The following is a 72,089-nucleotide window of genomic DNA, read 5'->3' as shown; positions in this document are numbered from 1 at the left end:
ATATTAATATATTAGAACTTATAATATATTAATATGTCACAAAATGTCTTTTCCTCATAAACGGTCTATCCAAATGTTCCGATGCCATGCAACCCAAATGGACCATGCCGAGTCGGGTCAAGTACATACCAATTATAGTTATGGACTTAGACACTAATCCAACAGTCTCCCACTTGGATAAGTCTAAAACTATTATTGCGTATGACTTCAGGAACCAACTGGCAATCGTAGCTCTCAAAAGCCGCTGTCGAACTCTGACCTTGTAGATGAACTCTGACCTTTGTCAATGACTTGTCCATTAGATAAGGGATCATATATTCCTCCATTCTAGATATCATATGGACTGAGACATGGATTATAATCATTCTCTCTGTCCATTTGTTGTTTCCCGATTTCCGATTTATGACGATTGACTAATTGAACAAATCAAATCAGTCCAGGCCCGGCCGAGCACTTACATTTGTCATCACCAAATCATCGAGGGGCCCACAGATATCGCTTTTATCCCGAAGGTAAAAGGAATGGATAAACTTCGACTCATATGGCTTGTTCTACTACTTGTTGAATCATACACAAAGGCACGTTTTATAACACCGAGTTACCGAATGCGTTTTCGTGCAATCAATGTACAACCAACTCATAGTAACAACTCATATCTCTAGGTTTGAAGAATATAAGATATTATCGTCTCATGATCACTCGTGATAAAATCCATGAAGTGATTCCAATGAGCGCGGGTTGAATCCAATACTCAGAACTTATGAGCACTCATGAGTGTTGTAGCCCCTTGTCCAACATCTTAGACCTCTACAAGCCAACCCATGACAATCTTGATTCATATCTACTTCCAACATATGACCGACTGTGGATAGTTTGAATAACTTAGTCAATCAGGAAGAACGACCTAGTTATTCTGGAAGTCAAAACATGCAAAATGAAACACAATAATAATAGAATCTAATATGGTATCAAAACCTATGAACATAAATAAAACACCTTTTATTTATCACCATATGATTACACATTATTCATTGTATACTGTTTCAGCTATCAACTTTATTCTTGAATTTAAAACAATAGTTGTCCCATGCTCCAAGCATGTACACTATGTTTTCTAAACACTAGTCATGCCATACACCAAGTATGCATACTATGTTTGTCTATGATCTTCACTTTGTGAATTAGATCAATTGAACATAACTCCAATGATCCTCTTTCACAGTCCCAAATCCTTACTGCAAATGCAAGAATTCCAAATTCATGTCATTTACTGAAATCTGTTAGATTCTAAACTTATATGCATTGATCCTCCTGTAATGATTATGCACAGAGTCAGAAAGACTTGACAACAACCATGACAGAGCATTCCAAAGGAGATCAGCTCCTTGGAAATATCCTTCTTGCATTAAGTTTCCTAATCTTACACAGATTGAATAATTTCCAACTTTGAAACATTTCCATATTCCATTTTGACTATCACTTCTGAACAAGAGTTGCCTCCTTACAGATTATGTCAATATGGTCCTTCCAGAATTATCACTATACTTCCAACTGTCCTTGAGCAACCAATCTTTGGTAAACCTTAGATTGTCCTCGACAATTGCTTAATCCTTTTAGTCATATCCAGTTCTAGACCTTTTCCCTTCTTAATGCCCCAGGCATTTGGAATATTTTAGAAAGGATAAATATAGCACATGTAATCGATCCTATATCCGAAGCATATGGGACTCGAGTCATGATGTCTCACATAAAGACTAAACAAGTCTTTTGCTATAACATTTCCATTTCTATTTGCCAAGTTCTCATAATTCAGATTATGAAAAGGGATGCCGTAATCATAATCAAAATTTAGAACGCAAATAATGGACCCATATATAGAATTTCCTTATGTTGAGTCATTCCAACATGAAATTCATATATATATCCTTGACTAAATACGACTTAAAATCTCAATCTAAGCTTTTAAAATTGAAATGAAGTATAATTTTCTCTCCCTTAAATATAGCAAAACAACTTTTTCAACCCCTACAGCCTCACGAATTGAAACTTTTGTTTTCTATAATTAACATTGCTAACTTGCAATCTTTATCATAATTATCATGCTCCCACTAACATGATGATTATTAGCATAACACTTATGCTCCCACTAGCTTTGACATGTAATCAGAAATCAACTGGACTTCTAGAAATCAATACTTTATTGACTTTCTTACCAAAGTTCAGATTTCTGATACTAGATTGCTTTGATAAAACTTTATCAATATCATACACCTTATCTTAGATAGCTCACAGGTGTGTCTAAACAATTTTAAGAACTATGAAAAGGGATGGCGTAATCATATTCTCGATTGTTTAGACCTTTACCTCTTCTCACAAGTCCATGTTAGTGTGCTGGTTAACCACACACGCTCCACTAACGACTTTGAGAATGCAAATATCACAATTGCTATCTAGCTAAAATCTACTTAGTGAAAGTGTTTCCTCACCATCATTATCATGAATCGGAGAGAAACCTTATGACACTTAGATTTTATGGTGTATGAGTTCCTATCCATATGAATTTTGTCAAAACCATAATCACAAGACAAGGTTACTGACAAATCCACACTTATATGGATTAAACTTGTGCAATCTTAAATTCTTGCCATTTGGCAGCTCAAGGGCCTGCCATTGCTTCCAAGTAGCTGTGCAACCAATTGAGAACTCTCAGAACTCCTATGCAAAGCCAACTTGAATAGGCACAGACATGTCGACACGATAGGTTATAAACCTCAAGTCGTGTGCTAGTGAAGAACTTCAGGTTTTATTCTTGATTAGTTCTTGAGACTTTCAAGACCTTTAAGACTCCTACTGTCCTCTTGACATATAAGACTTTCTTGTCAGATATTCAAGAGATAGTGTGGATTCTAATCAAGACAAACACTTCACACAATTGGCCTTAGTTGGTCTTTGTTTTATCCAAAACATCACAACTTACCAATTTCAAATGTACAAGAGTAGAAAACTTTTACTCTTACATTTGACAAGTGTTTTAAACCTTCTTTAAGACATGTCACTCAAGTTACAATCTTAGAGTATAACTCTAAGAATTGTTTTTGGAACGAAGTATAAATCATCTTCTTGATTTAACCACTACAACAATTCATAGCTCCTCTTCTTAGCTACCAGAATGCACTTAGAGGATGAATAGTGATAAGGTCTCTTAATCATTAAGATGATTATATAACATGATACTAAAGTACTCTCCCATCTTTTCAGATTTGAGAAACTTTTATCTTTCTGCCTAAGTTGATTCTTCTTATTCGCTCTGCCATACATTGAAACCTTTTCCAATGTCTCAGAATTACACTTAAGCTTGTAAGTATAACTATATTTACTGAATTTTAGTAAATAATGACGAATAGTCTTAACGATTATTTGTGGTGGGCTTGATCAGTGCACAAGAATGTGTACTCGATCCTTTACTTGACTCACACATCCATGTGAACAAGTAGTTAGTCTTAATTTTTCCAATGCTTGAAAGTTCTTATTCATCATGCTATACAACTTGCATGATTCCAAGTTTCTATCCAACTGAAACTTAGGTGATGAGAATCTTTCCTTATTTGGTAAATTTAGACACTACCACAAATGAAAGAATCAAATTCATATTTCCACTCTTGCTCTTAATGGAATCTTATAAGCAACAAAAGTTTTCACAAATGCCATTGTAAGGATATTTTAAAATAAATAAAATCAAAAAAAAATTTCTTTTATTTTAAAACTTTGCGGAAAAACTATCCTTACAATGCAAAAGCACATGAAAACTTTGTTGTTATCTAATCCTAAGCAATATATCATAACTCTTAAGAAGTAGCTCAAGAATCCGATCTTCAAACTATGCGATAGAAATCCATCTATGCCATCAGATTCAGCATATTCTTTCTTTAAGTTTCTTCACTTTTTCTTTGATTCTTAAAACAACAACATGTGACCCAGTCACATCATGTATCAAGAATCTCAGAATAGAAACTTAGCAGAGTTAGATAGTGGACTTTACCCGAAGTAGAGTCAAACTTATTGACTTTAATATCCTTAGGTAAATTTGGCAGCTTCGCAACCAATGCCCCTTTCTTTGGCAATAGACCCTTGATAATGGGACTATCTCAGACTTAGCCTCTCTCTTTACCATTTGGTCAACCAAGTTGACTATGGCCGATCCCTTTCCATTGGGAAGAGAGAGCTTTACTGGATATCCAATGTCATCATTGTCAATGTCCATAAAGTTTTAGGAAGTTGATCTTAGCAAATAGATAAGATCATTAAAGGTCTTGTCATAGTCTGTTTCATAGGAGTCCCAAAGGAACTCACTATGTGACTTAGAAAATAGTTGAGTCACCAACTTTCTCAAGACTTTGACACCCAACTCTCCCGGCTTGTCAATATCTGACTACATCTCCAAGATGTGATCACATATAGACCTTTGCTTGAGTGACCTTAAACTTTTCAGGAACTTGTGGGTTAGGGAGAATAATTGGAGGGGGTGAAAGAAGTATGATTTCCATGGGACATCATCTTCATTGTAGGAAAGCTTGTTTCAAGAGATTTGGGAAGATCATCTTTTGGGAGATATTCAAGAGAGTTGATTTAAAGTCCTTAATATAACACCCAATATGAAATATTAAGGCTAGGACACAACAACCTATTTATAACTGGAAGAGGGATGCCGTAATCCAAGTTATAAAATAGTTGAAGGTAGGTAAATGACGATTTACCAATTTCCACCATGAAAAACGAAATATAATTAAGTTTTAATTGGATTTGAAACTCCTAGATCTTTTGAGATACATTGAACTTTCAATGGCATGTTTGAATCTCGATTGTGCCCTCTCAAGTTTGTGACTGGGATGCCGAGGATCACAAACAAGGTGTGAATAACCATACAAATTGACTTGGTACCCTCAACAATATTACCTAATCGATGTGCCGGTTAACCACACACGCTCCACCGATCTATAATAAAGTCAAGTTACCCTTTGCCACTCTTACTAGTCCATGTTAGTGTGCCGGTTAACCACACACGCTCCACTAACGACTTGGTAAGGTACAAAGTGTAATTTTATGGGCTAGCACCAATTTCACATTTTCCTAAGTAACTAAGAATTGGGAATTTATAAATGTTTAGTTACTTAGTATTTATCATTAATACTTTTAATGAAGGGAGAATTATAGTCATTTCCTACCCGTTCGGCTAACGACCCTCCACCAGTCAAGGAAGCGGTGGGTGAGAGTGGACACCCATTAAACTGCCATTTTATAGGCAGTAACCTTATACCCCCCTTATAGACCGGCTTCGTGAATGAGGCCTACTAACGGTAAGATTGACTTTATCTTATACATATCTATATAATTAAAATTATAATAATAGTATAAGGGTTGAATTTTAACTTTTAAAATTCTAAGGGCTCACTTGGAATTAAAGTATTCATAAGTGAAACTTTTCAAATTCCAAAACTTGAGGGCAAGTTTTGAAACTATTCAAAACTAATTAACTCCATAACTTATGTGCTTAAATTAGTTTTAATTAAAAAACTCTTCAAGTTCCATAACTTGAGGACAAGTTATGGAAGACTTTAAACTAATAAAAGAATGTAACTTTTCTTTATTTTGTAACTTATGGAATTAATTAAGGTTACACATTTTATTACTTAATGAAGTGACTCTTGAACCTCCATAACTTGAGGACAAGACTCTTCATTTTTGTAACCATTGCCAACTTTTATGAGTTTTATGAAACTTAAATGTGACTTTTCATATAACTTGAGGACAAGTTACAAAAACACATTTTAGAATCAAATCTTAGATTAAAATGGATTGAAAACACATAATCAATTAACTTTTCTATTAATCTAAGCAACTCATAAGAACAAGATAATTCAAATCAAACTTTTTCATGTAATTAGCCTAATCACTAAACTAATACAAAACATGAATCTATTGACAATTATCTTTGAAATTGGATTAGTATGAACATTACCACATCAAAAACAAGTTTATAAGTTCAAAAACATCTTAGGGTAATGTTTCTAGTCCATTTCTAGCCAAAAAAAACTCGAAAATATGCTGTCTGGGGCTCCTACTCGTCGAGTGTATCAACCTACTCGCCGAGTAGGATGATTTTCTTCATGTACTCGGCGAGTTCATCAGTGGACTTGGCGAGTACAGTGCCCAAAATGCCCGAAATTCGACTTTTTCAGCATTTTTCAGCAATTTGCATCAAGTATAATTGAAAACAAGCCTAGGCTCTGATACCACTGTTGGGTTTTGAGCATTCTAACACTCCTAAGTGTACATGAAACCCTAAATACCTTGGATCTATGTTTTCTCTATTATACATGCAAATATGATTATCCAAGGTATTATCCTAACTAGCATACCAAAACATTGATACTAGGATAATAAAATAGATAGAATACATACCTTGTTGTTGTTGCTTGACTCCATGAAGCTTGAGAGCCTAGTGCCCCAAGTGTGACACCTCAAATGGTTCACACAACATCATGAACTCTTGGAATAACCATGAGAAGAAGACATACATGTTCAAATTGGCTAGCCCTCTTACATATGTATCACTAGTGCACATTTCTTGAACTAAAGGGGTTCTTATATAGTGTGGCTATTAGGGTTACACCATGTAACTCATGACTTTACCCATTCCTTATGCCCCATGGGTTTTAACCTCCATGGAGTATCCATGGATCACCACATGGGTTAAACCCAACATAAAGGAATCTTGGATCATTAGCCCACATATATAAGAATGAATGATTTACACAATCAATCCCCATATATTTAATTAGTCTCTTTTTTATCACTAAATTAAGTCCAAATTAATTATTGATCAATACTAATTAAATAACATGATTTCATATTAATATATTAGAACTTATAATATATTAATATGTCACAAAATGTCTTTTCCTCATAAACGGTCTATCCAAATGTTCCGATGCCATGCAACCCAAATGGACCATGCCGAGTCGGGTCAAGTACATACCAATTATAGTTATGGACTTAGACACTAATCCAACAGGGAATAGTCCCCAAGTTCGGTTGTTAGGACCGAAGGGCAGTTCGGACACCCCATATATGTCTGATAGTATGTTATGTTGTGATATATGTGATAGTAGCAGTAGGGGGTGGAATAGTCCCCGAGGGTTGGTTGTTAGGACCGATGGGTAGGTCAGCACCCCAGAATGGCTTGACATGGGTAGGTCAGCACCCCAGAATGGCTTGACACGGGTAGGTCGGCACCCCAGAATGGCCGTATCGGGTAGGTCGGGCACCCCAAAATTGCCCGACAGAATGTATGTTATGTGATTGTATGGTATGTGGTACGATGGGGGAACTCACTAAGCTTTGTGCTTACAGTTTTCGGTTTTGTTTCAGGTACCTCTTCATCGAAAGGGAAGGAGCCGGCGCGGTAGCTGCACATCATACACACACACCCCAGATTCCGCATTATGAGTTTCCTTGGGATTGTGCTCTGACATTATCACTATTTATGATTTGGATTTTCAGACATTATACATAGTTTTATGAGATGTTATGAGTTGACAATGTTTTTCTTCCGAATGTTTTAATTAAAGTAATTTACAAAAAATGAACTTTTTGGGCGTGAAATTGGGATGTTACATTAAAGCCAGTGGATTCCATTACTGTAATTGATGTTAGAGAACTTAGGCTTGTTTTTATTTAAAGATTGATGTCTCCATTGTGGCCCTTTTATCCAAATTAAATTATTTGAAGTAAAGAAGGCTAAAACATACATAATTTCTGAGCTATTCTCTCATATGTTTCACCAAGATACTGTCATCCGAGGAAGGAAAGGCCACTCACATAGATTTAATTTGGGGCACCTCTCCATCTCTATAATGGCCTTGTTGTAGAAATTAACATTAGTTGCACGTCTGGTTTCACCATGAAATCTCTCATCTGTTTTTGTTTTTAGTTGTAGGTCCTGATATCTCGCATCTGATTTTATTAAAAAAACTACATCAGGAAGGATATATTAAAAAATGAAACTGAAAAAAAAACCCACATACATAAAGACATCAAGAAACCAAACCTTAGTAAACCATATATAACATTGCATCCTATTTTTCTAGGAACTCGTATTCAAGTAATTATGTAAATGGAAAACATGAGGTTAATTTTAGAAATTTATAGATCTTAAGTCAAAATCTCATAAAGTCATTGGAATTTGGAGCTCCTGAGGTCATTAATCTTGAAATTACATTTATCATAAAAATGTAAATGAAGATATCACACCATATACATACAACTAAGTTAATAGTCTTAAACCTTCTGAGAACTTGCTTCTGTTTAGCCTTTCAACCCACATGTATCCTTTCTTTTACTTTGCCTTTTATCTTTCATCTTGCAAATCAAAACATCAAAAGGATAATGTAAAAAGAATTTCATGATTCTTTAATATTCTAAAAAGTATAATTTTGGGTTATTTCACATCAGTCAACCTAAATAGACCTAAAGAGACACATATAGTAATAAGCTTGCAAATGACTTGCACCTAATGGATGAAAAATAGATAACTACCTTCATAGATCAATAAAAATATTTGCATTTGAAATCAAGCTCCTACTAGTTAGAACAATTACCTACTATATAACCAAAATTCCTTACCATTCTTTGCAATTTTCAATTTCCCTTTCCTCCAAAATAGCTACTACTTGTATTCGTTGGGTAATTGCCTATCTTGTTGTCCCCTTTAAAGCATGAAACATAATGCAGATATAAATTATTATCCAAACACTAAATATGATTTTGATACTTGTTTGTGATTCTATTTAGGATGGAATACTGGCGTAAAGAATTTAGAAATGAATAAATGAGAGAAATTGTAAGATTATATATAATATTTTAAAGTACCAATAACACCTAGGTTTTAACTCTTCAAATGGAACGTATATATTATGATATTGTTTTGAATAATATTATTTAATTTTATTGTTGTAGGTTCGGTATAATTGGAGGACATTAGTTTATAATTGAACATCAATTGTCTTTGAAAAATAGACCTTAACGCAATTGGAGAACTCACACAATGTTAAAGATGATAATTTTTAGAAACTTTCTCACCCGCTCCATGTGAAAGATTTAATCTCTTATATATCCATCTTCTCAAAATCTTGAACTATTTAAGGTCCTCTAATTATACGAAAACTACACCAATAAAATTAAATAATATTATTCAAAACAATATCATAATACTAAATGTGTAAACTAATGAATTTGATAGAATTAGCATCCGGCGGCAAGTAGCAAATCAGATATCCAATCTGATCCTAATATCTTATAGACGGTGTTCTTGAGAACTCTACAAATAAATCAACGGCATCTGCTATGTTATATTGTTGATTTTCAACATAACCTTTTATATTTGTTCTATGATAGATTAAAAAGAGAAAAATAAATTGAAAAAATAATGCCATCGTTTTTACTTGTTCATTCAATGTAATTTATTGGCATTCTAATGCTAAAATCGGAACACGTCCTTCATAAATCACAACTAAAAATAACAATAACCCTAAAAGAAAAATAGGATTACCTTGGAAAAAATCGATTAAACAAAGCAAGCGTTTTAGGAACGTATTATTAGGATTTTATAAATTAGGGCTTTTTCAGAAAAGGAAGCACTGCAAGCGGTGAGATTGGGGAGTAGTACCAACGAAGACGAAGAAATAAACCTAGAGAGATTGGCTACCGCTTGACAAATAAAAAGAAAACCTTGAAACCCAAGCTCGTGATATAAATATATATAGATATATCAAGATCACCAGGCCCCTCGATATTTCCAAAACTCTACTGGAGTTTGGAGTCGCCAATGATCAGTTTAATTCATTACAAAAACGTATAATCTCATATTAGTTTCACTTGGGCATTTCCACAAACAGTTGACATGCATTATTTATGCATTAGAAACAAATAAGAATAAATAAGCAATGAAATTGAGAAATACGTTGAAACAGAATCCAAAGAGACCAAATCAAATCCCAAAAACTGCTTTTGCTACTATTGGTGCTGTTGTTGCTTTTGTTTCAGGAAAAAGAGCATAAACCAAAAAGTTTCAAAGACCGTCTACAATAAACATAAGAAATTACAGAAATCATAAAGACTTTAAATTATAGAGTTTGTGTTTTAACAAAACACATGGAAATGTGGTTGTTCGGCGGTGAAGTTGGAACGTGGTGAGACGAAAAGAGAAAAAAACAAACCTGGTCAATTTCTTCTGTAAAGTAAGGTTTAGGGTTCATTTTATGAGAAAAGCGTTGGATGGAGGTGTCGGATTTGATAGTTCCAACAATAATAGGCGTTGACCTCATCGGTCGATTTCTCCGGTGCAACCACAATGGGCGGCGAGAAGGTGGGCTCCGACTCCCTTTTCTTCCGATCGATTGAACAATCACACACAGATTTTTGGTGAGCATCGTCATCCTCAACCGGGGAACTGTTTACAGTCAGACAGAGGAGTAGATAAGGGAAATCCAATGAAGAAGGAAAGAAACGGGGGAGGTGTAATTATTCTTCTTACGTTAATGGGATTTATGGAAAGATATATAGATCAATTAAAGATATGGCAAAAGGAGAGGGAAGCGAAAAGAAAAAGAAGCGGTGATGGAAGGATCGGGAAGGTTTATCGGTGGGGGCAGGGACCAAATTGCCAATATATAAAACTTGTGTGGCAAAATTATGAACAACAGAAAGTCTATTGTTCCTAACTTTTTCCATTTTTAATATATATATATATATATATATATATATATATATATATATATATATATATATATATATATATATATATATATATAGGGAGATGATCAAATGAGAACACCTAAAAGGTTGAGAACGCGAGAATAATTCTGGACCAATCAATATATAAGGGCATACTAGTAATTGTATATTTTAATTAAATTAAAATAAACTAAAATTCAATCAAATTCCCTTAAATTTAGGATCAGTTACCAAAAAAGAAATAAATATTCAATTTTTTATTTTTCTTATTAATAGAATATAAAAAACATTTTAACCAAAATTTATTTTAAAACTGAAAAAAAATTCTTACAAAAATCAATTTTTTTCTCCTATTTCACGGTTTTTTTTTTGTGTTCAAAAAAATGAATAGAAATCGAACACCAAATTAGTACATTTGTAGTCATAAATGATTTTTTTTTCAAAAAACCTGATACTACTCCAATCATAAATAAATACACATCAATTTACAAGTAATCCAATTTCTTTTTTTAATCAATTGAAAATAAAAAGAGTGTAAAAATTATCATTTCTTCATAAAAAGAATACCTCTAATCATAAATAAATATACTCATTAACACATGCTTACACGGTTATTCACAAATGAATACAGTGCTATTAAGAAATAAGTACCCTGTTATTCAGAATTGAATAAATGAATACCTCTAATCATAAATAAATACATTCATTCACTGTTATTCACAAATGAATACACTACTATTCACACATAAATGCACTGCTATTCATTCACTGTTATTCACACATGAATGCACTGCTATTCACAAATGAATACACTGCTATTCATAGATAAATACAATTTTTCATTCTTCCATTTCCTCTCACACTCCTTTCTTTTTCGCCTATCTTCGAGGTGCAACAAAAACACCCCCACCAGAGGTGTTTGTTGGTGGTTTCCGGCGAGCCAAGGGCAGCAGCCCCCTCTGTTTTCTCCCACTCTTTTACGACACACGAAGAAACCCAAACACCCCCTGTTGTCGTTTTCTTTCTGCCTTCCTCCACTTGGCAATTGTTGCAGCCACTTTCTTTGGTGCATCACGTCTGCTTCTTGTTTTCTTCTTTCTTGAATGATCCATTGGAAAAGAAGATGTATTGGAAGTTTGACTAAGAATATCCATCTCATTGTTTCTGTAAATGAAGAAGAATCAAGCAATGAGCAAAAGATGAAAAGAGCCAACCAGATATAATCGTTGCCTGTTGAGGTTTAGATGAAAGAATAAGTGTTTCATAGAAGAAAGAACTAGAATACTGGATCTTCAAGGGTTACTCATCTACATCATTCAGAATGTAAATAACTAGGGTTCCGAGGAAAGAGATTAAAGATCCAGATTAACTTGATAAATTATGTCAGTTGAAACAACACCAGAAACTCAATTCAATTCAGTCCTTAACTACACATTACACAATCACAGTTCATTAATCTGCGAACAGATATCGCATACAAACAACATTCTAACCAATAACAGTTCTATAAAAACAGATGCCATATAGAAACTCATAGGATAACAATTCATTTCAAGTCGAATATACCCAAATATCTAAAGTTTTTCAGGCATCAAATATCAAATCGATAGAATCAATTCCGCCAATATCGACTATTAACAAACCAGAGAATCAAACATGGTACGATTAATGCTTCCAAAAACGCCATCAAAAAATTAAGAGGTAGCGTACTTATGATTCATAACAAAGAGCACAAATTGCACAAATCCACGATAAAACCCTAGTCCCAAGTATCCGAAAACAATAAGTGTACTAAACTTCAAATGTTAAATCCAGATCCAACGATTTTCACACAAAAAAACAAAAAGAACAGACGCAAATATACCTCTCTGTGTATCGAGTTATACTGCACAAAATAATTAGAGATTGATTCAGTCTTGACGCCTTTGAAATCTGTTCTTGTAGAAAATAAGAGCAAGAGAAACAGAAGTTGAAGATATCTATACTTAAATGTAATTCGCGAACAAGTTTCCTTTTCTTGCAGAAGTTTCAGAAAAATGATCTGAATAACTTTTGGGGTATTTATAGCCTTCTCTAGATATTTTCGCGATTGATACCTTTGGATATTTTATTTCTCATCGGCGCCACTTCTGGTGACAGGTGATGGGTATGACTATGGTGACTGCGGCGTGAGGTGAAGATGCTGAACAAATCTTCATGGTAGTATGTATATGATGGAGGCGGATTTGTTATAAAACCCTAGAGAGAGAGAGAGACGAGAGAGACGGGGGAATAGGAGAAAGATGAGAGGAAATAGGTGAGAGGGTGAGAAATTATAGGAAATAGATAAAGTTGCAATTCCTATTATGCCCTTCTGATCATTTCAAAGTTACACTTTAATACCATTAGTTTTAGAATTTTTCATAAATAGTCCATTTAATAATAACCTTATATCTAAGTATTTAAATGGTTCAGATCTGTTCTCGCGTTCTCAACCTTTTAGGTGTTCTCATTTGATCCTACTCCTATATATATATATATATATATATATATATATATATATATATATATATATATATATATATATATATATATATATATATATATTAATTTACATGTAAAATAACATATTTACACTATATAAAAAGAATTCATAAACAAATGTGTCTTCTTCTCCTGTTTAACATATGTATACATATAAAACTTATTAATAATCATAATTTATTCATATATGAATGTAACTATTAATCATATATGAACTTCTTCATATGTGAATGCATACTCACATGTGAATATCACATAGTATATTCACATGTAATAATTATATTATATGTTAACATGTGAATATTACATGTTATATTCACATTTGATAATATACCTTATATTCAGATGTGAATATTATACCTTATATTCACATGTGAATATTATACGTTAAAAATTAAAAGATTATCCACATTACAATGTATATATTGATATACATTCACATGTGATTATATATTGATAATTAATACTTGTTATATACACATATAAATATAGCTAAATATATCAATATTCATATTTGATCGAAAGTGTCAAATACTTTGCAATCACATGCTTTAATACTTAATACATGTGATACCCAATTATTTTATACTTATATGCATATGTGATTAAAATTTATTTACACCTATGTGTAAAAGTATATTTGAAATTGTAGAAAAAACAATACTTATGTTATTCACATACGAAAAACAATAAATGAAATCAAATCCAAATTTCACGTATAAGCATGTGTTTCTCATATAAAAATTAAGTTTACATTTAGATTCACAACTACAAATTTAATGTATTTTACTATTATACTCACATGTTATTGACAAGTCCTTTACACTTGAATTCAAATGTAATTATGAAATAAAAATATATTTACACTTATAATCACAACCACCAATTTTAGGTATTTTACCATTATATTCACATGTGATTATCAAGTTTTTTTATAATTATATTCACATGCGATTGCCAAATATTTAAACTTATATAAAAAGTTATTTTAAATTGTAGAAAAAACAATACTTATGTTATTCATATATAAATAACAAATTGTATTCATATGTGAATATTATACTTCGTTTCTTAACTGTTGTAAAATACAATGCATTTTTATAAAGAAACTGAAACAATTAGATAAACATGTAAAACAAATCATCACAAGTGAATAAAATTTAAACTTTATAAAAAATACATATTATTAACAAATAAATAGGTTATATATATATATATATATATATATATATATATATATATATATATATATATATATCCTTTTGTTTATCTCTCACAAAATCTAGACAATATTCAAAATTAAATAATGTTTCATTAACTAATTTGGTAATATCAACATCTCTTTCATCAAACTGATCTCGACTAAGATGGTAATTAGAATATATTACATCGTTTCCCCATCACATTGGAATATATTGTTAAGGTATTTCCTTGAAATCGTTTTTTATCAATATTATGAAAGCATGTATGTACAATACACCAACACGATTAAAGTGTTCACAACTGCATATGGTTCATTTTTGAAAAAGATTTAGTTCAACCTTTTACAATACAAAATTACAATTAAATAAGTAGTAGCAATAATTAATCAGATGTGAATATACCTAACACATATCAATATTTACCTATAATCATATGTGAATATAGATATTAACATATGAAAATTAAAATCTTTGTATATAATCATTGGTAATTATAACACTTGAATATATACATGTGAATATGTACATATTGACAGGTAAAGATTCATATGTTTGTGTATAATCAGATGTGAAAATATACATTCACATGTGAATATAAATATATTGACAAGTTGTTATAATCACAAATAAATATAAATAATCATATCAATATTCACATATATATATATATATATATATATATATATATATATATATATATATATATTCAACATCAAAACATATATATTCACATGAAATAAGTATTTCATGTCCCAACCATCAACCTTTGGGACATGAACCAACCATTGATGAAATGTTATTCATTTTTTGAAATATAACCATCCCCTGATTAACATGTAAATACACATAAAAAAATGTTACATGTAAATATTACAAGTATATTCATATGTGAATGTTACATGTATATTAATATGTGAATGCCACATGGTATATTTATGTATGGATATTACATAGTATTTTCAAATTTGAATAATAGATGGTATATTCACAAGTGAATATAAATTTTATGTACATTATTCACATGTGAATTACCTTTATACGTAAGTATACCATATAAAGAAAACATATAGTGTATGATTCACATCACATGTGAATATACCAATTAAAGTGAATGTATAATGTAATATTCGCATATGAATAACAAATTCACACATGAATATACAATATTGATACGTAAAATTTATATCCTAGTTTAATCCAACTAATTAACCAACTATTACGTTTAAGGCAGTGGACCTAATCGCAAATAGTATAGCACAAATAGTCGGGTATCGAACTCAGGGAATGAACTTAGTATACTAAAATAACTACTAAAAGATTAATCTAAAAGCAAACAATAGTTAAAAAGGGGGTTTTATTTGATTTTTCAAGTTCAGAAAAACTTAAGCACTCAACTAAAAACGGTTTTACTTAATATATTAAAAACACTTTCGTTTAGTTTCGAATCCACCTTTTTCCTATGGTTAGCTCTTATTTATGGATTAATAAAGTTGGTTACTAATTTATATGTAATTAGCAATCTTAGTCCAATCTACTAATATTTTTACCAATTAATGTACTACTATGTAATGGTCAAACACAAGCAAACACAGAATTAGTTATTAATGATAATTGGGCTATGTAAGATATATCGAGATTATTATCTATGATCAAGACAATTAATCAAACACAATTACGTTCACAATTATGTTCTCCAAGAAAGCTAAAGTTGTTGCCTTTATTACTTAATCTAAGATGTGGTCACCCCTATCTCTAGCAATTTAATGGTTACTAAATTACTAGGTAAACTAGTTCATTCAATTTAATAGTCACTAAACTACACTTAACTTGAATTAAAGCAACAAAGATGAAAACTTTAACATGCTAGGTAATGATAATCAAACACAAGCATAAAACAAACTTAATAAAATCCATAAAATAATAAGCTAACTCATAGTATTAGGTTTCATCTAGCTAAACGAAAGCCTACTAATTTAGCTACTCATGACTGAAAGTAAACACAAAAGTTCATAAGAAATTGACATGATTAACACAAACCGATGTGATGTGTATTCTTCAAATCTTCAAACTCAAACAATCTCTCCTTCCAATAGATGTTTTTCACACTTTTCTGACCTCCAAACTCGATTATAACTCCAGGAAATCAGGTCCAACCTCCTCAAAGTCGATATGCTAAGGGATATTTATAGTTTCAAAAAATTGTTTCTCACATTGCGAGATCAGTAGAATTCGTGTTCGGCAAGGAAACTACATTCCACGTAGCTATCTTCTAGAAGAATCAATCTTACATCGTGAGATTATACTCCTCACATCGTGAGAACTGGGAATTTGCATTTGGCACAAAAAGAAAAGTCGTCCGAAATTTTGTGTAGTTTTCAGATCATTTTGAATCTCGTCAATCGGAGTTACGAGCCATGAAATATGGTCAAAATACTGACGAGGGGTCAAACTGTCAAGCAACATCCTTTTGTATCTTTTTCAGCTCCAGTCCTCCAAGTATCCAACTTTTTTCGGTTTCAATCATTTTCTTCGATAATATCCACTTTTGGCTGCAAAATACAATTTAAACATAATAAGTACCAAATATCTTTGCAATTAACCAAATTATAACTTAAAATGTATTAAAATACTACCTAGACATGTGTATAAATATGACACTATCAAAATACCCAAAACTTATCTTTTGTTTGCCCCTAAGAAAAACTAATCTTTTAAGTTAAACTTTCATCACCAACATCACATAACATAATCCGTTTAGAACCCAACCATTATACCAAGACCTCAATGTGCATATTTGTGTCTAAGGTTCCTAAATACTTCCAAATTCTAACTACTCACAATCCTTATGAACCTTCACCACTTAGTTTATACGACACCCATTTATGCAACCCTCCGAATCCATCCTCAGAAATCTTTCTTAACCTCAATGTATTTTTGGTTAAGCTACCCAAGCATACATATGATCTAGAAAGAATTACAACTTTGATACCACAATGGAGCTCTTCGAATTCATCTCTTCTTCGATATTTGCTCTTTGATTTATTTGAATTCAACACCTTCTTGTTTGATTTTTTGCATCTTCAATTTTTTTATTCTTCATAATTTTAATCTTTTGATCTTCATACTTTGACATCTCGAAAATTCTTTCACTTTTGGTAAAACATCCCAAAAATATAAGCCAAAAATTTCTTTTTTTTAAATCATTAATAAAACCATACGTCAATCATCCTCATATATAAATACCATAATTTGTGTATCTCAAAAACATCATATCGAATACTGTATCAAAATCATACAAAAATATCAGAGTCTGAACATCCCAGGCTAAATTGTGGTGTGTGTCATGCGATCACCCCGAGCCCTTCCCCTTGCTAGTGGAAGTACCTGAAACCAAAACTGAAAACTGTAAGCATGAAGCTTAGTCAGTCTCCCCAACTACCACATACCATACACATATCACATAACTTATCCTAGGCCCCGCCCCTGCTACATGGAGTCAACCTCGGCATCGGCTTTCCCGACATCGGGCTCAACCCAGCATTGAACCCTATTCGGCATCGGGCCCCGCCCGGCATCGAGCAGATCTCGGCATACATATACATAACAACAAACATATAACATAAGCACATAACCCTAGCATGTAAACATTCCTCGGGCCCCGCCCGACATCGGACCTAGATCCGGAAACATACTTACATTCCTCGGAAACCGCCCCGGCATCGGACCGGAATCCGGAACATACTATCATGACATATTAACTAGACATTCCTCGAGCTTGCCCCGGCATCGGACCGTAGCCCGGAACACATAACACATAACAAACACATGCAAGAATCACAAAGACATCAAGCATACAAGCATTCCTCGGGACCGCCCCGACATCGGATCGGAATCCAGAAAACATATAAACCTACTTCGGGCCTCGCCCGACATCGGACCTTAGTCCAGAACTACTACTATCTAAACGGGCCGACCTTGGTGCCTTAGACCCGTTCCTACTGGAGAAAACTCACCTCGTAAAGCTGACTGCAAAAACTCGTGGTGAGGAATATCTGATAGCTGCTCCAACGACTCCCCGACTATCAATATCACAATAATACTTAATCAGAATATGATAATCCTTCTCAGGGTAAAATGATCATTTTACCCCTGGTCAAAGTCAACATCTTGGTCAAAGTTAGAGTCAAGGTCAACTCCCAGTCAACCCCAACTCGGCGAGTTCATGGACAACTCGTACCCGTGGTCAACTAAGTCAACTCGTCGAGTCCCTTCCCAGACTCGTCGAGTTCTTCCTGTCATAACATCGGGACATATTGACTCTAAATCGTCGTGTCCTCCATGTGACATACCCATTCAGTCGATTCTAATCCATTCCAATGCTTCTAACTCATAGATCTGGACTCCTTAGACTAGCATTACATGTAAAGTTGCTAACTTTACATGCATGCATGGTGTTATGAAGCTAAAACACCCAAAACAATCCAAAGTGAAGGTATACGTCATAAAATGGAGCTGTGGCTGAATAAAGGTGGCAACTTTGAGCTTATAAAGCTCAAGAGTGCCCAGATCTGAAGTCCTTCCATCCCCAAGAGTTCAAATCTCGAAATGACCTTGGAAATGGCCCCAAAAATGACACCATACAAGCTAAGAAGGAGATCTAAGTGAATAGCAGCTAAGGTATAAGATTTATACCTCTATGAAGACAGAAATGAGTCCTTAGCTCTGGATCTTCAACCTTCCTTCGGCAACTCCAAGCCTTTGCTTCCTTCTTCTATCTTTAAATCACAACAATGGCAAAGAAATAGCTCAAGATCACTCAAGGTTGATTAGGGTTTCGATATTAGGGTTTGGAGGTGATGGAGGCTAGATATGATGCTTAAATAGGGTGCAAGCCCTAAAGATTAGGGTTTCATCCAGCCTGAACTACTCGTCGAGTCACGTCTTCGACTCGTCGAGTAACTCACTTAAAATCTGCGCATATACTGCCTTCTACTCGACGAGTTAGGGCCACCAACTCGTCGAGTAGCCCTTCCAAAATGAATAAATAAATGAATTAAGTGCATACCAGGAACCAAGCGTTACAATTCTCCCCCACTTGTCTTAGACTTCGTCCTCGAAGTCTGCTGCATCTGAAAACAACTCTGGGTAGTGCTCCCTCATCTCCTCCTCGAGCTCCCAAGTCCACTCTGAACCCTTGCGGTGATATAATTGCACCTTTACCAACTCCACTCTCTTATTCCTCAAATCCTTCGACTTCTTGTCAAGGATAGCTATAGGTTGCTCGACGTAGTTCATGCTGTCATCAACCTGAATATCCTCAAAGGGTACCACTGCTGAATCATCCACTAAGCACTTCCGCAACTGCGAAACGTGGAAAGTGTTGTGGATCTGGCTGAGCTCTGCTGGAAGGTCTAACCGGTAAGCAACCCGACCCACCCGGGCCACAACCCTAAATGGACCGATGTACCTAGGGCCCAACTTGCCCCGTTTCCATAACCGAATGACACCCTTCCAGGGTGACACCTTCAGGAGGACCATGCCGCCCACCTGGAACTCTAAGTTTGAACACCTCTTGTCGGCGTAGCTCTTTTGCCGACTCTGAGCAGTCTGAAGCCTGCTCCGGACCTGCTGGATGCGCTCTGTAGTCTTGAGTACCACTTCAGTAATCCCCATAACTCTCTGACCGACCTCACCCCAACAGATTGGGGTCCTACACTTCCTCACATAGAGCATCTCAAATGGAGGTCGGTCTATGGTAGTGTGGTAACTGTTGTTATACGAAAATTCTGCTAACGGAAGATACGTATCCCAACTGCCACCGAAATCCAAAACACATGCGCGTAGCATGTCCTCGAGAGTCTGTATCGTCCTCTCGTTCTGTCCATCTGTCTAAGGGTGGAAAGCGGTGCTGAAGTGGAGACGAGTACCCATCTCCTCATGAAACCGCTTCCAGAATCTAGAAGTGAAACGAACATCTCGGTCTGACACCACCGAGACAGGCACCCCATGCCGTTCCACTATCTCTCACACATAAATCTAGGCTAACTTCTCGGCCGATATTCTCTCCTGGATCGGGATAAAATGAGCGCTCTTGGTTAACTGATCTGCGATGACCCATATCGAATCTACTCCCCGTGCGGTCCTGGGAAGCTTGGTAATGAAATCCATGATGATATCCTCCCATTTCCACATGAGAATGTCTAACGGCTGCATCTTGCCGTGTGGTCTCTGGTGCTCAGTTTTGACCTTTCTGCAGGTCAAGCACTTCTCCACATACCACGCTACGTCCCGCTTCATGCAGGGCCACCAGTAATTAGGATGAAGATCTCGATACATATTCATCACCCCAGGATGAATGGAGAACCTCGACTTATGGGCCTCATCCATCAGAACCTGCCATACTCCACCCAGTACGCAACGCAGACCCTCCCATGCAGGGTCAGCAATCCTCGACTGTCATAATCAAAAGAGGCCGCCCGGCCCATAATCCTCTCGCACTTCTGGCGCTCTTCCTTCAGGACCTCAACCTGCGTCTCTCTAATATGCTCCAACAGTTGAGTGATCACTGTCATCCTCAAACATATGTCTCTAATCGGAGCCGCTACCACCTTGTGGCTCAGGGCGTCGGCCACCACATTGGCCTTGCCCGGGTGATAAAGGATCTCACAATCATAATCCTTTACCATATCTAACCACTGACGCTCCCCCATCTTCAGATTCGGTTGATCCATGAGGTACCTCAAACTCTTGTGATCCGTGTAGATGGTACAACGGACCCCGTAGAAGTAATGCCACCAAATCTTGAGGGCGAACACCACAACCCCCAGCTCTAAATCATGCGTCGGATAGTTAGCCTCGTGAGGCTTCAGCTACCTCGATGCGTAAGCTATCACATGACCCTTCTGCATCAGAACTGCACCCATACCTGTAATCGACGCGTCACAGTAAACTACGAAGTCATCTACTCCCTCGGGCATAGTCAAAATCGGTGCCTCGCATAAATGCTATCTGAGAGTCTCTAAGGTTGCCTGCTGCTCAGGCCCCCAACGGAATGTCACCGACTTCTTGGTCAGTCGGGTCAAGGGAACGACGATCATGGAGAAATCCTGGATGAATCTCCTGTAATAACTTGCTAGACCAAGAAAACTCCAAATCTCAGTTGGAGACGTCGGAACCTCCCACTGCATCACGGTCTCTATCTTGGCCGGATCGACCAGAATACCCTTCTGGTTGACAAGATGCCCCAAAAACCGCACCTCGCGCAACCAGAACTCACACTTAGAGAACTTTATGAAAAGCCTCTCCCTCCTCAGTGTCTCCAGCACCTCCCTCGGGTGCTCCTCATGCTGCTGCTGAGTCTTGGAATAGACCAAGATATCATCAATGAAAACTATTACAAACCGATCCAGCATCGGTCTGCACACTCGGTTCATGAGATCCATGAATGCGGCTGGAGAATTGGTGAGCCCAAACGACATCAACAGAAACTCATAATGACCATAGCGAGTCCTAAAAGCCGTCTTCTGGACATCCTCGTCCTTGACTCGCATCTGGTGATAACCTGAACGTAGATCAATCTTGGATAACCAAGATGCTCCCTGCAGCTGATCAAACAAATCATCTATCCTCGGGAGTGGGTAACGGTTCTTCACCGTTACCTTGTTCAGCTCCCGGTAATCAATACACATGCAACGTGACCCATCCTTCTTCTTCACAAACAAGATCGGGGCTCCCCATGGCGAACTGCTCGGTCTAATGAATCTGTTGTCTAGCAGCTCCTACAGCTGCGTAGACAACTCCTGCACCTCGGGAGGAGCCAACCGATACGGTGCCTTGGATATCGGAGCCGCACCAGGAACTAGGTCAATCCTGAACTCGACCGGCCTCTTCGGAGGTACTCCAGGCAGATCCTCCGGGAATACGTCTGGGGTACTCTCGCACTACCGGTACATCATCCACTGTCACCTTACCCTTATCCAGGCTATCCATAACATAGGGGATATAACCTGCACACCCCTGCTGAATGTAGCGCCTAGCTCTCACTGCTGAACATAGAGTCAACCCATGCTGTGGCCTCTCGCTCTGAATCACTAACCCTCCTCCATTAGGAGTCCGAACCCTCACTAGCTGCTGCTCATACTCGATCACTTCCCCATTGGGGCTCAACCATTCCATACCAACTATAACCTTATTCCCTCTCAGAGGAATAAGGACTAGATCGACTGAAAACTGCTCATCAAACAACTGTAGCGTACATCCACGGTAAACCCTCGCGACCCGTACCATGCTATCATTTATTATCTCAACGTCCAATGCACACTCTAGCTCCCCCGGAGCTCCAACGAACCGCTTGCTAAGTGTGAGCGACACAAAAGATCGGGTAGCCCCCGAATCAAACAGTACCAAAGCAGATATACCGTTCATTAGGAACGATCCTATAATAAAACACATAAACATGAGAGGCAATCAATATAAATAAAGAGATAAGGTGTGACAACCCGAAACTTTTTCCGTTTCTGTTTCGCATTTTCCGTTAATGAAATTTCAGATCCGTTAACTTTTTCGTCAAAATTTTGGTTTAATAAAATAATCTAGTTATATTTAATTAAATTATTCACGAGTCGGAACCAAAAATCGCGCGGAAACCCGAAAATCTCGAGAAAACAACATTTTCGGTCTAAAATGGGATTACGACTGTAAACTAAGTTTACGGTCGTAAACTCATTTACGACCGTAAACTACGTTTACGGTCTGTGACGAATGGACCCCACTTTCACCCTATCAATGCGATGCCTCCGACTTCATTGGGACGTTTCTGGCCGCATTCTCTCCTCCTCTCTCTAAAAAAACATCAACCGTAAACACTCAAAATCGCGTTTTAACTCTGGGAAACGTCGAAAAACACCGTTTGGAGCCCTTTGGAACGTCTGGAATCACTTATCCCATCGAAATCAGCATCCAAACCCCATTTTCCGAGTTTACGGTCCAGTCTTCAAAGACCGTAAACTCAGTTCTTGAGTTTACGGCCGTAAACTTGGCAATCTTCAGAAAACGTAAACTCGTGTTCTAAGGCCGTAAACTCATCTTCAGAAACCGTAAACTCGTGTTCTAAGGCCGTAAACTCATCTTCAGAAACCGTAAAATCGTGTTCTAAGGCCGTAAACTCATCTTCAGAAACCGTAAACTCGTGTTCAAAGGCCGTAAACTCATTCCTTCGATTCAAGCAAGTCTCGGTAACATTCCTCAACCGAATTCAAGTGTGTTTCTGACACTTTATCTAACGAAATCGCTAATTTGGATATATATACGTATTTATTTGATAATAGGATTTCGTTAAGTGTCACGTGCATCAACTCGAGGATCTTCGTTTCAGTCAACAATTTCCCGCACCAACAGTGAGTTCATACCCCTACATTTTTCCGCATTTTTAATGTTTTCAGGGGGGAATACAAGCTAAACATAAATGTTTTCTTAAAAGCTAAACATAAATGTTTTCAGGAATATACATAAAACTTATGCAAATTTCATACTTTATTTCCCTTTTGTACTATGTCGAGCATAAGGGACGTTTTCACTAAAATTGCATAGTTTTTACGGATACGCTATTCGCTACGTTATACGTGCAAACTATAATTGGTATAGTTTGGGATTTCTCTAAAAACTTATCAAGCATAGAAACTTTATCTACTAAACATATGCACTGGAACAGAAACCGTTTACAATTTATATCACTGTTTTATCATGATTTTCATAACTGTAACTTATCACTGTACGCGGTATACATTCGGATTTTCACTACGGTATAACGCTACTGTATTACCTGTAAACTAGATTATACGATACTGTGAGGCGCTACTTCACTACTGTACCCTTAGGTGTACAGGGATAAATCCTACCACTGTATAACCAGAGTCTCCTGGAGGGAGAGCGTGAGGTTTGTGAATAGATCTATTCGGGACTGACAATCCCACATCTGGGATTGTACAGTTAGGCGGGCACGCCTGAGATGTACAAATGTCATTTCAATCAACGCTTGAAGAACGTTGGAAAGGTCACTAGTCATATCAAGCATGGTTATACGACTCACATTATGTATAAATCACCGATAGTTTACCAACCTGGTTTTCTTCAGTAGTTTTATTTATACCAAATAGAACTAAGCACACTATGCATACTGGCTGAGCCAGGGTTTTCAAAAACCGAATCATTTATGCTACGGTTTTGCATCTAAATACCTATACTTTATGATTAGCTTTAGCTAGTCACATGAAGTAGTATTTTGCATATCACTACGATTTTTCAGAAACAAACATTCATGGTTGTATACGAAATCGATAACACTACGTTTTTCACTAAAGAAAATATCGGATTTTCTTGAGACCACACAAACATTTCGGCCCGTTCATTAACAAATTTTCATTACAAATTACTACTTATGAACTCACCAGCTTTATGCTGACATTTTTCAAACTGCTTGTATTCTCAGGAAATCAGTAGACAGGTACTTGCTGGATTTTTGAGGAACCGAAGCATTTAGAGTTCTTAAGTTTTTATTATGCAAACAATTGGATGTAATTCAAACTGAGTTTCAAACAGATGTAAACATTTTCATTCAAATATTCACTGTAATGGTTGTGTTGCTATGATTGTTGTTATTCATTGGTTGTGATGCTATACATGACGTCCTCCTCCCCGGAATGTTTCCGCCAACGGTTTCGGGGTGTGACATAAGGAGAGAATACATACTAGTCACAACATCGGGAGCCGCATGTGCCTCGTTAGCCATAAGCTGAACAGCCCTACTCCTCGCTGTGGGCGCATCCGCCTGACCCTAACGGCCATCTGTAATCCTCAATGTGGAAGGAGCGGGAGCCGCCACCTGTCCTGTCGCTGCCAGACTCAGACACTGGGCCTTCTTGTGTCCCTTCTGATGCACTGGAAGCAAATCTGATCTGAAACTAGTATGGTGGTGGTGGTAGCTATACAATCCCTACTCATATGACCAGTTCGGCCGCACTTGAAGCAGCCCGAAGTCCTTGCCCTGCATGCCCCCTTGTGCATCTTGCCGCACTTGCCACACCGGCTGCGACCCTGTTGGATCCTCGATCTGTGATCTGACACCTTGGGCTTCTTGCTCGCACTCGCTTTCTGCACCCCCTTGGGTTTCCTCTTCCTCTCCATCTCCAAGTCTAGCTCCCTTTCCCGAGCTCTCGCAATCGTATCTTCCAGCGTCTTGTAGCTGGAATGGCTCACAAACTGCCGTATGTCACTCCTCAACATCTCGTGATATCGAGCCTTCGTCATCTCCTCGTCCGCCACGTACTGCGGAGTAAGAAGGGCCCTGTCCCTAAAGTTGGTGGTGATCTCCGCCACAGTCTCAATAGTCTGCTTAAGATCCTGGAACTCCCTCGCTAGCTGTTGCACCTCAATCACAGGTGCAAACTCGGCCCTGAACCTGGCCGAGAAATCACTCCAGGTCATAGCATCTAACACTGTATCATCCCCAATGGCTCTCCCAACCTCTTCCCACCAGTCACGTGCCCTGTCCTTCAGAAGACATGACGCAAGTCTAACCTTGTACCCATCGGGACATCTCCTGGTGCGGAACGCGTTGGCGACATCAGCCAACCACCTGCTGCTAGCAATGGGGTCCCGTGCCTCATGGTAGTCGGGAGCTCCACACGGCCTGAACTCCTGGAAAGTTAGTGTGCGCGACCCCATCATGGCCGCCACCTCAGAACGGAACGTGCTCAGCTTCTCATCCAGAAGCTCCAAAATCCCCTCATTGACCGAACCAAAGATCATGGTAGTCTGCTCTAAAATGTTGTGCTTGATCTCAGACGAAATAAACTCCCTCGTCTGCTCATCCATCTGCTCGGATCCAGAGCTCGAGCCTGATCCCTCACCAGTGCCTGAAGTGCCAGTCGGCCTAGGGCGTAACGTCACCATACTGAAAATACACCACAACAAACATCAGTATACTCATTAAATCTCGAGGGATCTAACATACTACAAGTTTCCTGGATTCATATCAGCCTTCCTTGATTCGAGTACGGATCCTCTGCTTTCAGTAGTACAGGCCCATACTACCTTCCACATCTATCCGTACTATCCTCAAGAACTGACTTGAATCCACCAAGTCCCTTCTACTACTACTTCTGATCTGGTGCTAACATCATCCTAGGCTTGCCCTAGGGTAATCACCAACCCACTCTCCGCTATCAGCTGCATAAGAAGTTCCTGCTACCTCTCCCTAACTAGCTCGTGAATACTATTACATATCACTAATACTAGATAATTCTTCGAATGAGAGATCCTACCCTATAACGGTTGGACTCAAACAAGAGCTACGCAATAGAGCTAGACCTAACCTTCTGAAATTATTTAATCCTCGCAATATGTAACTTAACATATTCATTTACTAGTTATCAAGAGATAACTAGAACTCCTAAAAGCACAAAGCAAGCAGCATTCGAGCATCGAGTACACATAATCAAGCATATCACATCCAGGCCATCACTGACTAATCTGTACTAGCATGCAGTTCATAAACCTGAGATACATATAACAGACACATAAGGCATCCTTCCTAGATCCTTAGTCCTAAACTAGCATGAAATTCTCATAAAGCTGATACACATATAATAGGCACATAAGGCATCCTTCCAAGATCCTTAGTCCTAATCTAGCATGCAGTTCTCATATACATATCATAGAATAAACTTGTATGGGTAATTTGGGAGTACTTACTTGAGCTCGGCTGATTGCATGCACCACACCCTTTTTCTCTTTTCAAATTTCTTTTCTCTTTTTAAAAATTCTTTTGTAAAATGATTTTCTTTTGAAAATTTGCATACCATGTCCTTAGTTTGAGTTCAGATAGACCCGAGAGTGTTCCTAAATCCCTCAAACCAAGGCTCTGATACCAACTTGAAACATCCCAAAAATATAGGCAAAAAATTTCCTTTTTTTTAAATCATTAATAAAACCATACGCCAATCATCCTCATATATAAAAACCATAATTCGTGTATCTCAAAAACATCATATCGAATATTGTATAAAAATCATACAAAAATATCAGAGTCTGAACATCCCAGGCTAAACTGTAGTGTGTGCCATGCGATCACCCGAGCCCTTCCCCTTGCTAGTGGAAGTACCTAAAACCAAAACTGAAAACTGTAAGCATGAAGCTTAGTGAGTCTCCCCAACTACCACATACCATACACAGATCACATAACATATCCTGGCCCCGTGCCTACTACATCGAGTCAAGTTCGGCATTGGCTTTCCCGACATCGGGCCCCGCCTGGCATCGAACCCTATTCGGCATCGGGCCCCGCCCAACATCGAGCAGATGTCGGCATGCATATACATAGCAACAAACATATAACATAAGTACATAACCCTAGCATGTAAACATTCCTTGGGCCCCGCCCGACATCGGACCTAGATCCGGAAACATACTAACATTCCTCAGGAACCACCCCGACATCGAACCGGAGTCCGGAACATACTATCATAGCATATTAACTAGACATTCCTCAGGCTTGCCCCGACATCAGACCGTAGCCCGAAACACATAACACATAACAAACACATCCAAGAATCACAAATACATCAAGCATACAATCATACAAGCATTCCTCGGGACCTCCCCGACATCGGATCGGAATCCGGAAAACATATAAACCTACTTCGGGCCCCGCCCGACATCGGACCTTAGTTCGGAACTACTGCTAGCTAAACGGGCCGGCCTTGGTGCCTTAGACTCGTTCCTACTGGATAAAACTCACCTCACAAAGCTGTCTGCAAAAACTCGTGGTGAGGAATATCTGATAGCTGCTCCAATGACTCCCCGACTATCAATATCACAATAATACTTAGTCAGAATCTGATAATCCTTCTCAGGGTAAAATGACCATTTTACCAATGGTCAAAGTCAACATCCTGGTCAAAGTCAAAGTCAAGGTCAATTCCCAGTCAACCCCAACTCGTCGAGTCATCTCCCAACTGGGCAAGTTCATAGACAACTCAGACCCGTGGTCAACTAAGTCAACTCGTCGAGTCCTTTCCCATACTCGTCGAGTTCTTCCTGTCATAACATCGGGACATATTGACACTAACTCGTCGAGTCCCTCCTTGGACCCGTCGAGTTCTTCAGCTTCCGAGTCCTAATCTTGTTCAACTCACTGAGTCATATCCTAAACTCAATGGTTTCACTCACAACCAGAAAAGGGGTTAGGGTTCACGACCCGACTCGCCGAGTCCAAGAACAACTCGTCGAGTCCTCCATGTGACATACCCATTCAGTCGATTCTAATCCATTCCAATGGTTCTAACTTATAGATCTGGACTCCTTTGACTAGCATTACATGTAAAGTTGCTAACTTTACGTGCATGCATGGTGTTATGAAGCTAAAACACCCAAAAACAAGCCAAAGTGAAGGTCTAAGTCATAGAATGGAGTCGTGGCTGAATAAAGGTGGCAACTTTGAGCTTATAAAGCTCAAGAGTGCCCAGATCTGAAGTCCTTCCATCCCCAAGAGTTCAAAACTCGGAATGACCTTGGAAATGGCCCCAAAGATGACAACTTACAAGCTAAGAAGGAGATCTAAGTGAATAGCAGCCAAGGTATAAGCTTTATACCTCTATGAAGACAGAAATTAGTCCTTAGCTCTGGATCTTCAACCTTCCTTCTGCAACTCCAAGCCTTTGCTTCCTTCTTCTATCTTTAAATCACAACAATGGCAAAGAAATAGCTCAAGATCACTCAAAGTTGATTAGGGTTTGGAGGTGATGGAGGCTGGGATGGAGGCCAGATATGATGCTTAAATAGGGTGCAAACCCTAAAGATTAGGGTTTCATCCAGCCTGGCCTACTCGTCCAGTCAGGTCTTCGACTCGTCGAGTAGCTCACTTAAAATCCGCGCATATACTGCCTTCTACTCGATGAGTTAGGGCCACCAACTCGTCGAGTAGCCCTTCCAAATAGAATAAATAAATGAATTAAGTGCATACCAGGAACCAGGCGTTACATTTGGTAATTTCTCTCTTTATATATATATATATATATATATATATATATATATATATATATCACTTTTTCGCTCAAATCCTATATGCTTAGGAAAGGGAGATTAACTTCAACCTTTAGTGGTTAGAGGTATTAGTCTAAGTGCACTGACTACATAAGCGTTCCTGGATAGATTTCAGGTACACACTGCAAAACTTATTATGTCATACAAACTAGCAGATTACCTTTCATATCTCATGAATATTTGGCAAGATAGTCTTATATGTCAAGAGGATAGTGGGAGTCTTAAAGATCCTAAAAAGAATTTCAAGAACTAATCAAGAATAAAACCTGAGGTTCTTCACTAGCACACGACTTGAGGTTTATAACCTATCGTGTTGACATATTATGTGCCCATTCCAGTTAAAGTTGGCTTTGCATAGGAGTTCTGAAAGTTCTCAATTGGTTGCATAACAACTTGGAAGCAATGACAGGCCCTGTACTGCCAGGTGGCAAGAAGTTAAGATTGCATAATTTCAGTCCATATGAGTTTGGATTTGTCATTATCCTTATCTTGTGACTACGGTTTTGACGATTCACATGGATAAGAACACATACACCATAAAATCTAAGGGTCATAAGGTTTCTCTCCGATTCATGAAAATGATGGTGAGGAAACACTTCCACCAAGTAGATTTGAAGCAGATTGCAAAAGGTCTAAACAATTGAGACTATGATTACGACATCCCTTTTCATAGTTCTGAAATTGTTTAGACACACATGCATGCCATCTAAGGAAAGGTGTATGATTTTGATAAAGTTTTATCAAAGCATCTCGTATCAGAAATCTGAACTTTGGTAAGAAAGTCAATAAAGTATTGACTTCTAGAAGTCCAGCTGTTTTCTGGATACATGTCAAAGCTAGTGGGAGCATGAGTGTTATGCTAATAATCATCATGTTAGTGGGAGCATGATAATTATGATAAGTATTGCAAGTTAGCAATGTTAATTATAGAAAACAAAAGTTTCAATTCGTGAGGTTGCAGGGGTTGAAAAAGTTGTTTTGCTATAATTAAGGGAGAGGATATTATACTTCATGTCAATTCTAAAAGGCTTAGAGTGAGATTTTAAGCTTAGATTGAGATTTTAATCATCTTTAGTCAAGAATATATATATATATATATATATATATATATATATATATATATATATATATATATATATATATATGAATTTCATGTTGGATTGGTTCAACTTAAGGAAATTCTATATATTGCATTCTCAAAATTCGATTATGATTACGACATCCCTGTTCATAGTCAAATCTTGAGAACATGGCAAATAAAAAATATTGTAGCAAAAGACTGGTCTAGAATCATGTCTTTACGTGAGACATCATGAATCGTGTCCCATTTGCTTTGGGTACAGGAACGATTGCATGTGCTATAATATTCATCATTTCTAAATTTTCCAAATGCCCGGGGGCATTAAGAGGAAAATATCTAGAATTGGATATGACTAAAGTGATTAAGCAATTGTCGAGGACAATCTAAGGCTTTACCAAAGATTGGTTGCTCAAGGACAGTTGGAAGTATAGTGTTAACTTTGGAAGGACCATATTGACCTAATATGAAAAGAGTCAACTCTTGTTCAGAAGGGGTAGTCAAAATGGGAATATGGAGTTGTCTCCATAGGTGGAAGTTATCTGTGTAAGATTAGAAAAACTTAATGCAAGAAGCATGTTCAAAGCTATGTACTTTGAATATGAGACTTAATTTCCATGAAGTTGATCTTCATTGGAATGCCCTGTAATGATTGTTGAGAAGTTTTGTGACTTTGTACACATTCATTACAAGAGGGTCAGTGCATATAAGTTTAAAATCTAAACAGATTTCGATAAATGATAGGAATTTGGAATTCTTACATTTTTTCGATAACGATTTGGGAGTGTGAAAAGAGAATCATTGAAATTATGTTCAATCGATCTAGTTCACAAAGTAAGGATCATAGACAAACATAGAGTGCATACTTGGTGTATGGCAAAGCTATTGTTTAAGAAAAACATAGTGTACATGCTTGGAGCATGGGACAACTAGTGTTTTTAATTCAAGTATAAAGTTGATAAAACCGAAACAATGAATAATGAGTAATCAGTATGGTGATAAATAAAAGTGTTTATTTATATTCATAGGGTTTGATACCATATTTGATTCATTTATTCTTGTGTTTCACTTTGCATGTTTTGACTTCCAGAATAACTAAGTCGCTCTTCCTGAATGATTAAGTTATTCAAACCATCCACAGTCGGTCATATGTTGGAAGTAGATATGAATCAAGACTGTCATGGGTTGGTTTGTAGAGGTCCAAGTTGGTGGACAAAGTGGTGCTACAACACTCATGAGTGCTCATAAGTTCTGAGTATTGGATTCAACCAGCGCTCATTTGAATCACTTCATGGATTTTATCACGAGTGATCATGAGACGATAATATCTTATATTCTTCAAACCTAGAGATATGAGTTGTTACTATGAGTTGGTTATACATTGATTGCACGAAAACGCATTTGGTAACTCGATGTTATAAAACATGCCTTTGTGTATGATTCAACAAGTAGTAGAACAAGCCATATGAGTCGAAGTTTATCCATTCCTTTTACCTTCGGGATAAAAGCGATATCTGTGGGCCCCTCGATGATTTAGCGATGACACATGTGAGTGCTTGGCCAAGCCAGGACTGATTTGATTTGTTCAATCAGTCAGTCATCATAAATCGAAAATCGGGAAACAACAAATGGACAGAGAGAATGATTATAATCCATGTCTTAGTCCATATGATATCTAGAATGGAGGAATATATGATCCCTTATCTAATGGACAAGTCATTGACAAGGTCAGAGTTCGACAGCGGCTTTAAGAGATACGATAGCCAGTTAGGTTTTGAAGTCATACTCAATAATAGTTTTAGACTTATCCAAGTGGGAGACTGATGGATTAATGTCTAAGTCCATAACTATATTTGGTATGTACTTGACCCGACCCGGCATGGTCCATTTGGGTTGCACTTCACCGACACAATTTATATGGATAGTCTTTTGAGAATAGTATATTTATGATTTATATTAATATATTATAAGTTCTAATATATTAATATGGAATCATATTATGTAATTAGTATTGATCAAGAATTAATTTAGAATTAATTAAGTGATAAAAAAGAACTAATTAAATATGGACTCTTATATATATGGAATGGGCCAAGTTCATTTAGGTTGGGCTAAGCTTTCATGGATGGTACATGGAGCTTTTAACCCATGGATCCTATGTAAATGAAAGGTCATGGGTATTAGGGTTTACATGGATGTAACCATAATCCTCCATAATATATAAAGGGGTCCTTGGTTCACAAAATTGGCACAAGTGTGTGAAAATAAGAGTGGGCCGATTTTAGTGTGCATACATATTCTCTCAAGTTCTTCCAAGGTGTTTTGGTGATTTGTGATTCCATTTGAGGCTTCCACACTATTGGGGCTAAGCTCTTAAAGCTTGAAGACATCAAGCTACATCAAAAGGTATGTCATCTAACTAGAACTTTGTAGTATAGGTGCTTCATAATATGCTAGTTAGGATGAAACCTTGGAATAGTTAATATTTGCATGTATAATAGAGAAAACATAGATCCAAGGTTTATAGGGTTGCATGTACACCATAGGAGTGTTAGAATGCTCAAAACCCAACAATTGGATCATCCTACGCAACACTAGCAACTTAAGTTTTTTTAATTAGAACTAAATTCAATTTTAGATTATTATTTCAAATCTTTCTAATAATTTTTAAAATTTAGTCATTTTTTTCAATTTTTTTCAATCAGAATGCTTGTTTTCTTATATTCAACCCCCTACCCCATACTTAAATGATGTGATGTCCCCATTGCATGCTTAAACAATAAAGGAACATAAAATTAAAGAGAGAGAATTGGAACAGACTCCCCTTGGGTAGTAATGGCGAGATCGAATTCTGAAAGTGTGTGGAAAGATTGGACTTCTCATATAAATGATGGAAACAATACTTCCGAGCTCTTCTCTTGTGAATGCAAATGTGCCGGATCAGAATAGAATCAGAGAACCATTCTTGAAAAATGTGTTGAAATGCTACCACGTCGTGGGAAAGCGACGCAATGTCGTGGTGTGGAGTTTGAAGTCGTAATGATCAATCAAAAGAAGACCACCACGTCGTGGTTACAGGCCTAACAAAATCAGTCAGGAAAAATACGAATGCCACGACGTAGTTATGATTGCCACGTCGTGGTGTCTTATAAGAGTATATTCAAGATCCAAAGTAATGTATGCTATCTTCTTAGTGGCTAAGGATCATTCCCAATGTATTCTTTAAGGAAAATGCTTCAAAAACTCCTCTATATATCATATGGGAACCCCACACTTATTCAAAAACATGGTCTTCAATTATAATATTCGATGAAAATTTGCATGAATTTTTCATCAATTAAGCTCCTTCACTGCTTCACTTTCGTTCAACACTACAAAATAAGATCAAAAACTAGAGAAACACATGATCATTCGATTAAGATAAAATAAATATAAAACAAAAACTAAACTAAATCAAAAAGAAAAGAAAATGCAAACTCTAAGAACATTGGGTTGACTCCATGGAAGCGCTTCTTTTTAAATGAGTCGTGAGCCGAACTCCTTCCTACTCTATGTTGCATCTGGTGGACACCTCCCCATTCTACATCATTTTGAGCCTTGTTTGTTTGTAGGAAACCCGCCTGTTGAATGCCTTTCTTGAGCTTTCTTGCAATTTTTGGGTTGATATCTTCTTTGTGCTTTCGCTTGGGTTCTTTCTTCATTCTCGTGTTTGTAGATTTTGTCTTGTCTCTTTTCGGGTTTTTCTTGTCAAATTTGGACTCATCACTCTCTTCTTCTTTTTCTTCAATCGGCTCTGTTACTCGATTTGGTGGTCTTGTAAAAGCAAACACCTCAAAAATCATAGGCGCTGAAACTGGAGGTTTTGAATAATTCACTTCTTATTCTAGTTGCTCTTCGGGTAAAGGGTCCTCCCATTCCTCCCACTCTTCTTCCTTCATGCGTTCAAATTCATCATGCTTAAGGAACTTTGTGTTTTCTTGTTTTACCAGATTCGAATTGTTACGAGATGGGAAAGGGAGAGGTGGTCGATATGGCTTAATGACAAAAAAATCATAATCATTTTTTATCTTCCATGACGTGGCATTGTTGCCTCCACGTCGTGGTGACTGGTCAGAATCACGACACCCTTCTTATTCTTTCGTTTTTATTTCGAGTAAGTGATTAGACTGCTTTCAAGGTCCTCTATACACACCAATTCGTCTTCTTCTTCTGTATAATTGGCCATGGATTGAGCGTTTTGGATTGACTTTACTTTTCGTGAAGGTGAATTCGGTATCTTTTCTTGTACAAGCCTTGTTAATTTCTCCACTTGTGTACAAATACTTAAAATAGATTCTTTTTGTTCTCAAAGTATTGTGTCTGTAGCATCATGTCGTTTTTCGCTAGCTTCCATGAATCTAAATAAGGTTGACTCAAGAGCAGATATTTTCTCTGATTGGACTTGTTCTATTTGCTAGAGATCATGCTTAAGTTCTTGAATTTCTTTTGCATCACGATATCTCTTGTACTCTAACTCATAATCCTTAGTAGAATGGGGTCCTCCACAAGCTCTGCATCTATCTTGAATTGATCGTCCCATTTTTGTGATCATTTCTTCCATTGCATTGAGCTTTGCAATAACTGCACTGATAGCATCTTTACCTCCATCTTTACTTGATTTTTCTTTGGTGACGTCCTCCTTTGAGTTGTGATACTCTCTTGAGTGCTTATCGAATTCTTCAATCAAATATTTATTTGTTGCCAGATCCTTCTTTATCATGGGACCTTGCAAGTCTAGAAGTTGGTGAGTGCACACATTGACTCCATCATAAAATATCGAGATTTCTTGTTGCACATTGAAGTCATGTTAGGGCAATATCGTAACAATCTCTTGTAACATTCCCAAGCTTCGTATAGCGACTCCCCTTCTAATTGTTGAAAATTGTGGATATTTATCTTTAGCTTCGCCACTTTTGAAGGAGGAGTAAACTGGTTGATGAACTCAGTCTTAAACTCAGCCCATGTCATGATTGCTCCAAAGGGAAGTGATTTTAGCCATTCTTTAGCTTCACTCTTCAGTGTGACTGGTAAAATTTGTAGCATCACTACATCTTTACTCACGTTTGGAGCGTTAAAATAATTTGAAATTTCCACCACCTCTTCTATGTTCTCATAAGCGTCCTCGTGCTCCTTTCCATAACTAGGTAGTTCCTTAAGCATGCTAAGAATGTGTCCAGGTAGTTTGAACTTTGTAGTGGTTGGGATTTTTGGTGGATCAAGACCCCATTTGTTGTCATTCCTCAAATGTCGCTTGTACTCTTCCATTGTCATGGTTGTTATGTCCCCCATATTTCCTACTAAAACAAAACTATAAAAACACACGTAAAAGGAACAAAAACTAAAAACAAACTAAAAGCAAAAAATCGAAAAACTGAAAACTACTGAACTCACGTCGTGAGAGATGTCCCTCATGTCGTGAGAACTAAACAAATAAAAAAATAAAAATTTGCAAAAAATGAACTTTTTGTAGTTTTTATCCCACAAAAAGGATCGATTAACCTAAGACAATTAAATTAAAAACTGAAATAGTCGTTCCTCGGCAACAGAGCCAAAAACTTGATACGTAAAATTTATATCCTAGTTTAATCCAACTAATTAACTAACTATTACGTCTAAGACAGTGGACCTAATCGCAAATAGTATAGCACAAATAGTCGGGTAGCGAACTCAGGGAACAGATTTAGTATACTAAAATAACTACTAAAAGATTAATAAAAAAGCAAACAATAGTTAAAAAGGGGGTTTTTATCTGATTTTTCAAGTTCAGAAAAACTTAAGCACTCAACTAAAAACGGTTTTACTCAATATTTTAAAAACACTTTCGTTTAGTTTCAAATCCTCATTTTTCCTATGGTTAGCTCTTATTTATGGATTAATAAAGTTGGTTACCAATTTATATGTAATTAGAAATCTTGGTCCAATCTACTAATATTTTTGCCAATTCATGTACTACTATGTAATGGTCAAACACAAGCAAACACATAATTAGTTATTAATGATAATTGGGTTATGTAAGATATATAGAGATTATTATCTTTGATCAAGACAATTAATCAAACACAATTATGTACACAATTATGTTCTCCAACATAGCTAAAGTTGTTACATTTATTACTTAATCTAAGATGTGGTCACTCCTAACTCTAGCAATTTAATGGTCACTAAATTACTAGGTAAACTAGTTCATACAATTTAATAGTCACTAAACTACACTTAACTTGAATTAAATCAACAAAGATGCAAACTTTAACATGCTAGGTAATGATAATCAAACACAAGCATAAAACCAACTTAATAACATCCATAAAATAATAAGCTAACTCATAGTATTAGGTTTCGTGTAGCTAAACGAAAGCCTACTAATTTAGCTATTCATAACTGAAAGTAAACACATAAGTTCATAAGAAATTGACATGATTAACGCAAAATGAATGTGATATGTATTCTTCAAATCTTCAAACTCAAACGATCTCTCCTTCCAATAGATTTTTCCGCACTTTTCTGACCCTGAAACTCGATTATAACTCCAGGAAATCAGATCCAACCTCCTCAAAGTCGATATGCTAAGGGATATTTATAGTTTCCAAAAACCATGTCTCACGTCGTAAGATCAGTAGAATTCGTGTTCGGAAAGGAAACTGCATTCCGCATAGCTAGGGGTGTAAACGAGCGAGCCGAGCCCGAGCCTAACCAAGCTCTAGCTCGGCTCGTTTAATTTTGAAGAAGCTCGAGCTCGAGCTCGAGCTCGATTCGAGCCTTAAAATGAAGCTCGAGCTCGGCTCGTGAACAATTTATTGAGCTCGCGAGCCTAAACGAGCTTATATATATATATATATATATATATATATATATATATATATATATATATATATATATATGCTCGTTTAGGCTCATTTAGGCTCGCAAGCCCACTAACTGAAGCTCGGCTCGAGCTCGTTTAATAAACGAGCCTCATATTTAGGCTCGAGCTGGGCTCGGGCTCGTTTAATTCGATCTCGAGTCGAGCTTTTACCGAGTCGATCCCGAGTAGCCCGGCTCACTTACACCCTACGCATAGCTATCTTCTAGAAGAATCAATCTCATGTTGTGGGATTAAGCTCCTCACGTCGTGATAACTAGTAATTAGCATTTCGCACAAAAATGAAATTCGTCCAAAATTTTGTCTAGTTTTCAGATCATTTTAAATCTCGTCAATCGGAGTTACGAGTCATGAAATATGGTCAAAATACTGACGTGGGGTCAAGCTGTCCAGCAACATCCTTTTTGTGACTTTTTCAGCTCCAATCCTCCAAGTATCTAGATTTTGTCGTTTTCAATCATTTTTTTTTCGAGAATGTCCACTTTTGGCTGCAAAATACAATTTAAAAATTATAAGTACCAAATAGCTTTTCAATTAACCAAATTCTAGCTTAAAATGTATTAAAATATTTCCTAAAAAGTGTATAAATATGGCACTATCAAATATAAAGAGAATAAATAATGTTACATTCACATGTGATTATACCATGTTACAAAAAATATCATGTTATATTCACGTGTGATTATACCATATAAATAAAATATACATTCACATGTAAATCAATATATATTTATTTAAGAGTAGAAAGTAAATATAATTTTTATCAATATTTGTTACTAGTATATTCACATGTGATTATTACTGGTATATTCACATGTGATTATTATTGGTATATTCATATATGAATATCACATGGTATATTCATATGTAAATGTAACTTCTATATCGTATTCATATGTGAATATACCTCAATACATGAATATACCATATAAACAAAAGCATGTAATGTAAGATTCACATATGAATATACCAAATAAACTACAGATACAATGTAATATTCATTTATGAATATAATTTCAAACATGAATATATCATATCAAGAGAATATATCATGTAATATACACATGTATTTATACCATGTTAACAAAAATTTCATGTAATATTCATTTTTTATTATGCTACATAAAGACTATATATATATATATATATATATATATATATATATATTCACATGTGAACCAATATATGTTTATTAAGATGAGAAAGTAATATGAAATTCTATATATTATTCACATGTGAATAACATATAAAAATTATAAAAACACTCTATGGAGCATTTCATCAAATAGTTGATGTACATACAAGGTAAACTGAATAATAGTGGAAAACATGAAGAATTGAACACAACAAATACAAATCAAACCAAATTATATCAAAATCATGTTTGGTTTTTATTCAAAAGTTTTTTCAAAAACATAATCAATGCAACAGAAGACTTAAGATTTGAACAAAAATAAAACTAGTTTTATTCCCACCAAAAGATCATTTTGCTAGACTTAGACAGATTAAAACAACCATAGAAGAGAAAGCATAACAACCTTTGAAGACTTTTATCCTCATGGGAGGTTGGAAGTTGATGAATATGACATTAAGCTCTAAATTAAGAGCTCTCTAGAAGTATCCACCAAGCAAGAGTAGAACAATCAAAACATGCTAGTATACACTTGTATTAGTTGTTCATAAGCCTTAAAAATATATACCAAATATATGTTCTAAGGTGAAGCAACTAAGGGACATAAATCTAGCACCAATTTGCAAGAGAATGGAGGAGAAAGAGAGTCTGTAAAGCTCGAAATTTGGCAGCCCCATAAAGCCTTCATGCTCTCGGGTTTTCATCTTCAAAAGGAGAGGTATGAAGCTTCCAAGAACTAGTCTCATTTAGTTGCAAGACCACCCTTTTTAAATCCATCCAATATAGACAAAGGATGTTGGCATAAAGTAAAAGCATGGAACACCTTTCTAACAAGTATGGGATGTATATTAAACAAAGAAAAAAACAACCAAAGCCCATGCTTCTTGATTTTCGTCCACCATGGTCAAAGGGACAAGTGATGGTGTGCTTCTTTCTTTATTCATGACTAGATGCTATATAATTTCAAACATGAATATATCATATCAAGAGAATATATCATGTAATATACACATGTATTTATACCATGTTAACAAAAATTTCATGTAATATTCATTTTTTATTATGCTACATAAAGACATATATATATATATATATATATATATATATATATATATATATATATTCACATGTGAACCAATATATGTTTATTAAGATGAGAAAGTAATATGAAATTCTATATATTATTCACATGTGAATAACATATAAAAATTATAAAAACACTCTATGGAGCATTTCATCAAATAGTTGATGTACATACAAGGTAAACTGAATAATAGTGGAAAACATGAAGAATTGAACACAACAAATACAAATCAAACCAAATTATATCAAAATCATGTTTGGTTTTTATTCAAAAGTTTTTTCAAAAACATAATCAATGCAACAGAAGACTTAAGATTTGAACAAAAATAAAACTAGTTTTATTCCCACCAAAAGATCATTTTGCTAGACTTAGACAGATTAAAACAACCATAGAAGAGAAAGCATAACAACCTTTGAAGACTTTTATCCTCATGGGAGGTTGGAAGTTGATGAATATGACATTAAGCTCTAAATTAAGAGCTCTCTAGAAGTATCCACCAAGCAAGAGTAGAACAATCAAAACATGCTAGTATACACTTGTATTAGTTGTTCATAAGCCTTAAAAATATATACCAAATATATGTTCTAAGGTGAAGCAACTAAGGGACATAAATCTAGCACCAATTTGCAAGAGAATGGAGGAGAAAGAGAGTCTGTAAAGCTCGAAATTTGGCAGCCCCATAAAGCCTTCATGCTCTCGGGTTTTCATCTTCAAAAGGAGAGGTATGAAGCTTCCAAGAACTAGTCTCATTTAGTTGCAAGACCACCCTTTTTAAATCCATCCAATATAGACAAAGGATGTTGGCATAAAGTAAAAGCATGGAACACCTTTCTAACAAGTATGGGATGTATATTAAACAAAGAAAAAAACAACCAAAGCCCATGCTTCTTGATTTTCGTCCACCATGGTCAAAGGGACAAGTGATGGTGTGCTTCTTTCTTTATTCATGACTAGATGCTATATATATATATATATATATATATATATATATATATTATATATATATATATATATATATATATATATATATATACCAACTTTATATAAAAGCCTATCATTTATATAGAGTGATTCTAACATATATATAACATATAACTAGTCATATATATATATATATATATATATATATATATATATATATATATATATATATATCACTGTTATAAAAATCTTGACTAGGTCCCGATTAATCTCCGACTAAACCCTAGGCGCTACCCGACCGATCAAAGGGCGCCTAGCGATTAATCTCTGCCTACAAAATGAGTGAAGCAATAGATGTGACATCCTCAACTTCACGGTCAGAAAAGACCGATTTGTTTGTGCTTATTTAAAAATCAGAGTATCCTTTTTGAAGAATAACATTGCGGAATTTGTTCCCAGAAAACATGATAATGATATTATCAAAGCATTTCCGAAGAAATGTATTTTATTTATTTTAAAACATTGGGATGTCAATCGTGAATACAGAAACATAAGCATCATAAATATTACAAGCCTTACAGTAATTAAACTATTGGCCTAATACTCGTTGAAGCCCTCAGCAGAATGTATCTTTCATACCGCTACATGTGATACAATAAACTGAGTGGGTCAGGTTGGGAAACCTGGTGAGTATATAGGGATTTCAATCTCACAATGTGATGATAATGTATATCTCAAACCTACAAAACGAAATATTATCATTAACACTGATATATCATATCTCTAAAACAATTTATCCCATCCTGTCGATTCCCACTTATTGATCCTATACAACGATCTTATAAGATCTAGCCTAAAGGATTAATATGAACAACAAACTGACGACGTTGCTTCAGAAATTCCCTGACAGCAAACGAGGATCAATAAATACATCAAATGGGGGAATGGAATAAGTTTCACCACGAACCTCCGTTCGTAAAAACAACAAGAAAATTAAGTCAGGGGTGGTTATCTAGATAATTATGCCTAACAGTGGTCTGACACCGTGAGGTATTTTACCCCTAGACTTACCCTATCCGACAATATAACATCAGACATACCTAGTAGTGGTCTATTACTGACACACTCGATTAGCCAGACTACGAAGTTCCCTCAATTACTTCGTGAAAGGAGATGCTGACACACAAAGATTGTCAAAACAAAAACTATGGGGAAATACTAATAAATTACTCTCGTACGCTCCCGTACTCCGACACATAATAGTTTCAAAAAGGACTTTGTACATGATAGTACTTCTGGCACATTATAGTACTCTGGTAGGAGTAGGACCCGTACCTCAGAACATAATAATACCCCGACACAAGCAACACCTGAGATACAGAGCTTTGAAAAAGACTTGGTACATAGAAAGTACTTTTGTACATAGGACATACTCCATCGATCATCAATCTCATCGAACATAGTTTCTACTCTCTATTCCAATCACACATGTACCCTTAATAAGATGCTACCCAATATCCAAACTTAATTGAACTAAGCATCTATTTTAAGTCTCATTTTATCACTAGGCAAGCCTACAATGCTTATAATCATCATTCAATACCAACTCTGTTTCGGCAACACTATCCTAATTTAGTGTAATATTTTATATAGAGTATTAATTATTACCATACATTTATCTTTTCATTTATAATACTTCTATTATTATTATCATGTAGGGAAAATGTCACTGTAGCCCCACGAAGTTACGCAGTTTGGTTTAAAAGGTCCCTTATGTTATTTTTTGGTTTATAAGGGCATGAAGTCACATTTAACCGACTAAATTGGGATTTTGACCCAATTCAACCGGTTTCCTTGCATAATAATCACCCAACTCAATTAGCAAGTCTATTCACCCAACTCGGATTACACGTCACCGACTCACGAACGAGTTGGCTTGCTTGGGCCATAAGGGTTCAGCGGTCCCCTAGTATATAATTGAAGGATCTGTTGGACAAAACCCAAAATTATTGTTACCATTTCCGGCCAAACACTAGCCGACAACCATTCGACAATACTCCCTTTTCCCTTCACTGTCTTCCATGGATCCTACCCCACTACCATTACCAGATTCTATAAACTCCAATAACTCGATAAGCTCAACAGACAGTCTTAACTTGAACGATTTGCACACGATCTTCTGTGACTGTGGTGAAAAGATAGCTGAGCAACAAGGTCAGGTCGAGCGTATGAAGGAGAAGATGGGCCGCGATTACCTTCATTCCAGGGTGGATGTCCTCAACATGCGGCAAAGGTTCGACCATGTTGAGAAGCAGATTAAAGCGATTGTACTGTTGGTTATGGGTGTTGTCGCCGTCATGCTCCTGATCATGATTTTCATCATTCACTTGATAATCAATAAGTGAATCTCATGGAAATAGATTGTAGTGGTATGCTAATCTAGTGCTCGTAATCTACTTTTAGGTTTAATGGTGTTTCTTGTTATATATGTTATTAGGATTATGTGTGTTTCGTTTGTGTTAGTGGTAATCCAGTTAGTGTAGGTAGTGGTACTCCAGTGGTGGTTGTAATGGTACATTTTGGATGTTTTTTGAAGTCCTGGTTACCTATAACAGGCATTTTGGTATGATATTAGTGAAATGTAAATTGAAATGAATGGGTTATAATTTGTTGCGTTCATTGGTGTTGATTTAGGGTAACTTTTGTTTGCCTTGGTTGCTGTTAATTAAGTGTGTTTGGTGCACCAACTATGATAGATGTGCATCAGGTCAAACAAAGGGGTAATTTTGTTATTTCCTCTTTATAAGTAGTTTACTTCCTTACTCGACATTACCTTTCTTTTTCCCTGTGATTGTTTGCTTTCGGAATTATAGAGCCCTTGGAATTAACGAAGTAAAAATGGTGAAATGCTCGTGTGGATGTGTCGCTATAATAAGAATGTCTTCCACTTTGTCCAACCCTGGAAGACCCTTCTATGTTTGCCCCACTAAGGTGTGTGTTAGCTTGTTCACTATAGCCCTAATTTATTAGTTTGTTCCATTCTCAGTCTCTCACACTCGAAAATTCATTTTGTTAGGGACCTCGTAATGGTTTTATTTGTTGGGTAGAAGAAGAAGACACTAAGAATATGAGTGTTTAAGCAGTTATGATTGCAGGTTTGGCTGGGTCAAAAAAGAAGCTTGAATCAACGATTTGGAAGCTGAAGATGTGTTTAGTTGTTAGTTGGATTGTTTTCTTTAGCATAATTGTTTACAAGTTGTAATAGTTTGCTGATGTTAATTTCCTTTTAATGGAAAGGACTCTATTTTCCATGTACCTTTATTTTAATTTAATAAAAAAACAATGGGTATGTTAGATGGGATCCCATGTTACATTTGTAGTTTATTTTTTGATAGTGACATTGGAAATAGCTTCAACTTGAACAAATGGGACCATATTCAGTTAAACTAATGTCAAAAATGGACCCCAATACCTTGCACGTCCATAACTAGCACACAATCATAAGCACATTCAAACCATTAACATTACAAACAGTTGTACATAACACCAAACATCTAAACTTATTTCGAAACATCACAAGTACATAACACCAAACATCCACACTTAATCTGAAACATCACAATTTGATCCTAAATAACAAGTACATAATGACAGACATTGAAATTTAATTCATATTCAAGTTCTATTGGCTTGTCACTAGTGTTGCCTTCCCCATTCTTACCCTCAACCCTTGTAGCAAGTTTTTTCTTGATTATTCTTTCAGACTTCTTTCGTTTCTTGATAATTACCTTCTTATCCCTACCTCCTTGCTCATCTTTACCATCCATTGTCTTCTTACCACTGCTTCCTTCCCCATCATTACCATTAGTGCCCTTATTACCCCTAGTTCCTTTCTCATCTTTACCATCCATTGCCTTCTTACCACTGCTTCCTTCCCCATCATTACCATCTGTTCTCTTCCTTTTCTTTACCTTGAGTTTTGTTGGTTTTTCAGCTTGAGAACATGTAACCTTGTTATGTCCTACTTGCTTGCATACACTACACATAATTTTTTTCCCAACCTTTGACAAAATATGTCTTGCACCCCTTTCACTTGCATCCTTTCTTCTATTAACTTTAGGTCTACCTTGCATTTTTCTCTTCAATGGTGGCAAAGGTGCAATGAATTCCATAGATGGCCACATATTTCTACCATTCATCCCATGCATTGGATACTTGTAGGTTTTCTTGTAAATTTCTACATAGTACATTGGATCCATATAATTACCAACATCACTATATAGGTATGAGATAGTTGCAACTGAATGCACACATCCATTCCCATTTTGTTGCCACACTCTACATGAACAAGTCTTCTTATCTATATCCACAACATACGACTCTGCCAAATTTCTTGTTTTAAACTGGTTTAAACTAGTTGGTAAAACCTGCTAATACCTGTTTAAATAGTATACAAGTTAGTATATAGTGTAAGTAATCAATCAAAATTCAAAATTAAAGTTAATACCTTTGAGCTCTTTTCAACTGATTCAGTAGGATTGTAATAGCTGGATATGGTTTATAATCAGGCCATGAACAACCTTTGATGGTCGGATTGAATTGTCTCTCTATAACATACAACCTAATTTCTTCTAATATTGTGATTATTGGTTTTTTTCTTGCATCTTTAATGACATTGTTAAAACTTTCAGATAATCCATTTTCAACTTCATCACACATCCTCCCCTCTTGAAAGAAAGCTCCACGCCATGATTTTGGGTTCTTTTCCATAAGGTAATCAAATGTTATAGGATTAAGTAGTTGTATTTCCTTCATGGCTGAATTGAATAAAGGCTTAGTGGATGCCTTGCATGCCTTCCAAAACATCCTCTCATAATGTACACCACTGAATCTTTTCCTAAAGTTGGCAACAATATGCCTTGCACACTGACTGTGTTCAGCAGTAGGCAATACTTCCTTCATAGCCTCCAACAGCCCCTACACAATTTAAATTCATATGTTAAGAAAATATAAATTCATTAAGAAATAACATTAAGTTGTATAGTAAGTGACATACCTTATGTTGATCTGACATCAGGGTAATACTAAAAACATTTTCCATTTCTAGATCATCGTTAAGATTCTCCAAAAACCATTTCCAATTTTCTTTTTTTTCCACACAAACAACTGCCCATGCTATTGGGAAAATATGATTGTTAGCATCTCTTCCTACGACACATATCAACTCTCCACTATATAACCCCTTTAAGAAACAACAATCCAAGTTTATTACTCTTCTACAACTGCCTTTCCAACCTTGCTTCAGCCCCTCAAAACATATATAAAACTTACTAAAATATGTCTTCCCATCAGGCATAATGTTGACATCCATTTTGACAGTTGATCCTGGATTGGATCTTCTTACCTCCTCATCATATGACCAAAGCTTGACATAATGCTCAAGTAGTGTGCCTTCAATTAGTTCAATTGCATATTTCTTTGCTCTCCTATACTGTCCCATACTCACATCAATTCCAAATTTTTGTTTCACTTCTTCCTTAAGTAGCCTAACACTCATTTTTTTGTTTTTGTAAGAATTGTATTGTGAAATGGCTACCAATCCATGCATAGTTTACAATTGACCCCATTTTAAAATTTCTTGCACAATTATGCTCATCTATAAGAGACTTAATCTGGAAAGAATTTTCTTCATTCATCCATGAAGCCCACAATCTAAACATGCATTGCCCTGAACAACATTTAACTAAAAGCCTCCTAGTATCATTTTTTTTGTAGCACAATTGATACCCTTTAGCAACAGCATAATTACACAACATATGTTTCAACTGTTTAGGACTTTCAAATCTCATTCCTAACACAGGGTTTTGGTTTTTCCAATGAACATTTTCATTAAAAGTTGTTACCTCCTCATGAATTAGTGTGTTTTCATCCATCTGATCATATGGATCCTCGTGAAGTGGACTATCTGAAGTTGGCTGGTCCTTGGGGCAAAACTTGTTAAAAAACGCATCATTCAAGGTCTTGTTCATTGGAATGCAATCACCGTCTTCAATGTTATAGTCCAAATTACCTTGCACTTGTACTTCATCTAGGTCAATGCATCCTTCTGTCTCAACATGTAACTCTTCTATTACTTCACCTACACCATACAACTTGTCCTCGGGGTGCATACTTCAGCTATCTCATCAACAATCCATTGATGAGCATTAACACCATCATGATCCATATACACAGAAATTACACAACCACAATCATACCCTATTTCGATCAACTCCTGGTAGTCTTTCTCAGTTGCTATTATCCTCAATCTATCAGGGAACTCAATATCGGGCATGCAAAAGTACACATTAACGCATGTCTCGTTTGTGAATCTTTGAATGAACAATAGAAATTCGTTTTTGTCCATTCCAGAAAAATCCACATCCTCAAACCTTTGCTCCGCTCCATCTGAGTAACTGATCACTGGATACCTCGTAAAGAAACCAGCAAAATGAAGATCGATCTTCATGTAGATGGCCATAACAAGAATCCAAGGGAGACTTTTTTCGAGGAACAATAGAAGAAAAGAGAAGAAAGGGAAGATGAAACCGAGTAAAGAAAAATATTTCTTGCAGAGGAAAGGTTGGTCTCATTTAACGATACATTACATGGCATGTAATTTGGATGTATGAGGTGGCTTTTTTAATGACATATAAAAGAAAACCTGCTGATTGGGATGGGGGTCACCGGGTGACCCTTTCGCTTTTTAGAAAATGGCCTTAAAAGCCGGTTAAATGTGACTTCATGCCCTTATAAAACCAAAAAATAACATAAGGGACCTTTTAAACCAAAATGTGTAAGTTCGTGGGGCTACAGTGACATTTTCCCTATCATGTAAATACATCTTAACACATATAGAACCATGTCTGGTTCGCATAGAGTATATCATCAAATATACATATAACACATAATTCCAGATAATAAGCATATAACTCCCATATAAACTTTCAACATATATTTAATAATTTTATTAATACTTGTAGTAAAATCATGTTCATGAAAGGGACTATGAATTCACATGTTAAAGTGATGACTCGAAATTCGGGAAACGCTTCGCTTCTAGCAATTGTCTTTTCTTTTGACGAAACCTAGTATTATTATCTCTAAGTTTTAGTCTAATATTTATTGCGACTAATTATTAGTCTAGATTCGTCATTAACTCAAAGTCTACTTCAATATCTATCAAGTAAGGAAAAACCAGGTAGGATCATATCGGAGGTAGGGTCCGTTTGGTATACGAAGTATACTGTTTGGAAATCCCACTTTAAACACCTCACTAAATCCAGCCTAGAGATCATCCTCGTAAGTAGATCAATCAACATAACGACTTGGAATCGTTGATAAGTCTTGTTTATAGGTTCATAATAACGATAATGAACTTAAACATAAGTTATACTTAAAGTACGGTAAGCATAACTTAACTGACAGGTGGTTTAGCGAGAAACCGGGATCTGCGCGGGTAGAACTTCTGAGCCGAAAGCTCCTCTTCTTGGGGCCTTCTGGCACTCCGGGCATTGCTACTAACACCTAGGAGGTGCTAGGGAAAGAAATAGAGGCTTTGGGGGTGTTTGAGAGAGAATGGGTTTAAGAGGTGTGGAGAAATGAGTGAAAAATGATCTCTATTTATAGGTTGCCCACTGCCCAGTACGCTGGGCGTACTCAACATTATGCGGGGCGTAATGGATTTTTAAGGGTTACGTTGGGCGTACTCAAAAATTACGCTGGGCATAATGTGCCACATGTCGAAATCTGGTGGCAAGCCGTGGGGAAGAAGGTATGGGCTAGATCTTGCCACGTGTCACTCGTTGGTTAATCCAAAAATTAATTATCTTCTAAGATCCATAACTTTCGCATACGAGCTCCGTTTTTGACATTATTTATATCCACGTGTAGGTATCTATGTGATATACAACTTTCGTTTAGACTCCGTCGGCTAATTTTGAATTTATTTTTAAAGTTATATTTTAACAGGCTTAGACAGTTAAAGTCCGTTAAAAATTTATAACTTTGTCATCTGACGTCCGTTTTCGACTGTCTTTATATCGTTGAACTCCTATTAATGATATCTTCAATTCTCGTTTAGGTTGTGTCGGCTAATGTTCGATCGATCTAAAATTCGATTTCGGGGTTGTATACTGTTATGCTCAATCTTAAAAAAATCATAACTTCCTCAAATGAAGTCAGATTTGGACGTTCTCTATATGCACGCTCTCGGTTTAACGTCTAATATGAATTTTGTTTATATTGCTAAGTCTAAAAAGTATTTTATCAACAATTTACTTTTTATGATACGCAGAGCCATGTCGGTTTAATCGCGAAACTTCGACGGGTCATAACTTTTTCGTTATAAGTCGGATTTCAGCGTTCTTTATATGTACTTAATCCTTGTGACATATACTATAATTTGGTTAAGATTATTTATTCTAAATAATCTTCTATCAGAAAGTCTTTTTTGACGCTTATTATCTCTAAATTGACTAGCCCGAATCTGCGGGCTTTACAATAGAAAACGATGAAATTTTTACACTTTGAAGAAGTTCTATCTCAATAGAAACCATTTGAGGAATGTTTAGTATTGCACTAATCATATGAACCTATTTTATTATAATATTAGTGATATTTATGAACTATGTTATGATATTGGTCATATTTGCTTTTTTAAAATTCATCAAATTAGCAATTAATGGTCTCCGATTAATCCCCCGATTAATCTTCGCCTAGTTGATTAATCCCTTAACCATAGTCCACCGACTAGCTAACGTCGAGCGTTTTTTACAACCTTGATATATATATATATATATATATATATATATATATATATATATATATATATATATATATATATATATATATATATATATATAACTACATTTTATATAAATAAACTCTAACTAGTTTATTAAGACATAAATATAACTTATAAATAATCATACTTTATGATATATTTCATAAGTTGTTATTTCTCTAATAAATATTATTTCCATAGATAATAAATACCCAATTAGCAAAACATTATTTCCATGAAATAATAATTTTCTAATCAAATACAAGCGTTGATATATTTATTAATAATCAAATTATACTAATAAATAATCAACTAATGGTAACTTGTTATAAAGTGTGACCCTATAGGATCATACATTATTAGCAATATCATTCTATAATGACTTTTGGGCATATAAGATCTTTCAAATCAATGACAACCCATTACATTAAGATAAAAAATTATGAAAAAAAACTCTATGAAACATTTCATCGAACAGTTGGAGTGCACACAATTTAAGTTCAATTATAGTGAAAAAAACATAAATATTTTGAATAGAACAAATACAAACAAACCAAATCCTATCATAATCGATGAAAAAATAGTAGATTGAGATAAAAATTACAAAAAAAAAACTTATGACAAACTAGATTTTACACGATTTATTCACCTGAACAAAAAGTTGGTGAAATTTTGATGAATGTATAGTTCTCTTGAAGTAACATTGAATAATGTGTGGTGTTGATGAAGATTCGATTGGTAAAATTTTGATGATTAATGAACGTTAGAAGATGTTGAGATCTATAAATCTATACAATTTGTAACAATTTTTCTTGAGATTGTTGAATATGGATATCTGGATGATTTTAAGATTGTTGAATCTGAAAATCTTGATGATTGAAAGTTGCTGATGAAGATTCAATGATTTTAGAAGAAGAATTGAAGTTTTTTGGCAAACAGTTGAAGATATAAATGAATCTAATAACGTTAATTTGGAAGTTTATAAATTAAAGATTTTGTTATTTTCATTTATTTAATATCTGTAGTTACTAAGTTGCCCTTTTCTATAACACTTGAATCTTGGTATGTTTCATTACTGCCTTTGTTATTTTAAAAGTTTCATTTTTGGTCCTTGGGTAGTACGCGGGGCGTACCACATGGTACGCTTAGCGTACTGATGCGAGGTGGGATCGGGACTCTAGACACGTACGCGGGGCGCACATTTATGTACGCGGGGCGTACGTGAGACATAATGAAACCCTAATTTAGGGTGTTACACCTTATATAAACACCTTAAGTCCCTAGGGCTGGCGTCTTTACCAACCCCCAAACCTCCTAAAACCCTAAATCGACCCTTAAGCCTTCTTGGTGGTGTTCTTGAGCCTTGAGAGGATTTTAGTGGCTGCTTTACTCATTGTGAAGGACGCTTTGAAGATTGAAGGTGATTTGCTTGGAAGGAAGGTCATAGATCTAGAATCATTACACTTGTTGCAATCTTTTTGAGGTATCAAGTTCATACCATGGCTTGTAGATGTTTAAATCTCCTTATGGCTTGTTTTGTTATGCTTTTGGTCCCTTTTGGGGTTGATTGAAGAGTTAAGACGTTTTAAGGGCTTGTTCGTTTAGATCTGAGCTTGTTATGGACTCCTTAAGCATAAAGGTGCATGCTTTTTGGGATTTTTGGTCACATGCATTCATTAAGTCACTTATTAAGTCCTTTTTAAGCTTAAGAGCTTCATTTAGCCATGCATGAACGTAAAGTTAGCAACTTTACATGATAATCCAGCTCAAGGAAGTTAGATCTACATTTTGGAGTTATGTCTTAAGGGATTAAGGGTTGAAATCAAGTTTTGGTTGATTGGCTGAGTATGTTGGGCGTACAAGAAGGTATGCTTAGCGTACAAGCCCTAAAGCGATTACGTTGCGCGTACGTGTTGAGTACGCCCCGTGTACTCAGTCTCGTGGGCTTCGCATGTTTGGGCTTCGGGTTTGGGTTATCCATTAGGCTTAGTTTCTTGGGGCCTTGTTGGGCCATTTGAATGCAAGTGTTTGGACTAGGAAAAATTGGTGGGCCTTAGGGTAATGCCCATGTAGGGATTTGGAACCAATTTGGAAAATTGGGCCATATGTGGGCCTTTGATGGTTAATTGGCTTTTGGGCCGTTTAGATTGAAAGTTTGGGCCTTAGTCTTGGACTAAACTAGGTAAGGAGGAAAATGGTATTTTTACCCTAAGTATTGATTGAAGGATATATATTTGACTCCAATTGTTAATTGGGTGTTATTTAATACTGATAGCTCGGGGATTTGTCGGACCAGCAGCCAGGGATTATCTGTGTGATTCAACAGTATGAGGTGAGTTTCCTCACCATGTTTAGCGGGTCGAAGGCACCAATGCCGAACCATGATCTATTATGTTAGAATACTCGTTGTCTGTGTGGCACTAGTATGTATATGTGCTCATATGCTTATTGGGCGGGCCCTATGATTATTCTGTATGCTATTACTTGTTATGTAGTATGAATTTGTATGTGGGCGGGGCCCATTATGCGAGTTAGGGCGAGGCCTGTTATACGCTTTGGGCGGGGCCCATTATGTGAGTTAGGGTAGGGCCCGTTATACCCATTGGTTGTGCCCCGTTATACGAGTTAGGGCGAGGCCCGTTATACTCTTTAGGAGGGGCCAGTTATGTGTTATATGTATGGTATGTAGTATCTTGGGGAACTCACTAAGCTTTGTGCTTACGGTTTCCAGTTTATGTTTCAGGTACTTCCAGTTCCAATGGGAAAGGCTCAGGATGATTGCATAGCACACACCACCTCATTCCGCTTTTTGTGATTCACTCTGATTGATATGATGTTTGACACATTTCTTTTATTTGGTTTGTATCGATGATGTTTTGGAAATACTGATTTTACTAAATTCAAAATGAATTTTTTGGGTCTTATTTTTGGGACGTTACAAGTTGGTATTAGAGCCTTAGTTTGAGGTATTCGGACATACTCTCGGGTGTGTCTAAAGTCAAACTGATGATTTGGTAAAGTTTTTCAAAAGGAAATATAGTTTTAATAAAAGAGTTTTTCTAAGATAAAGAAAAGGTGTGGTGTATGCAATCATCCGAGCTCAAGTAAGTTTCCCTAAATACCCATACATGTTATCTGATATGATTTGATCTGTGAATCTGTGAATCGCATGCTAGTTAGGGCTAAGGATCTGCTCGCTTTTGCATGATAGAATGCTAGGAGAGATTCCTTTGTATGCATGTTGTATGAGCTTGTAGACCTTCATGCTAGTACTGATTAGCAGTGATAGGATGGCCTGGTTAGGTTATGCTTGGTTCTGGTTACTTGATGCCCAGATGCGCCTTACTTTGTGCTGTTAGGAAGTTCTTACCAACTTTAGCTAACTAGCAAGCGAATATGCTAAGTTATATATTATGTGAACTAAATAATTTTAGAAGGTTAGGTTTTAACTCTATTGCGCAACTCTTGTATGAGTCCAACCGTTCTAGTGTGAGACTTTTCATTCGAATAATTATCTGGTTTTAGTGGTATGTAATTGTATTCGTGAGCTAGTTAGAGGGAGTTAGCGGGAGCTCCTTCTGTAGCTGATGGCGGAGAGTGGTGTGGAGTTTGCCCTAGGATGAGATCTAGTGCTGGGAGCCTTATCTGTGAGGGAAAGTTGTAAGGATATAAAGTGACTTGGCGGAGTCAAGGCAATCCTTAAGGAAAGTATGGATAGATGTGGAAGGTAGTATGGGCCCGTACTACTGGATGCAGAGCATTCATACTCGATTCAAGGAGAGCTGCGATGAAACCAAGAAGCTGGTGGAGTTTGTGATCCCTCGATATATATATATATATATATATATATATATATATATATATATATATATATATATATATATATATATATATTGATGCGTATTCTGATGGTTTATATGGTCTATTTTCAGTATAGTGACATTGAGAGGTAGACCTGTTGGCAGTTCTGGTGCTAGTGAGGGCTCAGGCTCAGGATCTGGAGTCGGGCAGCTTGATGAGCAGACTAGGGAGTTCATCTCGTCTTAGATTACTCGTTGCATTCTTGAGCAGACTCTTGTGATATTTGGCACGATCAAGGAGGGTATTCTGGAGATTCTGGATGAGCGGTTGAGCACCGTCCGTTTTGAGATGGTAGCGTTGGTCCGGGCATGTGCAGCTCCGGACTATCACAAGGAAAAGGACCCGATAACGAGCAGGAGGTGGTTACCGGATGTTGCTAACGCCTTCCGCACCAGCAGTTGCCCCGAGGGGCCAAAGGTCAGACTTGCCTCTTATCTTTTGAATAACATGGAACATGATTGGTGGGAGGAGGTAGGGGGCGTAGTTGGTGATGCTGCGGTTGATTCGATGACCTGGGATGATTTTGTGACCAGGTTCAGGTCTTAGTTTGTGCCAGTGATCGAGGTGCAGAAGTTGGCGCGAGAGTTTCAGGATCTCCGCCAGACTACTAAGACGGTGGCTGAGATCACCATGATGTTTAGGGAGAGGGCAGTTCTGGTTCCGTAGTATGTGGAAGACGATGAGATGAAGAAGGCCTGATATCACGAGATGTTGAGGAGTGACATCCGGCAGTTTGTGAGCCGATCCAGCTGCAAGACACTGGAGTATATGATAGTGAGAGCTAGGGAGAGGGAGATTGATCTGGAGATGGAGAAGAAGAGGAAGCCAGATTTTGTGTCGAGTGTTGAGGGTTCGGGCAAGAGGCCCAAGGTTCTTGATTCGAGGGGGAAGGGCAAGCAGGGCCGAGACCGCTGCGGCAAGTGCGGTAGGTCGCACGAGGTGGCGTGCAGGGTGGGTGGTTCTGGCTGCTTCAAGTGCGGCCAGACTGGTCATATTAGCAAGGATTGTAGTGCTACCACCACCACCACCCCGGTATCTGATCTGATTTGTTTTCATTGTAACCATAGGGGCCACAAGAAGGCCCGTTATCCGAGTTTGGCCTGCAACTCCTTGGATTACTGACAGCGCCAGGGCCGAGCAGATGCGCTTGTGGTGAAGAGCAGGGCTTTCCAGTTGATGTTCGAGGAGGCGCGTGTAGCTCCCGACGTGGTGATGGGTATGTATCTTCTCCTTATCTCTTTATTTATATTGAATTGCTTGCTTATGTTTATGTGTTTTTTTAGGATCGTTCCTTGTGAACGGTATTTCTACTTTGGTATTGTTTGATTCGGGGGCTACCCGATCGTTTGTATCGCTTGCGCTGAGCAAGAGATCTGCTGGAGCTCCAACGGATCTGGATTGTCCTCTAGATGTCGAGATTGCTGATGATAGGTCTGTTCGGGTTGCGAGGGTTCATTGGGGTTGTACTCTCCAGTTATTCAGCGAGCAGTATCTGGTTGATTTGGTTCCCATTCCTCTATGTAGGAACAAGGTTATCATGGGCATGGATTGGTTGATCCCTAATAGGGCAGTGATCGACTGTGAGCAGCAGTTAGTTCAGTTTGGACCCGAGTGGGGGAGAGTTAGTGGTTCATGGGGAGAGATCTCAGCGTGGGCCGATTTTGTATTCAGCAGCGAGGGCCAGATGCTATTTTCAACAGGGTTGTTCCAGTTTTGTCGCCTATGTTATGGATACCTGGTATAAGGGTAAGGCGACCATGGATGATGTGCCGATTGTGAGGGATTACCCGGATGTATTTCCATAGGATTTGCCTGGGGTACCTCCGGAGAGGCAGGTTGAGTTTAGGATCGATCTGGTTCCGGGTGCGGCTCCAATAGCCAAAGCACTGTATCGGTTGGCTCCTTTTGAGATACAAGAGTTGTCTACATAGCTGCACGACCTGTTAGACAAGGGATTTATTCGACCGAGCAGTCTTGACGAGCACCGATTCTGTTTGTGAAGAAGAAGGATATGTCTCATCGTATGTGCAGCGACTACCGGGAGATAAATAAGGTAATGGTGAAGAACCGTTATCCACTCCCGAGGATTGATGATATGTTTGACGAGCTTCAGGGTGCATCTTGTGAAAGAAACCCATTTCTAAACTTTCATATTTCTGAAAGACCCAAACTTTCATACTGGACAATTGTTACTCCAAAACATGCTACATGCATATTTATAAAACATTATCTTACATTGATAAAGTGATTACAATAGATTGGATACAAACCGACTATGTTTTAATATTTTACATAACTACCCAGGATATTGTAAATTTATACAAACATAAACCAAAATACAAAAGTAATATTACAACTATTCTAAACCTTCCAACAGTATATGACTATACTGGTTACTTATTCCCTGCAAATTTGTTAAACATTGAGAGGGTAAGCGGTGACGCTTAGTGAGTTCAATAATAGATACAATATAACGTTATGCCATATATATACTTCAATATGGCAGAAGCAAAGGGGAACAAGGATCCACAAAGGCATATGAGACATAACAAATTCCATACTTGATATATATAATCAATAAAGTTTTGGCCCAAGTGGCACAGAAGACATAAAACTTCGGATTAACATTTTGGTAGATTTCAGGCTTATAACCCTGTCTAACCTTTTGCCAATACCATAGAATAGAAATCATTCTCTTATGGAGACATGTTCTACATGGACAGAGGCTACATACCAGTACCAATATGAATCAAAGACCTTTCACTGATCACATGGTCAAAGGTATTTCTTTTGCTATTAAAAAGAATAACGAATAAAAATAACACGGAAGATACTCAGGAATATTATTTTGCTAGAATACTTAGGCTTTCAGCCTTATCTTAGAATACTACCGAAGCCAAAGTTATGCCTATGCCATACACTTCATGGTCAACGGTTCATACCAATACCCAAGTGATGCCTATGTCATACACTTCGTGGTCAGAGGTACAGTCTTGCTATAAAAATAGCGGAAATAATAACACGAGATGATAACATGGAAAAGCACATAGCACATATAACACATAACATACAATTGTTCCTATATATTAAACTCACCTTGAAATAACCGGGGGTCAAAATAATAATTTGTGCAGCATTTCGGCTCTAAATATGACTTTATTCGTTGAAAACCGGGAGATTTATTGAAAACCGGGCTCTGCGAAGGTAGAGCTTCAAAACCGAAAATATAAATTTTTTGGGCTTCTCGGGAATTTCGGGGCGTGTTTCGGGCATTGGAATTAATCCCGGGGCTTCGGGGGATGTCGAGATAGTAAAAATATGGAAAAAGGGGTTAAAAATGGCAAAATCCCATTTTTACCCGGGAGGGTTCGCATGGCTCTTATTTATAGGGTGAGAGGCTCGGATCCGAGGGTTGAGAAGGCTGCACGCGGCAGCAGATGCGAGGCCCAGGTGGCTCGGCTCGCAAGCAGGCACGTGCCGGACAGCGAGACCTCGGTTCGGACAGGTGACGACTTCAGATTGGTCAGCAGCCTCGGTCGAATCAGGAGGCTACACGCGGGTAGGGTCACGAGGGAAGCATGCGGGATCACGTGACCAGCTTCGGACACCTGTGCGACGCAGAAACTTCTCGGACGTGCCACGCAGCAGCTTCGGACACGTGGCCAGCTCCGAGCGAGGGTGACGTGGCAGCACTATTCATACGAAATTTCTCGAAAAATGTGCCCAATCTTGTAAAATCCATAACTTTCTCATACGGGCTCCGTTTTTGACGTTCTTTATATGCACGCGTAGAGAAAATTATGCTCTACAACTTTCGTTTAGACTTCGTCGGAAAACTTTTGACTTTATTTTTATATTATTATTTTTAACAGACCGGGACCGGTAAATCCGTTAAAAATTCATAACTTCTTCATCCGACGTCCGTTTTCGTCAGACTTTTTACCGTTGTACTGCTAATGACGAGACCTTCGATTCTCGTTTAGGTTGTGTCGTCTAAAAATCACTCGATCTAAAATTCGAGTTTTTAGCTGTCTAGTGCTAAGCTGAAACTTGTAAAAATCATAGCTTCCTCATACGAAGTCAGATTTTGGAGTTCTTTTTATCAAAATTCTCGTTTTAACGAATACTACGACTTTCATTTAGATCACTAAGGCTAAAAAGTAGTTTATCAAAAACTCACTTTTTACGTCATTCGGCACCGTGCCGGTTTTGTCGTCGATCTTCGATTGGTCATAACTTCTTCGTTATAACTCGGATTTCGACGAGGTTTTCGCCTACATGTTTCTAACGAGATTATCTACAACTTTCAATAATCAAATTTTACTTATTTCAAATTTTATATTTTCGCTAAATTCCACTATTTGGCTTTTAATTGGAATCTCATAAGACTTCCAATATTTTATGAGTGGTTCTAAACATAGTTTTACTTTATTTCTAGTAAAAACTATCTGTTAGAACTCAACACTCAATTTTACATATTATTTCATAATATTATTAACTTTTTAAATTACATAACACGATTTCAAAACGTGTATGTTACAAATACCTCCTCATTTTGAGGATTTCGTCCCCGAAATCACAATGATTTAGACAAATGAGGATATTTCGCTCTTATCTCATTCTTATTTTCCCTAAGTATAATTTGAATCTTATCAGTGGTGTCTTGAATCATTTCAGGACCACCAAGGATTTTCTGTCCTACATTATGCCAACATAATGGTGTTCACAGTTACTACCGAACTCTAAGACATATGCACGAAGCATATCTTCTACTGTTTGGATTGTTCTCTCCGTCTAACCATCTGTCTGGGGATGATAAACTGTGTTGGGAGCAACTCGAGATCCTAATTCACGTTTCATACTCGCCCAAAAGTGAGAAGTGAAGCGAGTATCACGATCGGAATTAATCTTTAGTGGCACACCATATCTCGCCACAATTTTGTCTAAGTAAACTTGTGCGTATTTTTCCATTAGAACCGTTGTACGTATGGCGAGAAAATATGCACTCTTAATCAGCCGGTTGATAATTATCCAAATGCTATCTTATACAGTTTTCTTCTCCTCTTTCAAGGTATTAACTATATAAGCCAGATAAGTAGAATATCCCTTCGATATAAATTTACGAGTTTTTAAGAAAGAAGTTATTATTTTCAACGTAGACATAAATAGAATCCTCTTCTTCAATAGGGATGCATACTATCTCTTCGTAGCACAAGATTTTTTTTTTGCGTGGTTCTTTGACAACCAATCCATGTCGAGAATAATATCAAAGTTGGGAAAGAAGATAAGAATTAGGTTAGCAGGAAGGTTATAACTTTCAATTCCTATAATACTATCTCTATAGACTTTATCAGCAAGTAATGATATATTTCGTATGTTATCTATATGAAATGATTGGACAATTGCGTAATAAGCAATTTGAAAAGAATGTGCGAATTTATAAGGCACGAAAGAATCTGAGGCATCACAATCAAATAAGATGTGAGCATATCTAAATTTTACGAGAAAATTACTAGTCACAACATTTGAGTCATAACTTACTTCTCCTGTGGTAATCTAAAATGTACGATATTTAACTTTTGGTTTGCCAAACGATTGTCAAACTCTTCAAACTTCTTAATTACCAGCGGTGCTCAAACCTGCACCCGCTCATCATTCTCTATTGGGCCTTCGATCCTAATCTTTGAGTTAAAACTCAATTCTCATTGCAGACTCCTGCTCCTTCTTGGTTTATAGACTAAACCCAAGATAAGGTCTTTACTTTTGCTATAACAACAACTCGAATGGTCTTATTCTAATGACCTTTAATTTTATAACGCACAAGACACATAACGAACCAAACTCTTGTATTAGAATCAGATCGAATAAATCAAGCTGATGGAATAAAGAAAATGAAAAGAGTTTGATCAACACGTGGATGCTTTGGAACAAAAAGAATAACACCAGGTATCTCTAATTCGTGCTTTCGGACATATACATCTATTAGCTTTTGGCACCTCCTCCTTTTTAGTTGGAGTACTCTTTGATTGTTGAACGGAAACTTAACTCCCCGCCATTTGACTAGTCAGAGTAGGGCGGAAACATTTCTTGTGGCCAGTAACACCACATATCAAGTCACATCTCTGGATAATGATTGCTTAATTCTTTAATGAAGATTGTTATATTTCTATCGACCATCTCGACCGTCTCCTTCTTGACTGAAGTTTCGTCATTACTCAATACATGGCTTTCTAAACCAATCAACTTTATCTTTGTAGATTTATATTAATCGGAATCCACTCTTTATGACATTAAGATTTGAACAATAATTGTCTTCTTAGTCATTACCGAAACGAAGGTAACGACACACATGAATAAAACAGAATCATTTACTAGCTTCTTGGTAACCTTGTGACTTTACCTGATCCAAGTGTGAGTCTTGTGCTTCCAGTAGTATAGGCCTCTACTACTATTCACATCTACTCATACTCGTCCCAAGTATTGTCTCGCGGTTCCCAAGTCACCATTCAAAAGTTTTCACAAAGCAACTTTTCACACCTGAGTGTGTTCAAACAAGTACATACAACAATTTCTCCTAGACTCAACTAGGGTTTTCGCATTTCTATCAAACATATCTTGGATTACCTATACTCGCCTTCTAGGATTCTTCTCACGCATATGCTTGATATAGTATATTCTAATACTTTTTCATAGGTCGATAGAATTTTACTTCCAATTCTTAATATAAATTCTTTCTCGGGTAGTGTCTACTCTACAAGACACACTATACCAAAATTTACTCTAGCAGTGTAGAGACAAACGATTTTCAACTACTTGATTCATCTTCTAACTCATGCAAACCATCATGCATATTTTTTGGTTTCATTATCCTTTCATGACATCGTCATTCCTGTATCTGAGTAAGTCTTCTTCTCATGGTTGTATCTTTTAAGTCTTCTTCATAGGAGTCTATCCTAAGAAGTCTGCATTATAGCCGCATCTCAGCAAGCTCTGCTAGCTTCAACTTGGTTCTCTGTCATTCCTAATTATAACATTTCTTCTCATATAATAATATGAGTGTATATATTCTTCAACTAAGTACTCTACCTTACTCTAACAAGTAAGCCACTCAGCCTTTTCACAACCAAATAACCTATTTCACTATCCCAATCTTGTATGTTAAAGTCGGATTAACACACAATGAAACTTCCATAAAGATGTGATAGAAGTCAATCATTACTCAGTATTATTAAATACTAAGTGTGAGCATCCTGTATAGGGTTACTGCTCGAACTACATACTACATCACAAGGCCTTGGCCTATTGAGTCTAAAAACTTCATTAGCCTTTCCTTTGATCTTCATTTAATTCTTCTAAATCTTGTACTACATTAATTTCAATACTGTCGAAGTATTTATCACCAGCTTCGGTTCTTCCGACTCTATAAACAATCACTGCTTCAATCGGAACAGCGATGGAACAACTTCATGGATTTGCACCAACATATTTATCTCACCCAAACGTGTTTCAAACGCACATCTTTCTTCCAAAGATGTTATTATATATCAAACATACGTTAAATGTATAATACGACTCTATTGGTATTAATACACTATTTACGATAACACTTCATATTTATTATTTTACGATATCCCGCAATCGTTTATTTATAAACTTATCGATGTCAACTATCATAAATCTCTTTATTACTTCGAAACGTTTCATGTAAATTCTATTACGAAAATTCTTAGAATTCTGAACATAAAATTTTCTAAACCAAGGTCGGCAACAGACCTTAAACTTTCTCAAATAATAGCAATATAGGTATGAAACCTAAAGCATGCTATATTTACTTAACATTTCGCACATCTTAGAATATAAGGCATATCTCCTCTTAATATTCTAGTGCTTGTTTCCATTTAGGTATTCAACCTAAGTATACTAGATACACATTGTATCATCTTCACTTAACAATTCATGTTTAAGTCTAGAAATTCTCAAAATTCCTAGTTTACATAAACTAATTCTCTGAAAATTTTGAAGTAACTTAATATCTTAGAATACTAGGGTTTATCACTACCCAATACCCCACTTAAGTATTTCCTATGGTTTGTATCCATATACTCCTAATGAATCCGTTCATATATTGAACTTCAAACAGTTTAAGTCTAAATACCAATCCGTGGTATTTAGTTCACTTAAACCACTACTCTGATACCATGATTGAAAGAAACCCCTTTCTAAACTTTCATATTTCTGAAAGACCCAAACTTTCATACTGGACAATTGTTACTCCAAAACATGCTACATGCATATTTATAAAACATTATCTTACATTGATAAAGTGATTACAATAGATTGGATACAAACCGACTAGGTTTTAATATTTTACATAACTACCCAGGATATTGTAAATTTATACAAACATAAACCAAAATACAAAAGTAATATTACAACTATTCTAAACCTTCCAACAGTATATGACTATACTGGTTACTTATTCCCTGCAAATTTGTTAAACATTGAGAGGGTAAGCGGTGACGCTTAGTGAGTTCAATAATAGATACAATATAACGTTATGCCATATATATACTTCAATATGGCACAAGCAAAGGGGAACAAGGATCCACAAAGGCATATGAGACATAACAAATTCCATACTTGATATATATAATCAATAAAGTTTTGGCCCAAATGGCACAGAAGACATAAAACTTCGGATTAACATTTTGGTAGATTTCAGGCTTATAACCCTGTCTAACCTTTTGCCAATACCATAGAATAGAAATCATTCTCTTACGGAGACATGTTCTACATGGACAGAGGCTACATACCAGTACCAATATGAATCTAAGTCCTTTCACTGATCACATGGTCAAAGGTATTTCTTTTGCTATTAAAAAGAATAACGAATAAAAATAACACGGAAGATACTCAGGAATATTATTTTGCTAGAATACTTAGGCTTTCAGCCTTATCTTAGAATACTACCGAAGCCAAAGTTATGCCTATGTCATACACTTCATGGTCAACGGTTCATACCAATACCCAAGTGATGCCTATGTCATACACTTCGTGGTCAGAGGTACAGTCTTGCTATAAAAATAGCGGAAATAATAACACGAGATGATAACATGGAAAAGCACATAGCACATATAACACATAACATACAATTGTTCCTATATATTAAACTCACCTTGAAATAACCGGGGGTCAAAATAATAATTTGTGCAGCATTTCGGCACTAAATATGACTTTATTCGTTGAAAACCCGGAGATTTATTGAAAACCGGGCTCTGCGAAGGTAGAGCTTCAAAACCGAAAATATAAATTTTTCGGGCTTCTCGGGAACTTCGGGGCGTGTTTTGGGCATTGGAATTAATCCCGAGGCTTCGGGGGATGTCGAGATAGTAAAAATATGGAAAAAGGGGTCAAAAATGGCAAAATCCCATTTTTACCCGGGAGGGTTCGCATGGCTCTTATTTATAGGGTGAGAGGCTCGGATCCGAGGGTTGAGAAGGCTGCACGTGGCAGCAGATGCGAGGCCCAGGTGGCTTGGCTCGAAAGCAGGCAAGCGCCGGACAGCGAGACCTCGGTTCGGACAGGTGACGACTTCAGATTGGTCAGCAGCCTTGGTCGAATCAGGAGGCTACACGCGGGTAGGGTCACGAGGGAAGCATGCGGGATCACGTGACCAGCTTCGGACACCTGTGCGACACGCGTCGCTTCTCGGACGTGCCACGCAGCAGCTTCGGACACGTGGCCAGCTCCGAGCGAGGGTGACGTGGCAGCACTATTCATACGAAATTTCTCGAAAAATGTGCCCAATCTTGTAAAATCCATAACTTTCTCATACGGGCTCCGTTTTTGACGTTCTTTATATGCACGCGTAGAGAATATTATGCTCTACAACTTTCATTTAGACTTTGTCGGAAAAATTTTGACTTTATTTTTATATTATTATTTTTAACAGACCGGGACTGGTAAATCCGTTAAAAATTCATAACTTCTTCATCCGACGTCCGTTTTCGTCAGACTTTTTACCGTTGTACTGCTAATGACGAGACCTTCGATTCTCGTTTAGGTTGTGTCGGCTAAAAATCACTCGATCTAAAATTCGAGTTTTTAGTTGTCTACTGCTAAGCTGAAACTTGTAAAAATCATAACTTCCTCATACGAAGTCAGATTTTGGCGTTCTTTTTATCAAAATTCTCGGTTTAACGAATACTAAGACTTTCATTTAGATCACTAAGGCTAAAAAGTAGTTTATCAAAAACTCACTTTTTACGTCATTCGGCACCGTGCCGGTTTTGTCGCGGATCTTCGATTGGTCATAACTTCTTCGTTATAACTCGGATTTCGACGAGGTTTTCGCCTACATGTTTCTAACGAGATTATCTACAACTTTCAATAATAAAATTTTCCTTATTTCAAATTTTATATTTTCGCTAAATTCCACTATTTGGCTTTTAATTGGAATCTCATAAGACTTCCAATATTTTATGAGTGATTCTAAACATAGTTTTACTTTATTTCTAGTAAAAACTATTTGTTAGAACTCAACACTCAATTTTACATATTATTTCATAATATTATTAACTTTTTAAATTACATAACATGATTTCAAAACGTGTATGTTACATCTTGGTTCTCCAAGATTGATTTGTGATCGGGTTATCATCAGATGCAGGTTGGTGATGAGGATGTGCAGAAGACAGCCTTCCGGACTCGTTATGGTCATTATGAGTTTGTGGTGATGCCTTTTGGGCTCACCAACGCTCCAGCCGCATTCATGGATCTCATGAACCGCGTGTGCAGATCGATGCTGGATTGGTCTGTGATAGTATTCATTGATGATAACTTGGTTTATCCCAAGACTCTGGAGCAGCATGAGGAGCACTTGAGGATAGTGTTGGAGACGTCGAGGAGGGAGATACTTTTCGCAAATTTCTCCAAGTGTGAGTTCTGGTTGCGCGAGGTACAGTTTATGGGGCACCTTGTAGACCAAAATGGTATTCTGGTCGATCCGGCCAAGGTTGAGGTCGTGATGCAGTGGGAGATTCCGAGGTCTCCATCTGAGATTCGGAGTTTTCTTGGTTTGGCGGGTTATTATCAGAGATTCATCCAGGATTTCTCCAAGATAGTTGTTCCTTTGACCCAACTGACAAAGAAGATGGTTACATTTCACTGGGGGCCTGAGCAGCAGGCAGCTTTCGAGACTTTGAGACAACTGTTGTGTGAGGCACCAATTCTGACCCTGCCTGAGGGTGTTGATGATTTCGTGGTTTATTGTGATGCTTTGATCACAAAATTGGGTGTAGTGCTGATGCAGAGGGGTCGCATGATCGCTCACGCTTCGAGGCAACTGAAGCCTCATGAGGCGAATTATCCGAATCATGATTTGGAGTTGGGGGTCGTGGTTTTCTCCCTCAATATTTGGCGGCATTACCTTTATAAGGTCTGTTGTACTATTTACAGGGATCACAAGAACCTGAGGTACTTAATGGATCAGCCAAATCTGAATATGAGGCAGCGTTGATGGTTGGATGTGGTGAAGGATTATGATTTTTAGATCCTTTACCACCCGGGGAAGGCCAACGTGGTGGTCGATGCTCTTAGCCACAAGGCGGTTGCGACACCGATCAGAGACATATATTTGACGATGACTGTTATTACTCCGTTGTTGGAGTGGATTCGTGAGGCTCGGGTTGAGGCTATGAAGGAAGAGCACTGAAAGAACAAGCGTATTGTGGGTCAGGTGGCTTCCTTCGATTATAATAGTCATGGATTGTTGACTCTGCATCGACGAGTTTGGGTTCCGTATTGGAGCGATGTGTGTCAGATTCTGATGGAGGAGGCACACAAGTCTAGGTTCTCCATTCGTCTCGGGGCAACGAAGATGTATAGGGATCTTCGTCCTGATTACTGGTGGCCCTGCATGAAGCGGTATGTGGCTTGGTACGTGGAGCGGTGCTTGACTTGCAAGAAAGTCAAAGTCGAGCATCAGCGTCCTCACGACAAGATACAGCCGTTGGAGATTCTCGTATGGAAATAGGAGGATAGCACCATAGATTTTATCACGAAGCTTCCCAGGACTGCACGCGGAATGGATTCGATTTGGGTCAATGTGGATAGTTTGACCAAGAGCGCACATTTCATTCCAATTCAGGAGAGTATTTCCGCAGAGAAGTTGGCTGAGATTTATATCCGGGAGTTTACGGCACGTCATGGGGTATCAGTATCAGTAGTTTCTGACAGAGATGTCCTGTTCACTTCCAGGTTTTGGAAGAGGTTCCATGACGAACTGGGTACTCGTCTCCATTTCAGCACAACTTTTCATCCGTAGACCGATGGTCAGAGTGAGCAGACTATTCAGACCCTTGAGGATATGTTGGGAGCGTGCGTGTTGGACTTTGGAGGGAGTTGGGATACGTATCTTCCGTTAGCGGAATTTTCATATAACAACAGTTATCACCCCAGCATTGATCGACCTCCTTTTGAGATGCTCTACGTGAGGAAATACAGGACCCCGATTTGTTAGGGCGAGGTCGATCAACGAGTTATGGGGAGTACCGAGGTGGTACTCAAGACCACTGAGCTGATTCAGCAAGTTCGGAGTAGGGTCCAGATAGCTCAGAGTCGGTAGAAGAGTTATGCTGACAGGCGTCGGTCAGACTTAGAGTTTTAGGTGGAAGATATGGTTCTCCTGAATGTGTCACCTTGGAAAGGTGTCATCCGGTTCAGGAAGCGGGGCAAACTGGGCCCCGGGTATATTGGTCCTTTTAGGGTTTTGGCTCGGGTGGGCCAAGTTGCATATCGTTTAGATCTTCCAGCCGAGGTCAGTCAGATTCATAGCACGTTTCACGTATCTCAGCTGCGGAAATGCTTAGTGGATGATTCCACAGTGGTACGTTTGGAGGATATTCAAGTGGATGACCGCCTGAATTATATTGAGAGACTGGTGGCGATTCTGGATCGGAAGACGAAAACCTTGAGGAACAAGGTTGTCGAGTTGGTGAAGGTGAAATGGCAACATCGCAAGGGTTCGAAGTGGACTTGGGAGCCCGAGGATGAGATGAGGGAGCACTATCCAGAGTTATTCGGGGCATCGGACTTCGAGGATGAAGTCTGATTCAAGTGGGGGAGAATTGTAACACTTGAATCTTCGTATGTTTCATTATTGCCTTTGTTATTTTAAAAGTTGCATTTTTGGTCCTTGGGTAGTACGCGGGGCGTATCACATGGTACGCTTAGCGTACAAGCTGTGAAGCGAGTACATGGGGCGTACCACATGGTAAGCTTAGCGTACTGATGCGAGGTGGGATCGGGACTCCGGACACGTACACGGGGCGTACGTGAGACATAATGAAACCCAAATTTAGGGTCTTGCACCCTATATAAACACGTTACGTCCTTAGGGCTGGCGTCTTTACCAGCCCCCAAACCTCCTAAAACCCTAAATCGACCCTTAAGCCTTCTTGGTGGTGTTCTTGAGCCTTGAGAGGATTTTAGTAGTTTTTTTACTCATTGTGAAGGAAGCTTTGAAGATTGAAGGTGCTTTTCTTGGAAGGAAGGTCATAGATCCAAAACCATCACACTTGTTGCAATATTTTTAAGGTATCAAGTTCATACCTTGGCTTTTAGATGTTTAGATCTCCTTATCGCTTGTTTTGTTATGCTTTTGGTCCCTTTTTGGGTTGATCGAAGAGTTAAGACGTTTTAAGGGCTTGTTCTTTTAGACCTGACCTTGTTATGGACTCCCTAAGCATAAAGGTGCAAGCTTTATGATATTTTTGGTCACATGCATGGATTAGGTCACTTCTTAAGTCATTTTTAAGCTTAAGAGCTTCATTGTCACACCCCCAAACCAGAACGGCGGAAACGTTCGGGGACGGAGGACGTCATGCTCAGTATCATAACCATAGTGAAGAAAGTAAACACAACCATCATAAATATAATTTAAAAGGTTACATCGTTCCAAACGTACATGTTTCCAAATAAATTACATATGATGTCAAAATATAGCAAAAGAATCTACGCCTTAGCGTCTTGACTTCAGAAATCTTGTGATTACCTGTATTACTGATTACCTGAGAATACAAGTTGTTTTGAAAGAGTATCAACATAAAGCTGGTGAGTTCATAAGCATTTTATGAAAAATGAATGTTGTTTCCTTGAAGTTTGTTACAAGTTTGTCTCCAGAAAATCCAATATTTTCTAAAATGTTTGTTGTAGTCTTAACTGAACCAAAACTTAGTATATGTAAGTAAATCATCATACTTATGTGTGGTTTTATATTTAAATAAAACTCCTTTGTGAAAAATCTTAGAATTCCTGTGAACTGTATGTTTTGTTAATACCCCATGTGAGATGTTATAACCATACTAAAAACTAGAAGGCCTTGTATGCGACGTTCTTCAGGCGTCGAAATGTTATGACACTTGTCACCCCAGACCTGCCGGTCTAGCTGTTGCAAGCAGCTTAGGTGCGGGTTTGTCAGACCCAGTATAGATCTATACACAACTATCACACTCTCCCTCCAGGAGATTCTGATTATAACTACAGGACTTTACTGTGGTACTTAAGAGTACCCCGAAGGAGAATGTCTCACAAATTTATTCATTAACAAGTTCACATAGTGTGTAATGAAATACTTGTTTTGTAAATCGATTGTGTTACTGTTTTTCTTTGTTAAATGAAGTGCTCAAACTATGCATATTATAGTTTGTGTATGTTTGAATGAAATATTGTTGTGCCTGTCTTTATATTTCAATAAATTGACATTGAAAATACTAAGTGTAAATCGTACACACCTTGCTCAGCATGTTACAAGGTGTGAATAACTCTTAAAGCATGTTTTGACAGTTTTAACCTTAACTGTTGCTGTTTTAGAGTATTTATTGGAAACTCATCGTAAGTCAAAAACTGAATCCGTAAACTCAGATAGTTTGGAAAAAGAGTCTACTATGTTCATAAATTTTCCTATAATTTTTGGTGGTCTCAAACCAGTGTGAAAATGTTCATCTTCACAACCTGGTCCGATTTTGCTGCTGCAGTGATAGGCAGTTTTGTAAAATTCACCATAAATTGTAGAAAAATCGTATGGAGATGTGCAAGTAGTCATTTTAAAGGTATAAACCTGAACTATTTTAATATTAAACAGTTTTGAAAAATATTAAGTTTTAGTTGGGTAAAACAGTTCGTGAACAGGTCACAACTTTTCTGTTGTAAGCTGCCAAGTTAAGTTTTGAATATGTTTTGGTGTTTTAACTTGTATTCCCCCCCTGAAAACTGAAGAAAACTAGAAAATGTAGGGGTATGAACTCACATTGAGTGATTTCTTGGAGAGTGGAAGGTTGAAGTCGAGGAGTATCAAGTCAAGAACACTTGATGAACACGTGAAAGCTTGGATGATCCTAAGAACGATTTTTGGTGTTAAGATATGTGTCGAGGATCCAAGAGTGTTATGAAAATGTGGAATAACACTTGAGTTTAGATGGAATACTTACCAAAAAGTGAAGTAGTAGCTCAAGAACACTAGCACAAAGTGGTGGGAAGTAGAGAGAAAAGAAGCTTTCTTGAGGGGTTAAGAAGTGTGTAAGTTTGGAATGATCAAGGTAAACCAAGAAATCCTTCAGGGATTTCTTCATATAAAGAAGGTTGTTGGAGTAATTTGCAAGTTGATATGATGTTTACCTTTGTTTGTGTGATGTGGATAAGATTGGGCTAATGAGAGGATGACACATGCAGGCAAGTGGGCACACTTGACCCACTTGTGGGGTAGAATACTCCTCTTAATATAAAACAGTGACTTTTAATTAATAAATCCTTGAGAAATGAATAAAATATGAGTTTTGGGGGTTTAAAATGGTAAAAATATGAATTTGGTGAAAAATCTGTCACACCCCCAAACCAGAATGGCGGAAACATTCGGGGGCGGAGGACTTTAGCTAAGTATCACAACACATGCAATATAGTAATCAAAGTACAAACAATCATTGTATTAATAAGTATAAGTTTTACATAAGTGTTTAAACATTACATATTCAAACACTAAAGTAGGTACAGTAGAAGACTAGAGTCGCGGTATGGTACTAGGTAGTCTTCTCAAAAGCTTCCGGAGTGTACCTGTCTACTGGATTCCTGAGAATACAAGTTATTTGGAAAGAGTAGATCAGCATATAAGCTGGTGAGTTCATAAGTATTTTAGTTATGTTAAGTATACCCAAAGTTCTTTGAATAAGTTCACTGGTTTCTCCAGGAAATCTTATATTTCCTGAGGTGATTAACCGATAACCTCAATAGTTTCCCTCTGTAATCACTTAGTTTATACTGATTATATATAACACAATATCGAATGGACAGTTAAATGGGTGTATCTGCCCTAAGCCCACAACCAAACAAGGAACAAGAAGTAAGGCGGAAGTCACACATTTCACTGTCAATCAGATATTACTTATGTACAACTCTGATATAATAACTAAGGAATTATAGAATTAACCACTAAAGGTCTTTTATGTTGTACTAGTTTACGAAGATTGAATAACTAAGTTCCATTTGATAAGTGGTTTAATCCCATAAACCGTTTCCTTTGTATAAGTGGTTTAATCCCATAAACCGTTTCATTTGTAAAAGTGGTTTAATCCCATAAACTGTTTCATTTGTAAAAGTGTTCTTAGTTATATCTGTTCTATAGTAAAAACCTTAGTATTAACCCTGGAGAGTATTGTATTATCCATAATACTGCCTTGTGGTTTTAAATGTTCAAAACCAGAAGTACAATACTTGATTTCATGATACGTAGCTTTTACTGTAAGTAAAAACTACTGAAGGTATACCTGGTCGGGATGTAATTAACTTTTATTACTGTTATAAGAGAAGTATATTACTTTGTAATTCACTCGTTGTTTTATCCATGTGAGTCCTATCAACCATACTAATATGACGGAAATGCCTGCAGCGACGTTCTTCAGGCGTCGGAACTGGAATGATATTTGACACCCTAGGCCTGCCGGCCAAACTGTAGCGAACAGTAGAGGTGCGGGATTGCCAGTCCCATATAGATCTATACACAAATTCACGCTCTCCCTACAAGAGATACTGCCTAATAGTTCAGGACTTAAAACGTCGTACTTAAATAAGTACACCGTGAAGGGTCTCACAAATTTATTGTTTCAACGAGATTTACGATGTATTATTACCCCGTGATTGTTAACCCTGGTACTCTGTATCGTACCTTTGTTAATGCAAACCCGGTATGATGTATTATTACCCCGTGTTTGCTAACCCTGGTACTCTGTATAGTACCTTTGTTAATGCAAACTCGGTAAGATGTATTATTACCACGTGTTTGCTAACCCTGGTACTATGTATAGTACCTTTGTTACTGCAAACCCGATATGATGTATCTTTACTTCTTTAATATGTTGTTCATATATTAAAAGTATTATACATATCTTGATATAGTTGAATGTATTTTGGTAATTTCCTTGGAAAGTATACAGTCGTGAATCATACTTGTATCTTTAGTTTTGAATCATAAATTATACCTATTATCATTTATATGTTCTATCTGATTAGCATGGTTTCTCATGGAATAACACCTTTGCTCAGCCTGATACAAAGGTGATGATACCAAAAGGAGTAACCTTTTGTACTCATATATGTATAATATATATATAATTAAGAAGGAAACGACCTTCGGACAAATAATACAACCCTAATTCCACATCCAAACAAGGAAAATGATATAAGATAATTCATTAGTCCTAAGCCCTTCAAATCTTATTTATATATTTATACATATATAAACATGATTTTGGCATTTATACTTTGAAATAGCTTATAAAACATTTTTCAAAGAATTTAACGGAGTTTTACATGACTTTAAAGATTTAACATGGCTTCACGTTATTTTGGAAGTATTTGGTAATTTTTAAAAGCATACGGAAACATTTTGTGTGATTATTATCACATACAGTTATTAACACAATTTATTATTATGTTAAACTTGTATCCCCCCCTAAAAAGCATATAAAAACCATTGAAAAGGTAAATTATAGGGGTATGAACTCATTTGATAAGCGGTGATTCGGGCAACGTTTCGTTTTCCGGAAAAGAGTTTGTTTGACGGAAAACCGGCTCAAACCGGGCAGAGTTTTGACAGGAGAGAGGATGACTTCTCGAGAATTCTGGGGCTCCGGGGCTTGCTTAGGGCTTTAGACACGATACCGGGGCCTTGGGGGGTCGTGAGAAAGTTTACGGGGTTAAAATGTGAATTTTGGAGAAATTTGGGGTGAAAAATGGCTTTCATCCGAGAAGGCTCGCACCCTTTATATAGGGGTGTGAGGGTTCGGCCGAAGGGGGACATGTGGCGAGGCTCGGATAGCTGGCGAGGCGAAGGCCAGTCAGCAGGACACGCGGCAGCTTCGCATGCGAGCCACGAGGCCGAAGTCTAAGGCGGTGCGGATTCGACCCGGTGCGAGGCACGTAATTTCGGACTGCTGGTGGCTTTTAAGTGGACCGGACTTCGGTCCAATAGGAAAGAAGGGTGACGACTTCAGACCAATCAGAAGGTGACACGAGCATCTGCGGTCCAATCAGAAGGTCACACGTGGAGGCTCGCATGCGAGGGGTGACGTGTCCGAGGCCACGTATGCGAAATTGCCCGGTTTTCAAGATTTTCTTGATTTTTGTG

The 72,089-nt window shown here is 37.1% G+C and overlaps 1 protein-coding gene across 1 annotated transcript; it reads right to left on the bottom strand.

Moving 5' to 3' along the window:
• Nucleotides 1–45,158: 45,158 nt before the first annotated feature.
• On the bottom strand, nt 45,159–46,285 carry LOC145139242 (uncharacterized). Its single transcript, XM_079073138.1, has 3 exons — nt 45,785–46,285; nt 45,236–45,705; nt 45,159–45,165 (listed from the first exon to the last, which is right to left on the bottom strand). The coding sequence occupies exons 1-3, from the start codon at nt 46,283–46,285 to the stop codon at nt 45,159–45,161; spliced, it is 978 nt and encodes a 325-aa protein (XP_078929264.1).
• Between the last annotated feature and the right edge of the window lie 25,804 nt (nt 46,286–72,089).

Source organism: Lactuca virosa, chromosome 9 (assembly GCF_052849685.1).
Source record: "Lactuca virosa cultivar CGN04683 chromosome 9, Lactuca_virosa_CGN04683_v6, whole genome shotgun sequence".
NCBI lineage: Eukaryota > Viridiplantae > Streptophyta > Magnoliopsida > Asterales > Asteraceae > Lactuca > Lactuca virosa.
Note: the sequence above shows the minus strand (reverse complement) of the source record. Positions and strands in the feature narration are given on the sequence as shown.

What these genes read in the sequence shown, in the direction of transcription:
- LOC145139242 (XM_079073138.1), bottom strand. Translation starts at nt 46,285, where the DNA reads ATGAGTGTTAGGCTACTTAAGGAAGAAGTGAAACAAAAATTTGGAATT. An exon ending in TGATGTCAGATCAACATAAG is followed by an intron (nt 45,706 to 45,784) that starts GTATGTCACTTA and finishes TAAATTGTGTAG; the next exon opens with GGGCTGTTGGAGGCTATGAA.